The 71199-nt window shown below is 38.1% G+C and overlaps 8 protein-coding genes and 1 pseudogene across 8 annotated transcripts; 2 read left to right on the top strand and 7 right to left on the bottom strand.

Annotated features, from left to right (window-relative positions):
* Positions 1–22929: 22929 nt before the first annotated feature.
* On the bottom strand, positions 22930–30613 carry LOC146157295 (dipeptidyl peptidase 1-like). The gene is made up of 8 exons (XM_083388541.1): positions 30441–30613; positions 29933–30033; positions 29602–29840; positions 29029–29193; positions 28519–28639; positions 27484–27616; positions 26156–26397; positions 22930–23375 (listed from the first exon to the last, which is right to left on the bottom strand). The coding sequence occupies exons 1-8, from the start codon at positions 30598–30600 to the stop codon at positions 23088–23090; spliced, it is 1449 nt and encodes a 482-aa protein (XP_083244667.1). The 5' UTR covers positions 30601–30613; the 3' UTR covers positions 22930–23087.
* Positions 30614–30637: 24 nt separating this feature from the next.
* On the bottom strand, positions 30638–32575 carry LOC146157294 (alpha-tocopherol transfer protein-like). The gene is made up of 2 exons (XM_083388539.1): positions 32397–32575; positions 30638–31936 (listed from the first exon to the last, which is right to left on the bottom strand). The coding sequence occupies exons 1-2, from the start codon at positions 32424–32426 to the stop codon at positions 31109–31111; spliced, it is 858 nt and encodes a 285-aa protein (XP_083244665.1). The 5' UTR covers positions 32427–32575; the 3' UTR covers positions 30638–31108.
* Positions 32576–33493: 918 nt separating this feature from the next.
* On the bottom strand, positions 33494–34328 carry LOC146157293 (alpha-tocopherol transfer protein-like). Its single transcript, XM_083388540.1, has one exon. The coding sequence runs from the start codon at positions 34326–34328 to the stop codon at positions 33510–33512; it is 819 nt and encodes a 272-aa protein (XP_083244666.1). The 3' UTR covers positions 33494–33509.
* A 663-nt stretch (positions 34329–34991) lies between these two features.
* LOC146157292 (alpha-tocopherol transfer protein-like) lies at positions 34992–35928 on the bottom strand. The gene has a single exon (XM_083388161.1). The coding sequence runs from the start codon at positions 35926–35928 to the stop codon at positions 35089–35091; it is 840 nt and encodes a 279-aa protein (XP_083244287.1). The 3' UTR covers positions 34992–35088.
* A 436-nt stretch (positions 35929–36364) lies between these two features.
* Positions 36365–37006, bottom strand: LOC146157291 (uncharacterized). The gene has a single exon (XM_083388160.1). The coding sequence runs from the start codon at positions 37004–37006 to the stop codon at positions 36365–36367; it is 642 nt and encodes a 213-aa protein (XP_083244286.1).
* A 2331-nt stretch (positions 37007–39337) lies between these two features.
* LOC146157290 (uncharacterized) lies at positions 39338–42941 on the bottom strand. The gene is made up of 4 exons (XM_083387832.1): positions 42617–42941; positions 41682–41805; positions 40626–40852; positions 39338–40069 (listed from the first exon to the last, which is right to left on the bottom strand). The coding sequence occupies exons 1-4, from the start codon at positions 42761–42763 to the stop codon at positions 39812–39814; spliced, it is 756 nt and encodes a 251-aa protein (XP_083243958.1). The 5' UTR covers positions 42764–42941; the 3' UTR covers positions 39338–39811.
* Positions 42942–44689: 1748 nt separating this feature from the next.
* LOC146157289 (uncharacterized) lies at positions 44690–46896 on the bottom strand. Its single transcript, XM_083387252.1, has one exon. It carries the CDS (start codon positions 46756–46758, stop codon positions 46039–46041), a length of 720 nt encoding a protein of 239 aa, XP_083243378.1. The 5' UTR covers positions 46759–46896; the 3' UTR covers positions 44690–46038.
* Positions 46897–60534: 13638 nt separating this feature from the next.
* Positions 60535–60939, top strand: LOC146157288 (uncharacterized). The gene has a single exon (XM_083386693.1). The coding sequence runs from the start codon at positions 60550–60552 to the stop codon at positions 60919–60921; it is 372 nt and encodes a 123-aa protein (XP_083242819.1). The 5' UTR covers positions 60535–60549; the 3' UTR covers positions 60922–60939.
* Positions 60940–64892: 3953 nt separating this feature from the next.
* Positions 64893–70831, top strand: LOC146157287 (uncharacterized; annotated as a pseudogene).
* The last annotated feature ends 368 nt before the right edge of the window (positions 70832–71199 follow it).

Raw genomic sequence — 71199 nt, 5'->3', positions numbered from 1 at the left:
CACTCAAGATCACTTGTGGATACAGTTAGCGAGCAAATTCGAAAGGATATCTTTGGGTCGTATACAAAGCATAAATTTTAAAATGTCAAAACCACAGCAAACGTATCAGTGTCTGGCTTAAGCTCAGTGTTTTTTTGTATAATTCGAACCCTTCAAAAATGGCATTAAGACAAGCAAAAAAACATCTTGTCATTAAATACACTTGGAAGCGATGGGAGTCAATTGGATTCAAACCGATTTGCAAATTATCAAACAAAAAAGCGAGGAAGTGTGTTTTTATAATATAACATAAATAGATATGTTTATTGTTAGGGAAGTAGATTCCCAGGGAGCAGCGAAAGACCGTTAGGTCATCAAAGTCAGCCGCTCCCTGACCGCAATATAATCAGAATACATGTACAGGTACGGCAAATTAAATCATTAAAAAACAATTAAATACAATGAAACAACATAATTTTGGCCACATTAGTGGCTGCTGTAACAGTGAACAATCTTTGTGGAAAAACAAAACAAAAAGAGGTACAAACAAACAGCAAAAAACAAAAGGGCAACGGTGCAAAACAAGCGACAGAAGGGGCACAATTTGTGAATGGCACCTTTGCCATACAATACAATAATTACAATGATAACTAAATACAATACAATACAATGATAACAATACAATAAAACACGAACAAGGGTATAACAAACAGAAACAAAAATATAACAATAAACGCCAAAACGCGCCAAGTTCACAATGGGGAACTTATATATATATATTTATATAAACGAAAAAAAATTCAAAAACATACGGTACGCGATTTAGGCGCTTTAGTTTAATTCGAGAAGAAAAAAAACGTTTTGTTATCCTTGTGGATTGGAACTATTGCACACTGACGACAAGCGGCTGCAAGGTTTCACGAAAATCGATCAAATACGTCACCCGAATGACGTCATCATTATATGCTTTATTGCGCAAGTGTTAATGATTTGTATATTCTATCCCACACACTCATGCACAATGTTGCTTTTCAATCCTAGAAGTTTAATTGGTCGATTTATTACAAAATATTGTGTATAAAAGCGTAAAACTGTTATAAGCGATTTGCCTGAAATAAACATTTTTCTTAATATTCGGTAAGTGAGACTTACATAAAAATTCAAATCAGGGCCGTATAAGCTTAGCAGTAGTACAACTTTTGGAAAAGCGCGATACCCTCTTTGATATTTACTGGAAAATAATATTACAGCATATAGCAGCTGTAGAAAAAGTCTAATCCTGAAAGACAACAGAAGACCTGTCTCCAAAAACAAAAACAGCACAGTCCACAAAAGTACTTTGAAGAGTAATTTCTTTGGCGCTGTAGGGCAGTAGAACGGTGGCATCTGCAGATTTCAGTAGTATTGCGATGGGTTTTATTTTCGCCGATGTAAAAACGGAAAAGTCGTATTCAGAAAACTCACAATCTTGAATTGTTAGGCTTTAAATCTGACTGATTCAGCCTATTGAAGAGGCAAAACTCCTAAAGTACATTTTTGTTACCAGTATTCCAACGTAAACCTGAAACAATTGCGAGAACCTAAGTATATAAAAGTAACTTATACACTTTGGTTATAAAACTTGGATGAAAAAAATCAAGCAATCAGCACAACAAGAGTGATGTTTTTTTAATAAAATCAAACTTTTCCTCAATAATAAGAATTTATTAAAAAATACTGCTAAGTGATAAATCGATTGTTTACCAAAATCTCAAGCAAATGGAGCGGAAACGTAAAAATGCATGCTGGTAAAAGTTGCGGGGTTAGCAAAGCCGAACGCAAAACGCTTGGCACTGACATTGAACTGTTTTAATATTTCAAATAAATAACGAACATATTACGTTCAAAACAACTATTACACTATTAAATTGGGATTAGGAGCAAACTTTGAAACCCTTTCCGAATTTAGCAGTAAAAAGCAACTTTTTTACCAACGCTCGCTTGTTAGTATTTTCATTTTTCTCAGTCCAAACTTACAGAAACTGATGACCACACTTACTTGATATAGCGGCCGTTAATCTTCTGCAGCCAAAAGTGACAGTCTCATTAATATGGTCCCATTGGCACATCTTATAAGTTTGGCAAATTCTTCTAAAGCAAGGGTCACCAACATTTTACAACAAGTGTTTACGTTACGCTACTTAAGGCTGGGATGCATTGCTTAAAGTCAATGTGATAGAATAAAGTTTAATCAAAATTTACAGATTGTATTACAGTTTCCTATATAAACAGTTTGCTAAATATTTCCTGCACTAAATAAAAATGCATTTGATAGTAATTTTAAACTAAATTAGTAAACAAACAGGTGATATACACACATATAGTAAAGTGAGACACTCAACTACAGTCATTCATCGATTTGACCATCACAAGTTAATTTAAATTGCTTGTGTGTTCCAATTTCGAATTGCTTGTAATTAGCACCAAACACTTGTTTTAACTGACCTGTCCTATCGGTCTGTGCTCTCTGTGAAGCTCCTTGAAGCAAAAGACTCGCGATCATGCTATCACTGCACTCAGTGGGGAAACCCCTTTATAACTACAGATTCTTCGTCACTTGACGTCAAGCACTAGTTATATGGGCCGAAAATTTATTTTCGGGACATATCTTGTTTTTGCCGCTATTCTTTTTTGGTTTCCTATGGTTTCCTATGGTTTCCTATGGTTTCCTATGGTTTCCTATGGTTTCCTATGGTTTCCTATGGTTTCCTATGATTTCCTATGGTTTCCTATGGTTTCCTATGGCATGTTTCAGACCGATTTTTTCCGAAGCTTTATAGAAAAAGTATACATCGTAGAACCTTCAAATTTTCAGACATGGCGTAGAGTGGTATGTAAGTGCTTTGTAGAAGTTTATGAGGCTGCACCCCCAGGGGCCTTTGCTTGGGGGGCAAAAACCTGAAATATTGCGTTTTAGCTCTTTGTAGCTAACGACTGCCATCTAGCAGCAGAAAAACTTTCATACAGAATTCGTTCATATTCGCTTGCTTTGTCCAGCTTGGGAAGTGACGAAGCGACTTACCGCCTGCTGCGCTTTATTGTCCCGCGCGTGAGACTTTCATTGTGCGAAGTGGCACGTCCAAAACTGGGCTCGTGCGACTTGCATTTTAAAAAAAGGCTTCTCTTTAGTAAAATTACTTAATGCTCTTAAGAAACAACTTATTTTACCGCCGCAAATTTAAATGCGAAATCTGGTGGCAACTCCAATCCAACATATCAACACCAGGCCTACACAACTTAAAATTGTGTGTTGATATTTTGGATTGGAGTAACTTACTATACAGGTGCAAATAGCAAATATTCTCCAAATACGATTTTTTTAAATATTCTTCAAATCGTATTTCATCGTATTGTCGCGGTATTACAAAAAGAGGTAAGGCGTGAATAAAGTTTCACCCACCGTACAATTAACGCAGGGAAGCATTTCGGGTAGGGATGTTGAAGGCAGAATATCGGCGACACATTTATAATGCTTGCTTTAAATGCGGCGTCAGCATTTTTTCGGGCGACCAATTACTTCGCGATAAGCTTTGCCTAATAATCAAGTGTCAATAGGGTGTTATTGGGTGAGCGAGCGTTTAGCGCTCGGGTGCGCATTTAGTTTGTTACCGCAGGACGCATGAGAAACATAAAATGCTGTGGTAAAGGGTGACTTGACGCGGGGGGGGGGGGTTGAGAATTTTTATTGTAAATATAAAATGTTTAGTCGATGTAAACAAAAAACATTAAATTTTATAATAATTTCGAATGTATAGTCTAAATCAAGTTTTAAGAGAAGGGTTACATGTGCTTTTGGAGTCCGCACCCCTAGTTACCTCTAATTGGGGGACAAAAAACAATGACGTCATCGTTTTAGTCCTTTACAGCTATCTACTCCTATCTAGCGGCAGAAAAACTTTAACAGAGAATTAACAAAAGCGTTCATATAACTTGCTTTATTCAGCTCGCAAAGCGACGGCGGCTGATATCCTGCTGCGCTTATATTATCCCACACGTGCAACGACTGCAACGTTCATTGTGCGAAGGGGCAACAGTGGGCACGTGCGACTTGCTTTTTACAAAAGAGGTTTCTCTTAGCAAAATAACTTATTGCTCTTACTGAACAGCATATTTTACTGTCTCAAATTTAAATGCGAAACCTAATGGGCAGTGTACACAACTCAGTTTGCACCTGTTTCGTATATTGCTTCAATCAAACATATCAACACCCGGCCTGCACGACTTAAAATTGTACAAGGGCGCAGCGAGCAAAATACTCAAGATTATTGCATTTTCAGCGACGACGTTACACAGTCACGTCATAACATGGTGCCTTATAAAATTAAGTATTAAAAACACTGCGTTTATTTGGTCTAAATTGGCAAAATGTTCGATTTAAAAGGTGGCGTATTAGGCACATAGAAGAGTTTTTCGTATTGCTCGAAACAACAGATTTAAAGTCTGTTTAAACAGTGATTGCTCGGACAAAGACCTGGTAGAAATTTCCCGAGTAAAATTTGGCAAAAGTATAGGAAACCATAGGCGCTAAACCATTTTAAGAAAATGATAATGTTTTCTTTTTGAACATGTTAGCTGGCCAGAATGTAATAACATGGCCGTACGCATTATCTACGTAAATTCTATTTATCAAATATATGTTTCGATCATTTCCCAAATACTACGACGCCATATTTGAACCCCTTTCGCATCAAAGCCAGAAGTTAAGTGAGGAAGTTTTCGGCCCATATCTGTTTTTGCTTGCAGAAACAAGTTATATAAAATATATAATATAAAATATACAAGACAAAATACAAAAATATCAAAAAAAAAAAAAAAAAAATTTAAATTAAAAATTAAAAAAAAACACCAAGACCTGAAAATATACCCCGTGACAAAATATACAACAACCGCACCCCCGTCTATAGTTGAGAATTGCTTTTGTGTTCCAATTTTAGTTACTATCTAATAATTAGGGCGATTATTTTTTGACCTAAAAAATAAATTTCTACTAAAAAATTAACTTGACCTATAACAAAAATTTGACCTATAAGAAATAAATTGATTCAAGCCAGGGGTCGGCAACCTTTTTCTAGTCGCGGGCCAAAGCCAAACTTAGAAAGGTATCTGCAGTTTAAATTGCGAGTCCACAGGTCATCATCTATAATACTAATGAAAAGTGTAATAAAACTACTTTGAGGAGACGCGATAATTTAGATGGTTAATCTTGTTAAGTGTTTGTTAATCTTTTTGAAGTTAGGGTGCACGTGAACCTCGAAATATGTGGCGGCGCAACTGGCGAGCGCGATTTTTTTGGTATAGCGGTATTTCCTGCAATTTTTATTACATAGCCGAAAATAAAAATAAAAATAGCTGTCCAATATTTGTCCAATACTTGGCAGCCTTCCACGGCGCAATGGTTACGAAACGCCGATCTAGTTAAAAATACAGCTTCATAACGTTAACAAACTGGATGTAGAAAGATCAAAAAAATTTTTTGCGCTTACGTAGTTCAAATAGTCAAAAAGTATAAGAAGTCTAGTTTGTCAAAGAGGCGGCTGGCCGGATGAATTTCGTTGGCTGGCCGCGGGCCGCAGGTTGCCGACCCCTGATTTAACTAATGCGATCTTGTATAAACTATAAAGTACTGGCATTAGTGTTTTGCGTCGTCACTCATTTGTTTTTGATGTTTTACTGACGATTGGTGGTTCACGAATCATATGTTTTGTTGGGATTATGTAAAACACTTGAATGGTAGTTGACAATTTTGGCATATCAAAAAGACAAACAATTATAAAATGACCAATGAAAAACAAGATTTTGATTCGCATTTACCGCCTAGTTTAATTTTCACAAAATAATACCTTGAACGGCAATTTTTCTCCAAGTTAATTTTGTAAACGATGTTTGTGCATTTTGTAAACGATTTTCACCTGAAATAATAGCGAACATGTTCAGGAAATGTCAATCCCAGCAGAGTCGCCCGTTTTTACCGACCTTAATTTGTAAGCGTTGCATTTTGGTTGCCTAACATCACATAAGGTTTTAGGTAATTGCCATTCGTCCTTGGTAGTTGACCGCAACCTTAGACAGACGCATCCTGGTAGTATTTTCCCTGGCGCGTTAAAAGGACTGCAAGAAGTGACGCTTTGGGCTGAATACGGGTTTCGGCAATACATGGTATTTATATCAGAGCCCAGCAGACGGTTATTCTTTGTGATAGAGCGCCGAAATGCAATTAGATTATAGCTTCTGGGAATAATGAAAAAATTATCCAGGATGTTGCAGATTTGGCTTTCAAGACACACAAGAGTCTACCTTTATATTTCATCACTTTATTTTGTCATATAGAATAAATGCTTATGTTATATACTTAAACTTAAGGAATAAGTGACAGGTCAGCATGTAGCTACTAGCTAATTAGATGGCAGTAAAAATTACTATAGCAAGCACTTTCAACGGGTGACTATCTGCTGTATAAGCTTCAGCGCTTTGCGTATATTGTTGGTTTTGTGGTCAGCAGTTTACACCTGTGGTAAAAAATAATTTGTATAAGAAAAACATTTCATCTTAAACCGGTAACAACAGAACTAGTTTCGGCAAAGGTTTTTCGAAGTAGTTAATGCAAACACAACATAAGGTGTGTTAAGATAAAAAATAATTTGTAATACGATTTAGTTCGCATAAAATCAAATGTGAAGCAACTTGTTTAATTTCATCCTAAATAAATCATTTTGCATTACAAATGTGATCTTTACTGTTCTATTTCACAGTTAGTGCACAGATTAACTTGAAACCTAACTTAACTTTTCAGCGCAGAAGAAATCCTCCAACTTTAAGAATTTATTAGTATATAACTATTTTAAAAACGCTTAATCAGGATTTCAGTTCTGAACCGTGGAAACTTAAAGAAATGCTTAAAGGGAACGCACCCGGTAATTTTTCTCGACTGGCTCCGCCCGAATGGATCGCAGCAGCGAAGTTCTTAAGCGTTATTGAAATTGTCGGCCTGATTTGGCTTGTCGGCAGTTTTGTAGTTTACGGGATACGCAGCGGAAAATGGAAAAAGGCTGGGAACCCTTCGGACGGGATGAAGGTCACCCGCAGGCCAATTTACTTCGTTAGCCTTTCAACGTTTGTTTTCGGCTTAATAGGTTTGGTTTCTGACCAAGTTGTTCTCAACCTAGACCTAGAGCATGACATTACGTCACGCACTTACTGCAGGATTGCCACCATTTTGGGCGTTATTTGTTTTCTATATTTCTTTTTATGTTATTACTTGCTTTTTTGGCTGAGACTCCATTACCTGTATGTGAACATATCCGTCATACAGCACATCAACCCGCTGTTGAAACTTTTCAAATGGTCGATGCTGTCGCTTTACCTTCTCAGTATATTCATGGTTCAGTCTTATTACGCGTACGTTCATGCGACTGAAGATTCTGGAACTGGCTGCACCGACGACGGCCCGATTATGCTTTCCAGTTGGCCGGTGTATTTACTGGGCAGTGTGATGTGGGTGGCACGAGCATCGTTGATTTTCCAGTTTGTCTTTCCGCTGCGCTCTCACTTGCGCGGCAGACGAGCGAAAGATATTTTGCGCGTCGCCAAACGTTTAGCAGCGATTACAGCTTGCGGTTCAGTTTTCGACGTGGCTGTTGTGTTGGTCACAAACTTGCATCGTGACAACGCTTTGCATCATTTTATCTTAATTTACTGTATCGACCAGTGTGGTTACGTGCTTTGCGTTGTGCTCTCTTTCGAAAATTGGACGGAAATAGTCGCTTTGAGCAACTGTGTCAAGAAAGCCGGCCCTTGCGACTCTGGCACTGCTCAAGCAGCTACAGTTGAAACAGTAAGCACGCCGAACACGAACGCCGAACACGACATTTTTTGCGGCGCACAAAATACTTTAAGCGCAAGTTTATCGGTGAGGCTTTGTCGACCCAACTCTCTCGACAGAGCTTTTGCAAGCTTGAACAACACACCAATCAGCCAATAGCATAAATAAAGTTGATTTTTAATTAATATGAGCCATGTTTTTGTATTGCTTCTTTAGCTTTATCTAACTTTGGAGCAATCTTACTCAGAATTAATCTTAGTAAATCTTACCATGTTAATCGGTGGTTCTTAATATTTTATGGCTTGCGGCATCCCTTCTAGATATTTTGTGAAGTAATTCACTTTTATCTCACATTAAACGGAACCGGAACAACACACGTCACACATCCACTCTATATAATGCAAGGAACAGTAGTTTGGTTCTTTGTAGTGTAGTCCAATCGTACCCAAAGAGTTGTACGTGGCATAGTTGCCAGTTTAGCAAAATAAGATTCTTAAATATTCCCCCAAATCTCTCGTGCTATTATCGACGCATCACCAAAATGAATTTATCATTGCCCAACCACATTTACATTGCCCAAAAAGAGGACAATTTTCGCTCCAAGGAATATTACGCGGTGTTTTACTTAAAAATGCAAAAAATGCAAAACGGTGTTTTACTTAACTGAAATATATCTCTTCTTTTGTTGATTTAACCATGAATATTTTGTGTTTACCCCGTTTTTTTTATTTTTAATAGGAAACATCGTTAAGAAACAAAATTCATTCTGTCGCCGAAAAGTCACTTAAAATTCTGTTAAAAAGATAAGCAAAACCACAATTTGCAGTTGGAGGACTTTGATGTATTTTTAGTGTGCACGAAGGATTATTCATATCACTTTGGAACTAGGACAAATCCTTCTAAGAAAGACGTATATAATTTCTAAAATATCAACTGAGTAGGAGTTAATTATTTTCAGTTTCTTGGGATATGTGTTATTAGGTAGTCTTGTAGCGTTGGACAGTGTTATTAAGGACAAAAAACCTTTAGGTCGTCAGCATTCACATTTTGAAATTAGAGCATGTATTATGCGGAAAGGTATTTATAACTTAACCATGTGCAAATTCAGGTCAGTTTTTATTGTCAAAAACTGAACTGCTAAAAATTTACTTGCCTCATGTTTCAAACTGAACGACGGTTTTTTAGCAGACAACACGTTATTGTTTAACGCCGTGTTTACTAAAATATCTAAATACTCAATGCAAGATTAAAGGTCTTACAACCACAAGAAATCATTATGTGGTAGACCCGTTTTGTGATTCTTGGTCGTTAGCAAACGTCAAGCTGTGGCATAATAAGAACACAACATGTAAATTTCAAAATGTTAAGAAATTATATTTCACGGTTATAAAGCATCCTATATTCAGCAAACTACCAAAGATAAATAAATTTTATCTAATCATCCCTGAACCACATTCAAAGAAAAAAGGAGCAGTTGGTTTTACAATACAAGTCGCAATGTAAATCGAACGAAAATTTATGTGAGTCAATATTTTTTAATAAACAACAACAACAACACGAACCACGATTATTGGTGTAAGGTTTTTGGCAACACAAATTACCAAAGGGTTGTCGCCTAGGTTCTTCCACAACCGGCCATTCTTCACTCCTGAATGTGTAAATTTTTTTGTTAAACCTGAAAAATATAACAATAGTAATATGAAATTTCCGTCTCCTTATCAACACACGAAACCCTGGGGTGCCACTTCTAATGCTCAAGAGTACCGAGAGATATTCGGCAATATTTAAGAATCTGATTCTTGCTAAACTGGTAAGCTTCGTATAACTTTATGTGCATAATTAGACTATGAAGAATTAAATTGCATTCTTCTACATTGTGTAAGAGTTGATGTTTGTTGTTCCAGTTCCGTTTATTGTGAGTGAGTCAATTAGGTTACGAAAATTCTAGTAGGGGCGCCGTAAGCCATAAAAGGTTGGAAACCACTGGTTTACATTGTAAGATTTATTAAGATTAGTTCTAAGCAAGATTTCTGTAATTTTACAGAAAGCTATAAAAACAATACGAAAATATGGCTCATATTAATTAAAAGCCAAGCCTATTGATGTTATTGGCTGATTGGTGCTTTGTTCACTTCAAACTTGCAAAGAGTGCAGTCGAGAGGGTTGGGTCGTCAAAGCCTCGTCGTTAAACTTGTGCTTAGTATTTTCGTGCGCCGCAAAAAAGGTCGAGAAGTACTGCTTACATGTACGTCGTGCTTACTGTTTCAACTGTAGCTGCTTGCGCAGTGCCAGATTCGCGCGGGGCGGCTTTCTTGGCCCAGTTGCTCAAAGCGACTATTTCCCTCCAATTGTCAAAAGAGACTACAACGAAAAGCACGTGAACACACATGTCGAAACCGTAATATAAGATATAAAGATGCAACGCTTTGTCAAGAAACAAGTCGACGGCCAACGTGAGAGCCGCGTTGAAAACTAAACCGCAAGCTGTGATCGCTGCTAAACGTTTGGCGATGCGCAAAATGTCTTGCGCGCGTCTGCCACGCAAATGAGAGCGCAGCGGAAAGAGGAACTGGAAAACCAACGATGCTCGTGCCACCCACATCACACTGATTGCCACATACACCGGCCATTGGGTCATCGAAACCGGGCCGTCGTCGGTGCAGTAAGTTCCAGAATCTTCAGTCGCATGAACGTACGCGTAATAAGACTGAACCGTGAATATACTGAGAATGAACTGCGACAGTATCGACCATTTAAAAAGTTGCAACAGCGGGCTGATCTCCTGTATAATGGATATGTTTACATACAGGTAATGGAGTCGCAGCCAAAACAGCAAGTAGCAACATAAAAAGAAACACGGCAAACAAATAACGCCAATAAGGGTAGCAATCCTGCAGTAAACCTGCGAACCAATGTCATGCTCTAGGTCTAGGTTGAGAACAACTTGATCAAGAACCAAAAGTAAAAAGGCTAATACAAGCGTTGAAAGGCTGGCGAAGTAAATCGGCCTGTGGTTGACCTTCATCTCATCCGAAGAGTTCCCAGCCTTTTTCCATTTTCCGCTGCGTATCCCGTAAACCACGAAGCTGCCGATGAGCGAAATTAAGCCGAGAATTTCAATAACGTTTAAGGCCCTTGCTGCTGCAGTCCATTCGTGCGGACCCAGTCGAGAAAAATTACCGGATGCGTTTTGTTTTAACATTTCAGGACGTTTCCAAGGTTGTAAATAAAATGCCGAACAAGCGTTATCGCAAATAGTTAAACAAATAAGTTACTACAGTTGCTAGTTTGCATCTATGCTAGAAGGTAAAGTTGCAATTTATAAAAAGGGTAGAGCATTCTTTTTTGTAAAATAGGACACAATTGGGGAACACACAATAAGACCTACATGACAACAAATATCTATAGCAGACTAAAAATCTATAATACCATAGTACTAAGACCAACGACTTATTAAAGCCGAATACACATCAGTAATATCCACGTCAGAATAAGATCTAAATCGTCTTAGTAAGACCTAAACCTGTCGGAATACGTCCTAAATTCATTGGAATAGGGCCTATGTGGCTGAAATGACACCTGATACTGCGTAGTTTGAAATTATGGCCAAATCGGGGCCATCGATCTGGCATCAGTCTTTTTGGTGTCAACGTTTGGATGCCCTAGTTTGACCAGCTCCGTCAGCGCGCCGCACTTTTGGCTCCGGATTTTCCCCTGTTTGGGGTTATTTGGGGGTAATTTTGAGGATTAGATATTGGGTTTGGGTTAAAACTATTAGGGTAGTTAAAAATGTGCTTAGGGGTGGGTTTAGGATTAGGTAAAATGCTGCATAGACCTGATTATGACCATTTACGCCTAATTCCGACGGATTTCGAACTTAATCTGATTAGGACGGTATTACGACTGGAAGTCCGATTTCGGTCTTTTTCCGAACTGTGTTTTATTTCAACGTTGATGTTCTTATATATATGTCTTATAGCTGTAGTCTGACATAAGTCTACGTTCTTTGTGCCAAATGTTTAATTTTAGATAAAAGTAAACAATTAGCTTCACTATGCATTTTTACTGCAAAGTGGTTTTATATTATCCGTACAAAATTTATGAATTCATTTCTATATGACAAAATAAAGTGATGATATATAACGTTAAAGTAAACTCTTGTACGAATTGGAAGCCAAACATACAACTTTGTGCATAATTAATTTTTCTATTAGCCCCAAAAGCTCTAATCTAATTGCATTTTATCGCTCTAAAAAGAGTTGCCGTCTGACTGCTTCTGATGGACGATATAATTGAAAATGTATTGCCGAAACCTATATTCAGCCTAAAGCGCCCCTTTTCTAACGCGCCAGGAAAAATTCCACCGAGATGCATTTTCTCGAATGGCCAACCTAAACCTTGTGATGTAAGGCAACTAAAATGCAACGCTCACAAATTAAGGCCGGTAAAAACGGGCGACTTTGCTGGGATTGACATTTCCTGAACATGATCGCCTTTAACGAACTATAATTGCGCTCTATACTGGGCTTGGTCAAGTTCATGTAAGGGCTTTGGCCAAGTTAAAAATATATACTTACATTGAAGCTTCGCAAGGAATAGCGGGTTGGCGAGATTTCGCGAAGAATTTGAAAGCCTCTTTGTTAATTTAAAGACAGGAGGAGCAAAGCCCAAATCGACATTTTTCCGTAGCTGATCAATGGTTTACAAAATTTTATATTAATAATAATAGCCAATCGCCAAATTATCACATTGAATTACCGTAGATTGTTTTCAAGTTTTCCTAAGTATAAGATTAAAATTGACAAGTTCGAAAAAAAAAAAAACTACAAAAAATCTGAGCTAGTATCAGGCTCGGTTTCGCCAATTCACAATCAATAGAAATCAAATTGTTTTCTAAGAATACGAATGACAAAATTCCCACTCCTATATTAGCACTTTTCAGACTAAATGATTGACCTAACATTGCTAAAAACTTGTTTCCATTAAAAAACTAAAAAAGTAAGGGCAATTTAATAAAATCGTTAGTTAGATAATAACTAAAATTGGAGCACACAAGAATTTCACAAGTTAAATTAGAATCAGCAGCCAACTAGAACTGGTCAACTAGAATAATCATCAAATTAAACACATAAAGCATTGGTTCTCAAACCATTTAGCTTGCGGCACACTAAAAATTAAAAAAAAAAAAAAAAAAAAAAAAAAAATTGGCGGCACACCTGTTTTCGAATACATCATTGCATGATAATCCACAGTAAGTATGACTTAATCTTACCCTTATAACAAGGATCGGCAATGGTAAATACCAAAATATTTTCGTTTAACCAAGTGATAGTGCGGAATCAAATCTCACATGTTTGTATTTTATGAAAAATGCCGGCTGCACACAGAGCTGTTGAGTCAGTTAAAAACAATTGTCGAATCAATCTCCGACTGTAGCCTACAGCGTGTTTTCGTCCATTTATGCAACTAAAATAACGCCGATTTACAGAAATCTACTCAAAGGGGTATAATCACGCATATACAACGTTGGGTAAAGATATTTATCTATAAACTATTCCATCGTGAAAAAAAAAACAGTTTGTGTGCTGACCGCTTTCTAAATTTGGTACTGCGCATGCGCACGAGTAAGATTCCCCGAGTAACGAGTCCATCTTTAGCAAAATAACCCCCCCCCCCCAAAAAAAAAAAGTCCAAAAAACTATTCGCGCTTTATTTTTATTCGTGGAGAGAAAAAAATGTTTTGTTGTACTTGTCGATCGGAACTATTGCACACTCACGACAAGCGGCTTCAAGGTTTCACGTAAATCGGTCAAACGCGTCACCCGAATGACTTCACATTATATAGTAAGTTTATTGCGCATATGTTCTACCATACACACAATTTCTGTTTCAGCGGTCGATTTACTATACAATGTATTATGTATAAAAACGTAAAGCTGTTATAAGCATTTGGCAGAAACAAAACATTTTACTCAATATTCGGTAAGTAAGACTTACATAAAACTTCAAATCAGGGCCCGTATAAGCTTCGCAGTAGTACACCTTTTGGCGAAGCGCGATACCCTCTTCGATATTTACTGGTGAGTAATATTGCAGCATATAGCAACTGTAGAAAAGCCTTATCTTGAAAGGCAACAGAGAACCTGTCTAAAAAAACAAAAACAACGGAGTTCACAAAATACTTAAAAGAGTAATTTCTTCTGTAGGGCAGTAGAAGGGTGGCATCCGCAGCTTTCAGTAGTATTGCGACGGGTGTATTTTCGCCGTTCTAAAAACGGAAAAGTCGCATTCAGAAAAATCACAATCTTAAATTGTTAGGCTTTAAATCCGACTGATTTAACCAATTCGAGAGGCAAAACGCTTTGGATGAAAAAATCAAGCAATCAGCCAAACAAGAGTAATGTTTTAAAAAAAAATCTAAAAACTAAATACAATAATAAAGATCAATTTAAAAATACTGCTATATGTGATAAATCGATTGGTTACGAAAATCTCAAGCAAATAAGGCGGAACAGCGGGTTAGAGCGGTGCACGAATCAAATAAGGTCACAAAGGAAAAGCGTTATTGCGACAAACGTGAAAATGCATGCTGGTAAAAGTAGAGGGGTTAGCGAAGCTGAACGCAAAACGCTTGCCACTAACATGTGACAGTTTCGATATTCCCAATAAATAACGAATAAATTCCGTTTAAAAGAATTATTACACCATTAACTTGTATATAGAAGCAAACTTTGAAACCCTTTCCAAATTTAGCAGGAAAAAGTAACTTTTTTACTAATACTTTGTCTTACTTGATATAGCGGTTGTTAATCCTCCCCAGTCAAAAGTAACAGTCGCACTAACATGGTCCCATTGGCACTTCTTTTAAATTTAGCAAATTCTTCCAACGCAAGGGTTACCAAACATTTTACAACAGGTGTTTACGTTGCGTTATGCAGCATATTTTTATATGGTTAAGTTATTTAAGGCGGGGATGCATTGCTTGGAGCCAAAATGATAGAGTAAAGTTTACAAAAACATAGCTAGCATTACAATTTCCTATATAAACAGTTTGCTAAATATTTCCTGCACTAAAATAATCCCAAATGCATTTGACAGTAATTTTAAACAATAAAAAAGTATTTAATATACATCACACATATAGTAAAGTGAGACACTCATTAAAGTCATTCATCGATTTGACCATCACAAGTTAAATTGATTGTGCGTTCCAATTTCGAATTGCTTGTAATTAGCACCAAACAGTTGTTGCAACTAACCTGTCCTATCGGTCTGTGGGCTCTCTGAAGCTTCTTAAAGCAAAAGACCCGCAATCACCGACCATGCTGCTATCACTGCACTCAGTGGGGAAACCCCTTCATAAGTACAGATTCTTCGTCACTTGACGTCAAGCACTAGTTGTAAATTGTGTGCTCCAATTTTAGTTGCTATCTAACTTTAGGGAGATTATTTTTTGACTTAAAAGTAATACATTTTTACCTAAAAAATTTATCTTTGGACCTATAAATATATTTTTTTGACAAAAATTTTACCAATAAAAACATATATTGATTTAAGCAATGCTTTGTTGTATAAACTACAAACTATAAAGTACTGCAATTAGTGTATTGCTTCGTCGTCAGTCATTTGTTTTGATGTTTTACTGACGATTGGTGGTTAACGAATCATATATTTTGTTGGGATTATGCAAAACTTATGAACGCTTATATAGTTGATATTTTTTGCATATCAAACAAACAAACAATTAGACCAAAGAAAAACAAGATGTTGGTTGTTTTAGAAAATTGTTCAGAAAGCAGTGTGGTGGAAATACAAGGTAACAAGACCAGCAAAAATTTCGAAACCGAACATATTTATAAATACCGAAAAAAAAACGAAAAAACACTCATCAAAAACTGTTCAATACATTTTTATGAATTCAGGAATACACAATTATCAGAGGCAAAAACGAAGTTCGGTCTGAACCTAATGCGATAAACAAGGCATGCATGGTTGATTATGCCTGCTCGCATATACCGCATACTCTAATTTTGTTAAAATAATAACTTGAGCGACAATTTTACCACAAGTTTTGTTAATTTTGTAAATGATGTTCGTGCATTTTGTAAAGATTTTCACCTGAAATAATTTTGACCTAACGTGTAATTTTTTTGACTAGTCAAAAAATAATCGCCCTACTAATAATCAATTTTATCAAAATGCTATTTTGTCCAAAGGTGATTTTTATTCTTATTAGAGGAAGCAAGGTTCAGCTATGCAGTTCAATCATTCAGCCTAAAAAGTGACATTATATGCGTAGAAATTTTTGTCTCTGATTTTAGTTAGATTTGCAGTTTTCCCGAATTCGGAAATTTTTATCTACTTGGAAAAGTCAAAAATAATCTACAGCAAAGTCTAAAATGTGATGATTTGGCGAGCGACTGTAATTATTGTCAAATTTTGCGAACCGTTGATCAGCTACAGAAGGATGTCGGTTTGGACTTGCTCCCTCTGTCTTTCAATGGACAAAATGACTTTCGAATTCTTTGTAAAATCTTGCCGACCCGCTATTCCTTGCGAAGTTTCAATGTACTGTAGATATATTTTTTAACTTGACCAACGCCCTAAATTTTACTTGACCTAGCCTATTATAGAGCGGGGACAGGTATTCCAAGGCGAACATGTTCAGGAAATGTCAATCCCAGCAGAGTTGGTTGCTTCACATCACAAAGGGTTTACGCAGGCCATTATTTCTTGGTATTTAACCGCGACCGTAGACAGACGCATCCTGGTAGTATTTTTCCTGGCGCGTTAAGATGATTGGGAAAAGTGGCGTTTGGGATTGAATATAGGTTTCGGCAATACATGATATTTGTATCAAAGCCCAGACGGTAATTCTTTTTAAAAGAGTGCCGAAATGCAATTAGATTAGAGCTTTTGGGAATAATAGAAAAATTATCTAGGATGTTATATATTTGACTTGCAAGACGCACAAGAGTCTACATTTGTGTTGCATCACTTTATTTTGTCATATAGAAATAAATGCCTATGTTATTAACTTAGGTGAATCTCAATAAGTGACAGGAGAGTATTGTAGTTAATTAGACGGCAGTAAAAATTGCTATAGCAAGCACTTTTAACTGGTGACTATGTGCTGTATATAAGCTATAGCGATTTAGACATAATGTTGGGTTTGTAGTCAGCAGTACAAAGCTATGGTAAAAAATATTGTGTATAAGAAAAATATTTCAACAGAACTAGTTTCGGCAACAGAACTGGTTTCGGCAAACGTTTTCGAAGTAGGTAATGCAAACACAACATTCGTTTTGCATAATATAAACACTTTGTAATATGATTTAAGTTGCAAAAAATGAGATGTGAAGGTAGCCTACTTGTTTACTTTCGTCTGAAATAAATCATTTTGCATTATGAAGGTGTTCTTTACCTCTTTATTTTACAGTTAATGTACAGTTTTATTTCAAACCCAACTTTACTTTTTAATAATCTATAATTTTCCAACTTAAAGAAGTTATCAGTATATAACTATATTTTCAAGAACGCTTGTTTGGGATTTCATTTCTCAACCTTGGAAACTTCCTGAAATGTTGAAAGGAAACGAGTCCGGTAATTTTTCTCGACTGGGTCCACCCGAATGGAATGCAGCAGCAAGGGCCTTGAACGTTATTGAAATTGTCGGCTTAATTTGGCTCATCGGCAGCTTCGTGGTTTACGGGATACGCAGCGGAAAATGGAAAAAGGCTGGGAACTCTTCGTACGGGATGAAGGTCACCCGCAGGCCAATTTACTTCGTTAGCCTTTCAACGTTTGTTTTCGGCTTAATAGGTTTGGTTTCTGACCAAGTTGTTCTCAACCTAGACCTAGAGCATGGCGTTGGGTCACAGGTTTACTGCAGGATTGCCACCATTTTGGGCGTTATTTGTTTTCTATATTTCTTTTTATGTTATTACTTGCTTTTTTGGCTGAGACTCCATTACCTGTATGTAAACATATCCATTATACAGGACATCAACCCGCTGTTGAAACTTTTCAAATGGTCGATACTGTCGCTGTACCTTTTCGGTATATTCGCGGTTCAGTCTTATTACGCGTACGTTCATGCGACTGAAGATTCTGGAACTGGCTGCACCGACGACGGTCCGGTTTCGATTTCCAGTTGTCCGGAGTATTTGCTGGTCAGTGTGATGTGGGTGGCACGAGCATCGTTGGTTTTCCAGTTCCTCTTTCCGCTGCGCTCTCATTTGCGCGGCAGACACGCGCAAGAGATTTTGCGCGTCGCCAAACGTATAGCAGCGATCACAGCTTGTGGTTTAGCTTGTGACGTGGCTCTATCGTTTATGATCAACTTGCATCGTGACAACGCGTTGCATCATATTAACTTAATTTACAGTATCGACATGTGTCTCCACGTGATGTTCGCTGTGCTCTCTTTCGAAAATTGGACGGAAATAGTCGCTTTCAGCAATCGGGCCAAGAAAGCCGGCCCGCGCAACTTTCACACTGCTCAAGCAGCTAAAGTTGAAGCTGTAAGCACGCCGAACATTTAAAACAGTGGTTCTCGAACTTTTTTGCACTGCACGAAAATAATAAGCACAAGTCGGCAAGGATTTGGCGACCCAACTCCAATTAGTCAATAGCATAAGTAGGTTTGACTTAATATGGGCCATGTTTCTTTTCTTGCTTCTTTAGCTCGTTCTAATTTGGAGAAATCTTGCTCAGAACTAATCTTAACAAATCTTACCACGTAAACCAGTGGTTCCCAAGCTTATATGGCTTGCGACAAAATTTGAGTAGCGACCCATAGGTTGACAAGTACGAATTTCAATGATATGATGGTGCTTTGTTATGGCCTGAAATATCATGGTTCTCTTGTTATAGTATTCAGGCTGAACAAAAAAAATGCACCTTTAAAGAGTCAAGTGTGGACTACGGTTGTAAAAGAGCTCAGGCTACTCTATCCTTTGGTAAATTGTTGTTCCGAAAAGATTGAACCCATTAGCGTTGTTGTTGTAGTTTTTGTTGTTGTTTACTTGTTAAAAAAATTGAAACGAGTTAAGTTTCGTTCGATTTACATTGCAACTTGTATTATAAAACCAACTTCTCTCAATTTCCTCAAATGTGGTTTGGTGGTAATTAGCAAACCTATATTTATCGTTGGTGGTTTGTTGAATAAATGTTGCGTTATAACCGTGAAATATAATTTCTCAACAATTCGATATTTACGTGTTATGTTTTTATTATGCTTCAGCTTTGATGTTTGCTAACGACCAAGAATCACAAAAAGGTGTAACCACATAATGATTTCCTGTGGTTGTAAGACCTTTAATCTCGCTTTTAGCATTAAAATTATTAAATTATACACGGCGCTAAACAGTAACGTGTTGTCTGCTAACAAACCGTCGTTCGGTTTAAAATAGGAGGCAAGTAAATTTTTAGCAGTTCAGTTTTTGACAATAAAAACTGACGTGAATTTACACGTGGTTAAGTTAAGTAAGCTTCCGCATAACACACGCTCAAATTTCAAATATGAATGCTGACGACCTAAAGGTTTTTGTTGTCCTTAACAACACTGTCCAACGCTGCAAAACGTCAAATTACACATATTCAGAGAAACTCAAAATAATTAAATTATATAGTTGATACTTTAGGAATTATATATACGTCTTCTTAGAAGGATTTCCCCTAGTTTCCGAAGTAAAATGAACACCCCTCTGAGGACACTAAAAACGCATCAAACTCCTCCAAATACAAATTGCGTTTTTGCTTAACGTTTTAACAGAATTTTACGTGACTTTTCGGCGACAGTTTGAGTTTAATTCTTAAAGATGTTTCCTATGAAGAATAAAAAAAGTAAGAAACACCAATTATTCATGGTAAATTTTTTATTTGTTTTTGAACATTATATGCTGTATTTTTTGCATGTGTGCAATTACTCGAAAAGAAGAGATATATTCTATTATGTAAAACTCCATTTCATTGTAATATTTCTCCTCTTTTTGGGCGTTGCAATGAGGTAGGCCTATGATTGGCTTAAACGAATTGTTTTCACAACGAGGAAATACTTTCCCTTTAATAACTGTATGCATGCAGAATATCTTACAATAAGACAACGTTATGATTGATAAACTTTCTACATGCGCTTTTTGTCTCTGTTTTGTAGGAACAACTGTTTAGGTTTAGGTTTTAATATAAAGCGCACTTTTACTTTTCTGAATATGTGATAAACTTAAATTTATTTTAGGGCGAATGTCATGTGATCAGAATGCGCATACAAACTTTGGGAATTGAGACATAATTTATTTAAAAAACACGGAGAAAAACTTCCCCTTTGAAAAAGTTAAAATCATGCCTTGTTAAGTTGATTGCCACTCTTATACCAAGCGAATTGATATATATAAGTTTATTCCATAAAACAAACTACAATCCAGTTACACACCTGTCCCATAGCATCGACTAGTTTGCAAATTGTTGGTGCGGAACTAATTGGCAATTTACGTCATTTGCGCGGCAAGCGACTGCTTTTAACACCTTTTTAGCTAACCATGCTGTATGCCAGTGGTTTATTTTGATTAAATATTGAAAAGATGTATCTGGTTTATGGCAGATACTGCTAGTTTGAAGATGTTTGTCTCGGTTTATAGCAGAAAACAACAAAGAAGATCTGTAAAAAAACATTGTGTGGTGAGTGTTTTGTTTAATTTTAAAATTTGTTAATTTGGTTTAATCGAAGGTTTGAGTGGCTATAGGTGTGGTACGGTAACGAAAACTTATTGTTTCACTGTTGTATAGGTATAAGTGTCACTGTGAATATAAGCAAGCTACTCACATTTTATGACAGTGACAAGTAAGGTTAAAATTGTTCTGCAGAGAAATAAGCTAACTGAAAACATCTCCCAATGGAAGATGTGCTTAGGATATGAGACATAAGTCTTTGTAGCTCCTGGGTGCTGTTCCAAAAAGAACTTTGCAACTAACAAAATCTTTTTTGAATATATATCCGGGTCGTTCGTCCAAATTCTGTCAACAAAACAAAATTTCACTCTTTATGGAAATCCGTCAAATGCGGTGTTCTTTAACTAGACTTTTTTATTGAAATTTCATAAATCTTGAACTTTTTTAGCTTTGTGGCTTACCATTGAACCACCATAGCCATGTTGAGACCACGTAACATTAGTAACAATTTTTGCAAACGTAAATGACTATGGTTAAGCGAATGCTGTACCAAACTTTATGAAATTCTTGTTTAGTATAATATTTCTTAAATATTTCCTATTGAATTGCATCAACTATTTAACTACATACGTTAGGAGAATGTCGAGAGCTGACAAAATTACATTGCGGGTTGTAGTTTAGGGAACCTTGTTAGAGCGATATAGGATGAAACTTTGTTGTTGTTATTGTTGCATTTAGAGCAATGCTTTCCAACCTTTTTTAGTTCGCTATCCACTTTTAATGCAAGGTTTGTTGTGCGACCCACAATGAGATATGCCCCAACGTATAAAGTTACATAACACCTGCATATTTACTACTGGCGTACTGAAACAGTTAATGCGACGCAACGCATTTATTTTACGTATTTGTTACATTGTAGCATAATGTTACGTATAATGCAATAATGTCACGATCTGATGGAAAACTGTAACACTGAGAAATGCTTCGCGACCCACTGGTTGGGGAGCACTGATTTAGAGAGAACATTGTGTCTTAAACGTTGTTTTTTCTTCATTTTACCTGAAGTTTATTACAATTTCTGAGAATAGTAGTGTGATAAGGGTAACATTTTGTTGAAAGTTTAGCTTTCCAACAATTCAAGTGTGCATTTTGGTCAAATCATAGCAGTGTTGTAAACAAGTCATTTTGAAATGACTTAAGTCCCAGTCAAGTCATTCGTAAAATAACTTAAGTACAAGTCAAGTCCCAGTCATCGGTTGCCCAAGTCAAGTCATAATTAGAGCAAGTCAATTTCAAGTCCAGCCCAGTCAAAAAAATAAAACTTTAAATTATGAAAACCGGCAAACTCCTCCGATTATTATGAGCAACTCAAGTTAAAAATAACATAAAAGCAGCATATAACAAGCAAATTCTTTTATGTGCAAAGATTGGGCTGAATAACGCAATTTTATAATTAAAACAATTTATTTTAACCCAAGTCAAAGTCATTTGCTCAAAAGACTTAAGTCAAGTCAAGTCATTTAAAAACAGCGACTTAAGTCATTACAACACTGAATCATAGGCCCCAATAGTAATCAATCAATGCTTTTTATTACTATAAACACACTGTTTAAAATAGTGTTTTTGCCATTGTGGTTGAATCAATCCCTTTATGTAAACGAAGGACACGATTGTGGTAAATTTTATTGTAGACCACCACGATCAATATTTTTCGAAAAAATCAAGATTAAATATATTTATATATGAAATCAAATAATAAAACCGATTCTGAACAAAAATAGAAACATATTACAAATGTTTTTTGGTCAATCGGTAAAATCGTCTTTACACATTATTCTCTTAAACACACAAAAACCAATAAGCCTTTATCGAAACGTCTTTTTAGCATGCTCTTTCTAATTCTACAGAACTTGTATTTTTCAAGTAAAGAAACTCTAAACAACAAAACTTATCTTGCGAATAAAAAAATGAGAAGTAAACAGAAATCTGAACTAAATTCACCAAGTAATATCACAAAACTGAGAAAACATGTTAAAAATACGTCAGCAGGGGTGATTAAACTGGGTTTCATCATTGGGGGTACGTGGACCAGGTGTTTAGGGGGTGGTCCATGAAAACCTAATTAAAATATTGGTGTAGAGTTTGAAAAAAAAATAATTTAATTGAAAAAGACCTAATGCATTTAGAAGTAATTTCAGTTTTACATTTGTTTGACCATCAACTTTCAGGTTAAGTCTAGGTTTTTTTATGACGTCATTTAATTATCTCGTCTATAAGAATTCTGTGCCGATCCTGGTTAACGCGATCCAAATTTAATTGTTAGGTCGTCGGCGATTAAAAAGCTTAGGCTGCGTTAGGGTGAGGTCTCGAATTTCGATAATTACATCAAAAGTTTTTAGTTGGAATTGTCGTCTTCAAAAAGCGACAAAATACGAGCGCATATTGCAAGGATGGTGGATTTTGTAACACAAAGTGAAATGGCCGAAAAAAAAACAGTGATGCTCACATAAACAAAAAAAATGAAAGATCAACAAAAAATGACAGCGAGGCGGATTTCTGAACTTTTTCGGACAAAAAAAAATCACTCTAGATCTGGTATGGGGAAGCTCTGCTGGGCAAGACTCTCGATTGCAATCTCGTCGACACCCCTTTTCACCCTCACGTAGCCCCCCTCGCCCCAGTTTTCGCCCCAACTGTTCTTAACGATCCAGTACTTCTCGCCCGTCTTCTGATCAGCGCCGTAGCCCACCACCAGAACGGCGTGATTGGTCAGTTCGAACGGGTTGTAGCCAAGCTCGGGCTGCGATTGGTCAACGCTGGTCACGTGATGGTAGATGCCGGACTTGTACTGCTGGAAGTCTGGGTAGACCTGGACAAAAATCGCGATGTTTGGATCGACTGGTTTACTCTCTGCATAGTCACCGATAGGAATGCCCTATAATATCACAACGGTGCCAAAACTCGACGACGCAAATGGGTGGTAATCGTAGCGGTCCGATACTAGAGAGGTGTCGATACCAAACAACATAGAATCTCTGCGATGATTTGCAATTAGGACGGGTTGGGGGTTCGGACCCCCCCTTTTCGTAAGTGACATTATCGTTTTTTGTTCGTTTTTTCAGCGTTTAAACTCACCGTCCAAAGCTGCGTGTTTTATAATGTAATTGGGTGACGCGTCTTAAGCTAATGCGAAACCAAGATCAAACGCAATACGCCGTTTTTCGTCTTTTGTTTGGTCGACCGTAAACGCTAGATAGTTTTTCTCTTTCGCCTTTCGTTATTCGTTCGGGTTGGCTAATCAGCAAGTGTGTGTTTGACAATTAATAATATAAATTAAGCGGTTTCCGTTTTTTTCTCTCTGAAAACTTCGAGTTAGACGGTGCTGATGTTGCTCTCTGTTTGTTGTCTGCGTTAATATCAGATGTTGGTGTAAGACTGGGGTCGGCAACCTACTGTAATTCATCGGGCCCGTCGCCTCTTTGACAAACTATACACGAGTTCATTTCAAATACTTTTTGACTATTTTAAGTAGGGATGTTCAAAGTAGAATCCCAAGGTATTCTAGAATAATAGGTTTCGAATCTAGAATAACGAATCCAGAATAGCGAATCCTAGTATATTTTTATTAAATTATTTAACCTCGATTTTGTTTGGGGAAGGGGTTAATCTTAATCTACCCTACAGGGCCCACAATCACAGCAAAAAATAGCCCAAACAATTTTCTAACATGTGAACATTATAATAAAAAACTCTCTCATATGTTTAACATTCTTAACAAAGTTCTGTCATCTTAAGCCGTTCTGTAAACTGTAATATGTCAACTGCCCAGGTTGTGTCCAAAACTTATATTTTTGCCAAAAGTGAGCAAATGCAACACTGCACATAAAAGTCTTAAGCAATTCGGTCCTGATTTTGAAAGCATTATTAAGTATTATTGCTTCTTTTTTGACTAACATGATCTGCTATGCAGTCATATGATGTACCGCAAAGAAGACAAAGTTATTATTGACATAACGAATTCTTGACAATTACGTGGTGCATATCTGCATAACTTCCCTGAATATTGGCCTAAAGTTGACCTTAAGTAACCCCATAGCGCATTTTGTGGACGGCCAGCACGTTTTGCAACGCTATGTTACTTGCAACTTAACGCATTTAGGGAAATTGCAAACTCCACACCAGACATTACACGTTAGCCGCTCGCCCAATAACGCTTGATTGACACTTAATTATTAGACGAACGTTATCGCGAGACGCGGTAATTGGTCGCCCGAAAAAACGCTGACACTGCACTACGAGGTTACATTTAAAGCAAGCACTATAAATTGGTCGCCGCGGCGACAGGCCAACTTACCACACGCGTTTGTGCAATTAGGCGCAACAATCCGCGGTAAAACATTAAATTATATCGGTTCCAATTACCCGAAATAAATGGCAGAATTGGATTCGAATCCAAGGATTCGATATTCTACTTTGAGCATCCCTAATTTTAAGTTGCTGGACGTTAATTGGCTGTTTCGGATGATCTTTTTCTTATTTATGACGTCATTACCATCGCTATTTTATGACGTGATATCCGTCACTATTTTATGACGTCATTAACGTCCGACGTAAAAACAACGGGGAATTCCCTGAGTTGAAAATTCGGACCCCCCCCCCTTTTCGAATTTCTGGATACGCCCCTGTACATACACTATGATCATCGGTAGAAAACAGGTAGTACCCTGTACTAAGTTGGTCAACAAGTGCTTTCATTTTTTACATATGATCTTAAAAATTATTATTAAACAGATATGAAAGGTATTTTTCTAAAATTTTATTTGAAAAATGGACATTTCCAGGTGCGCGTTATGCATTACAAGGCCAAAATTTGTTTTAGTAAGTGGCAGGACTTAAAAAATATATATTATTTTTCTACTTAGCATGTGTGAGATATAGTTTGACGGCGGCACTAATTTAACAATACTACACACGCAGGCCTAAACTTTAATCTAAAACGAGCCACAGATAAGGAAAACGTAACATACTGGAAACAAAAAACATCCGTCTACTTATTGTGTATCGCGCGTGATTGCGTAATACTTGGGCTGTATCATTGGTAACGGTTGGATAACCGTCACATGACAGGGCTGTTGATGTCTAGTACTGCCTTGTACGAATCGCCAATAAAGCATCGTTAAATTAATTGCTGTTTGTTGTACTGCGCAGTAGCTAGGCACATGGTTGTAAGCTTTTCGGCAATAACGCTTAACGATCGCCGTAACGCAAATTAATTGGATTGTTAGGAAATAAAGTTTGGGGGCCATGTCTTTTAAACACTGCCTGCTATCTAGCACGCTGTCTTAGGCGCAATCAGTATCGCGTTTTATCAAAATGTAATATTTAAACGTTATGATTTTTACACACTTTGCGATTGACCTAAACGTGGTACAAGATATCAAAATTACGTTTGTTCGATGCGTGTCTATAGGCGCTGTAAATTACGAACTGCTGGACAAAATATGTTGGGTCGCTTACTTTTAGAAGTCCCTTATTGAGCTGAGGCAATCTTAAACATAAGCAAAAATACGCATTTGCCAACCTCGATGACAAGTGCCATTGGTAAGATTAAAATTTGACAGCTATGGCAAAGTTGAAACAGACACCAACCTCGATGGCAACTGCCATTGGTCCGTAAGCGATAAGGTCCTCCATCATTTTGGCTTCGGAGCAGGCGCCGTAATACCCGCCCACGTATTCGTACTTAGCCACGTAGTGCCGCTTGCAGTGGGGCTTGGCGGGCTCACAGCTGGGGGTGTCCTCGCCCTTGTAGGGGTAACAACCCTCCTCGACCACCCCGAAGTCTTGCGCGTACTTGCCGGCGATCAGGTAGGGAAAGCCCCCGGCGCAACCTGAAAAAAAATGGAAATATTGTGGTTTAGGATCACTTATTAAAGAAAGTGCAATCAGCTGGCACTATATGATTCTATTGAAATATTGTAAATTTGTATTAAAAACCTATTGAAATCTTGACAAGCCTAGAATGATTTTTACTTTGGACCTGATCAAGCACGATTGTGCGAAAGCCTGTCATAATGTAAAACATTTTTTCTTTATATAGCAAAATACAGGCATTTACAAAGGTTATTATTAAAGAAAAATAACCTTGCTATGTTAACGTTTAGATATTTTTTGTAGCGTTTACGTATTTATATTTAAATAATACTTCTATCACAGCCCATTTTAGTAAATTTTCAGTTACAGTGACTTAACTTGAGTCACCTTTTTACGGTGTGAATATGTTGACTGTTGCATACATCGCACTTACCCCTAAAATGACCAGTTGACCATACAATTTTGTTTTTAGAACAAAAACATCAAACACAGAGCTGATGTGTGTTTTCTAGCCTCGCTCGCACGAAAATCCTAATTACAGATTTTGTCAAGCCTGTTTCTGATGTTACCGCCTTATTTTAATTTTAGAGATTTATAATCTGATTTTAATCAACATTAAAACCAAGTGGTCAGGAATGGGATTCGGTGGCCAGCAATTGGTTTTAGGTGCGGATATAACAAACATGCTGTTCCACGCTTAAAATACAAACGTGGTTTTCGGCAGGGTTGCGGAGTCGGTTGAAAACAAATAACGAGTCCGGCTCCGGCAAAAAAGTAAATCCAGAGTCCAGCCATGACGCTTAACTAAAATAATTCCGCATTTCACTTATAGAGGTGTGGTATAATTCATTCACTCACAATACTTGGTTGGAAAATGTTCGACCTTACAATGCTGTTCCACCTTAACAATTTCCAGTTGGCCGCCACATCAATTTTAAAAATGTTGTACTGCGCATGTCGGACTCGGGACTCGGCTAGTTCTACGTGGTCTTACTTAAGTTCGAGTCCGACTCCAGCAAAACAAACCGACTCCTTAAGTACCAAGTCCGACTTTGACTCCGCAGCCCTTGATTTTGCCACAACAAAGTACGTTTAACACCCACCTTGCGCGTACTGGCTGCAGGATACAACCTCCTGGGGTGAAAACACTGGTGTCTGGGTGTTGTTGGTCATAATACGGATCCTGGCTTCAAGCATTGCCATCGAGGCGAATGCGTAGCAGCTTCCGCAAGAACCCTGTTTTAAAGGTGAATGGCGAAATTTGCAATTTGGTCAAACTTCGAACGTGAAGCCGCTTTTCGTTATATGTTAAAATTTTGTGACGAAAACTGTCAAGTGCAAAGAAGCCTGTCGTTTGTTTGTTATTCCTCTTAAAATCTCGTTAATTCTAACACAATAAAAAGTAATACTTGATACAATGCCTGGCAACAAAATGAAATTGACGTTTTTAGATTTTAATAGTATTTAAACGTGACATGTCAGTAAAATCTGTTGGAAGCATAATAGCTAAAGGTTGTAGTTGAATGTAGATAGATTGAATATCATGGCCACTGTGTTAAAAATAAAGAAAGAAATATTCTAAAAGTTCACAAAATGCCACCTGCTTCTGTATGGGCTTTCATATTCATTCTACGATTAAAATCTATGTTTTACATTTTGACAGATGTGGTTTTACTTTGTCTGAAAACGCTCAAATAAAACGTCCCAGAAGAATGCCTTTATACTAAGTGAATACCACAAAAAAATTAATTGCACTAAACAACACTCATTAGTTGGAATTATCGTTCTCTGTAACCTAGATTAAATAAATAAACATTGCATTCTTATTTTATTTGTCCCTGCACAACAAGTGTGATATCCATTTTACATATGTCAGTTAAGTTGCTTGCAAACGCTTTTTCAAGGCTACTTGCAAATGTTTTATCAAAATAAAAAACCGATAGTTTGTTTATAGATGTAATCAGGGGTATATTTTATAAATTGACCGCCTCAGGCAAAGTAATAAGACTTATTTTAAAGGTTAAGATTTTCGACCCGTTAAAGCTGCAAACACTTGGTCGCGTGTCTTGCAAAATGATGCGCCCATTATACAAACGTTACGTGCATTATTTTTTTTAAATTTCTTGACTGGTGTTAACCTGGTTTCGGATAGGCGAAACAAAGTCCATTCCGTTGACCTTTCTCCAGTCGTAAGACTCTGGAAGTTTGGATTTGATGTAAGTTTGCTTGGCCAACGTCATCGTTTCAACGTGGGTTGGCCTGTGATAAAAAAATCGGACAGTCAGTTAAAATATAAGTCTATATAACTGAGATTAGAACCATTTTACAACTTGTATTTCGTCAGAATGGATAAAAAGCAGCTAAAAATAGACCAGAATTTAACACGCAAAATGGTGTACAGCAGGGGTTCCCAACCTGGCCAGTTTTCAAAGGGGCCACAACGTAAAAAGCTTGGGAAACCCTGGTGTACAGAAATACAGTTTATAAAGCATTAAATTGGCTCCAAAATAAAAATAAATTTTGTTTATATTTTATATGTTTTATTTATATTTATTATAAATATGTATTTAAAAACCTTTAATTTCCTTTTGATCAGTTTACATTTAAGTGTGAAAATTGCCCCTAAATGTACTCAAGACATAGGTTACTTGTTGATTTTCCCGTTGCCAAATCCAGATCTTCTAAGTACTTGGTTGTAGGTCATTTTGTCAAGGTCAGGGTAGTTGCCAGCCTTCCATGAGCTCTGCGCAGCATTGAGTTGGGAAATAAATTTTTCATCGTTTTCATAGGGAAGTTCCAGGACACTTTTAACACTGAAAAACGTGAAGATGGTCATAATATGTTAAAAATTTGTTGTTTAATAAATAATCGCTTCATTCTATTGTGTCAGGGATATAACAAAGCAATGGTGTACAGCTGGGTTTTGCAAACTGGGGTTGGTATGATTAGTTTGAGAAATTAGGAGTAGGGCTACATCAGTTTAACATTAAGGAATGTTTTGTTTATTAATTTTAAACAAGGGTCGCAAAAAGTTTTAGGAAGTTCCAAAGGGTCAAAGACTAAAAAGTTTTGGAATACCACTGTAAATAACAAACATGCCATTTTTATTTTTAAATTATTTAGGACAGTTGTGTAGAGTAGATGGTACAACTTTTTGAACTACCCTAATTTTTTTTTATTGAAATAACACAACTTGTAAAATATTTCAGCGAGATGCAAACCTTGGCGAGGAATAGACGTTTTTGACCACGTTTCCATTCCAATTTGCCACTGTAAACTCCTGTCCGGGTACTTTTGGCTCCTGCTTGATGGCAATGTAGCAGGCCCAATCGTTTCCAAGCACATCATGTGCCCAGCCGTACATGGTTCGGTTGCACCAGAACACAGAACTGCTATCATCAACTTTTTTCCACTCAAAGAAGGCAAATAGCTTTCGGTAGCCGACTATTACTTCAAATCCCTGCAAAAAAAAATACAAAAATTATTACAGTTTTTTTCAAATATTTTCTATGACTGGCCCGAATTATTTTTATTAATATTATTATTGCAAACCTGGTTGTACACAAGGTTAAAGTTTCCCCTTTGACCATCATTCTCTTTAACCACAGTGTTATAGCTGGACAGTGTGAAAGGGATTACCGTTGCAACAGGCCCTGCAGAAAATGCCACACAAAAAATTTAGGCAATGTTTTTATTACAGTTTTGAGCAAGATAAGGAGATACATAACATGATTATCTATTAATGACAACTTAAAGTGGGCATTTGCCTGTACTTGCTGGCCACTATACAATTGTTTAGGTTATGAATTACAAATATAACTTTTTGGCAGAATTTAGAAAGCAGATTTGGCTATGATTTTTGCAAAATTTAACTAATGTCCATACAATGTTTTAGGAATAAAATAAAGACTTACTTTGACTAAAACTGAATTAGTTTTCATTTAATTGCTTTATCACTTCAATATACATTGGATTTCCATGAATCAATTTTTTGCAAGGTGTACTGATTTGGTGTTTCAAACCAATATCTATTATTATAAACCAGCAAAATGATAAAAACCTGGCTTTGAACAGTCCAGTGTTCTGTCATGTCCGCCCTCGGAAAAGTAAAAGTTCCAGGTTCCAATGAGGTCATCGTGAGTGCAATTTGCCGGCGTGTCAGCAAACGCAGAAGAAACCAGGCAAAGTGCAATAAAACTGATCAACGAAAAATAACTCATTGTTTTTAAACTAAAAGAAGACCTACATAACAACATTCACCCTAATTATTCTCACATTAATATAGAAATACACACACATATATAACAAATATTTTTATACTTATCAGTAAAATAGTCCTTGTATGTTGATGGAAAAGTCTTTTTTGCATAAAAGTGTGTTAAAAGTTTTGGAAAGGCAAGGAAACAATATTAGTGTTTTGAGGTGAAAAGTATATCAAATATAGAAAAGATAGGTAAATAAAAAAGTAAAATAGCTGGTACAACATAAAAAAAATGCTTTACTGTTTTCAGTATTTTTTGAAAGCATTGATTTTGAAGATTTTTTTATTTGCATTAAAAGAGTTAATTTTTGAGAAAAATTGCTGTTATAAAGTCAGGAAACAACAACACAAAATATGTTGTCAAAGCGGTGCAATATTTCTTTGGTACAAAGATGTGCTACAGTCCCTGAAATGTTCTATATAATAATAAATCTATATTTAAATGTACAAAGCCAATTTATGCACTTTTAAATATTAGTTTCTCCACCAAGAAGTGTGTGCATCCATCCATCAATATCTTGATCAGGGCCTGTGCCAGCGTAAGATTCTGGCAAGACAGAGGGATTAATTTTTTCATGCAGCTTCTCAAACTGCGTTCCTAGTATGGAAAGACGTTTCTTGGTTTTTGCCTTCATGAAAGGCCAAGCAATAGTAAAAACGATGTTAAAAAGAGTAGGCTCATTGACTATATTCACACTCTTCAATCGTACAGGCATACAGTCCTGCAAAATGCCAAAAAACCTCTTGGCAAATGTCGGGCCCATCTGTTTTGCAACAGACATGTCCATGTAGAACATGTCTTGGATAACTGTTAAACCGTGCACTTGCATTTCTTCATTTTCTAGAAGCTTCTCGACAGTCAGAAAGACGCCAGCCAGGAAATCGGTCAATACCATGTCTTTCTGCTTCCCAGGTTTTCCAATGAAGAGTGAGCTGCCATCTTTGCAAGCGTTGCGAATCATGTAAACGCAGCCCGCTTGTATGAGAGGAGTAAGCAGCGCTGGGTTGTTGACTTTGTCGAACACCTCTGGCCATGACTGCCGCTGTACATGGTAGTTAATCAGCATCTTTAGAGCTCTTTTATGGTCGAATTTTCTTGCACGCAAAAAGCAAAGGATAAATTCATCGTCGGAGCGAAATAGTTTCAGGTCGTCTGTATTTGCTTTGAACGCATTACGAAGCTTGTCTATCGCAGCCAATCTTTCGATGTTATCCTCTGGTTCGTTTAACTCTTCCACTGCCTTGGCCAGAACAGCAGGACACAATTTACATTCATACCTAGTCATTTTAAGGACCTGAGGAAACAAAAGATATTGGAATTATTACTGTTACATTTTATTCACCTTACCTGGATTTAAACCAATGGACAGATACAGATAATAAAATACATAGCATGATTACTTATTGATGATATTTTAGAGTGGGTATAGACCCATATTTGCTGGCCTACTATACCCACAATTGTTTAGGTTATTTATTAGAAATATATACTTTGTTAAATTCACAAAACAATACCTCATTTAGAGCATTAAAAACATAGATTTCGCTTAGATTTCTGCAAATTACAACATATTTCCATACAATGTTTCAGCAACAAAATAGGCATTATTTTGACTAAAAACAAGTTGGTTTTCATTTAAATTGTTTTATCACTTCAATAGACGTTGGATTGCCATAAATTTAAATTTGTACAGATGTCCTAATTTGGTGTTTTAAACACATATTAATATTATTAACAAACAAAATGATAAAAACCTGGCTTTGAACAGTCCAGTGTTCTGTCATGTCCGCCCTCGGAAAAGTAAAAGTTCCAGGTACCAATTAGGTCATCATGAGTGCAATTTACCGGCGTGCAGGCAAACGCAGAAGAAACCAGGCAAAGTGCAACGAAACTTATCAACGAAAAATAACCCATTGTTTTTAAACTAAAAGAACGGCCTACATGACAAAACATTCACCCTAATTATTCTCGCATAAATATAAAAAAATGCACAAACATATAAATCAATTATTTTTCATACTTATCAGTAAAGTAGTACTTGTATGTTGATGGAAAAGTCTTTTTTTGCATAAAAGTGTGTTAAAAGTTTTGGAAAGGCAAGTAAGCAATATTAGTATTTTGAGGTGAAAAGTAATTTGAATAAAGAAAATATATAGGCGAATAAAAATGTGTAATATCATGACACAACAGATTGGGGACAAACCAGATGAATTTAACTGGAATATATAATATATAATATAGGTAGTACATGGCTGGTGCAAGTTGTGGGAGGTAAAATAACTAAAAACAAAATTGTTTTACTGTTATGTGTAGTGTTTGTGAGAGGCTTTTCATTGGCATTAAAAAAAGTCAATTTTCTAGATCAGTGCTTCTCAACCTTTTTCTTTTGTGGCCCATTTTCGTTGCACGAAAATTCTGTGCCCAATCAACTTAAAAAAAAAAACTATAAAAAAGTTTTAGAACAAAAAATAGCAGAGCATATAACAAAACAGATTATATATTCGACCGTGCATTAGTGAGGTGCTTGCTTCTGAAAAATAAATTTACGCTCATTTACATTCCTTCTCAATTCCTCCCCAAGCCATTATCCCTGTATAATTAGGTATAGTGTCATGAATTAAACTAAATTATTCAACAAATCTAGCTTTTTTAAATAGGTCTGTGGCCCACCGAAAAAGTTTCAATGGCCCACTGGTTGAGAACCGCTGTTCTAGATAAATTGCTGTCATAAAGTCAGAAAACCACACCACAAAACACTACACAGCGGTGCAAATATTTCTTTGGTACAAAGATGTGCTACAAGTCCCTGAAATGTTCTATATGACAATAAATCTTTATTTAAATGTACAAGGCAAATTAATGCACATTTAAATATTAGTTTCTCCACCAAGAAGTATGTGCATCCATCCATCAATGTCCTGCTCCGGCCCGGTGCCAGCGTAAGATTCTGGCAAGACAGAGGGATTAATTTTTTCATGCAGCTTCTCAAACTGCGTTCCAAGTATGCGAAGACGTTTTTTGGTTTTTTCCTTCATGAAAGGCCGGACGATAGCGAAAAGGACGTCAAAAAGAGTAGGCTCATTTAACATATTTATACTCTTCAATCGCACAGGCAAACAGTCCTGCAAAATGCTAAGAAATCTCTTTGCAAATGTCGGGCCCATCTGTTTTGCGACAGACATGTCCATGTAGAACATGTCTTCAATGACGGTCAAGCCATGCACCTGCATTTCTTCATTTTCTAGAAGCTTCTCGATAGTCAGAAAGAGGCCGGCTAGGAAATCTGTCATTACCATGTCTTTTTGCTTCCCAGGTTTTCCCATGAAGAGTGAGCTGCCATCTTTGCAAGCGTTGCGAATGCCGTAAACGCAGCCCGCTTGTATGAGAGGAGTAAGCAGCGCTGGGTTGTTGACTTTGTCGAACACCTCTGGCCACGACTGCCTCTGTACGTGGTAGTTAATCAGCATCTTTAGGGCCCTTTTCTGGTCGAATTTTTTCGCACGCAAAAAGCGGAGAATGAATTCATCGTCGGAGCGAAAGAGTTTCAGTTCGTCTGTATTTGCTTTGAATGCCTCACGAAGCTTGTCTACTGCAGCCAATCTTTCGACGTTATCCTCTGGTTCGTTTAACTCTTCAACTGCCTTGGCCAGAACAGCAGGACACAATTTACATTCATACCTAGTCATTTTAAGGACCTGTGGAAATAAAAGATATTGGAATTATGACTGTGACTTTTTATCTACCTTACTTATGTCAAAAATGATGAACAATCTTTTCGGAAAATTTTTTTTCAGTCTGTTAGCAAACCCTCTTCATAATTATCTTCATGTCTATACCAGAAGGGTAAATTGCACATTACGTCCAAAAAAATGTGATTGTTGTATTCATTGCTGTTTTCTTTCTTTTCTTATTTCATTTGAATCTCATTCAAAACCCAGAATTTAGGTTTTAAACAAATTAGTAAAAAGCTAGTGCCTAATAAAAAAGGCTGGTGCTTAGGAGAAAGTATGGAAAGGTAACTAAATAATTGAAAAATAATCTTAAACAGTGGTAAATTGCAGACTTAGTGTATGCAAACAAACAAAATCATGACACTCTTAAGTACATAAAGCACTTTAGCAAAAAGAAATTCACTAATTTGAAAGAACTTAAACAAAGTAACACTATAGCCAACTGAAAAAGAGGCAAAACAGGAATTAACACTGCAAAAACAGTTTTGCACAAAACGTTGTACCTCTACAATCCGTACCAAAAATAGACAACATAAAAAGATGAACAAAATTGTTTGCTGACCATTATCATATTGTGCAATTGTAGTTTTGAAATCTTTACAAAACGGTCTAGACACCTTCAGAAAATGCTGTTATAATATCACAGTGAAATTGTTTTCAGGCAGTGACTGCTAACTGTAACGTTGAAATCTGTCAAACAAAAATCAAACGAAACTCATGATTCACAGAAAACGCAATCTACCCATTTTTGTGAATCAAGTTCAGGGCCTTGGCCAAGATACTCCTTTGGCAAGAAATTGTTGTCAATGTACTTGTGCAACTTAACGAAGTTTGTGCCGTATGTGTGAAGTCTCTTTTTCATTTTGTCTTTCATAAACGGTTTGCTGAAAGCCAGAATAATGTCAAAAATTTTCGGTTCATTGACAAAAATTAGGCCTTTAAGTCGGATTGGCATTGCATCTTGCATCAGGGATATAAACCGCTTGCTTAGAGCCGGTGTCATTTGTTTGGCTAAATTTAAATCAAAGTGTGTTAAATCGTTTATAACAGTAATGCCGTTAATTTGCGTCGCTTCATTTTCGAGGAGCTTTTCCGAGCTTAGAACAACACAGGCTATCATATCAACCATGAGCATATTTTCCTGACGACCTAAACAACCAAACAAAACTGCTGATCCATCCAATGCTGGCTTTGACAGTGGAACAACGCAGCCTGCCGACAAAGTTCCTCTAACTCTACTTGGGTCCCGGACCTTTTCAAACACATCAGACCATGCTTCTTTCTGCCTGTGATAGTTTTCCATCATGGCCAGTGCCTTTTCCTGGTTAAATTTCTTCGCTCTCAGAAAGCGGAGTACTGTTTCATCACTTTGCAGAGGCAGCTTCGATCCGGTTGTTGTTTTAGCGAAGGCGGATTTTAGAGAATCGATCGCTTCCAGACGCAAGTCATTACATGCTGGCTCGTTAAGTTCTTTGACTGCCTTGGCCAAAAGCTCTGGCAACAAATTGCATTGATAGCGCTTCATACTTTTCTCGAAATTCCTGTTGCTGTCCATCACAAACCCCAAAAGAAAATTAAACAACTTCATATAACTAAAGAAAACTTAAATCTATAAACAAACATTAGGCATGATTTATCATTTGGCCTCAAAACATTTTTGGCAGTATTTAACTCAAAATTACACCAATGCTGCCTTTGTATCAGCAATGATGCTGGAACTCATGACAATCTAATAGTCATTAAAAAAATGCATCGACAAAGAGTGAGGTATTTTTGTAATCTAATATACTATTGTTTACAATACTACTAGGCGGGTTTGGAAATAACATCAAATTAAACAGTTATAAAAGTGTAATTGCAATTAACAATTACAGTAAAAACACAAATAAAATACAGTAATATCTTTTAAACAATCAGAATTGGAATTCATTTTTTTCTGTAAGAAAGCTAATAATAATGTTTTGCATGAACATCATAAAACAGTTAAGGGCCTAATAGTTTTTATAATAAATAGCAGCCGACATGTGTGGGGGTACCGCTTTGTAGTCAGGAATGTATTCAGAATACAAAGCTTCCTTCAGCTTTGTATAGCCTGCCTTCTTGTATGCCATTTGGCTGTAATGACTGGATGCATCAGTAAGGATGCATTCACACCCAAAGTCTTGTCCCAAGACCTCACTTCTGCGAATTAAGTCAGTGGCAAGGCCGCGTTTTTGATAGTCAGGATGGACGGCAAGCATTGATGTCATCATAAATTTGCTGACGCCCAACTCGTCGAAAAGGTTGCCCTCCAAGTACTTCACAAGGTCGGAGATAAGTTCGAGCCAATTGCCTTTTTTAATATTGGGATGAAAGCAGCAGTACGATGCATTACACTTGGTCGAAATGCCATTAAATACTGCAGCAACCATAGCATTTTCTTTGGTAAATACACCAATAGAACAGTTATGTTTAAGCTTTGACTTCACTCGTTCTTGGTCTATTTTAGGCAGTGTTTCTAATCGGTCAGTTACCATTTTACGCAAAGGCTCATTGTAGGTGTAGTTTTTAAGAACGAATTCATACGCAATGTCAAAATTTTCCATGGTCATAACACGAAACGTCAAATCACTGTGGGTTTGCTGTGTAGTCATTTTTCAGTTCAAAATATAAACACCATATAGACACAAACTGCTACTGTGTTTATAAGCTCACCACAGTTCTGCAAACAAGAGTTGCTCATCATATTGTGTCTTGTGACCACCACCAGCCTTCTTTTCTTATGATTGTTTTGCTCTCTTCAAGGTAGCATAACGTCATGAAGCACACATATGTGTTAATAATTAATTTACTAAACTGTTTCTCATTTTCCTTGTGGTCGAGTTATGTACACTTTGATTACTACAAGTCGAGAATGTATTTATTTCAAAAGTAAAATGAAAAAAAAACGAGGTACAGCAAGTTTACTTATTTATTGTTGAGGAAAACCAGCTTGCAAATGTGTTATTGTCATGGAAAGTTAATAAGAAAAAATATGCTTCGACTAGGACAGTATAGTTGATTAATAATCCAAAACTTAAAAAAGTTTTATTGCATGGACCCATTTAGCTTCAGGACGGAATTGTTTTGTCCATCAGCAAATAGCATTAATTCATAAATTAACGTATTTTCTATTTTATACTTTACCCATATGTCGGTTGTTGCCATTGACATCGTACTAACTCCGCACAATTACTACTTTTACCAACTTGCAAGTTGAAATCTGCATTTGTAGAATTATTTAAGTTAACTAAACGTAGATCCACACTTAAATCCGAAATGAAACGGCCTTTTAAACGCCATGCCTATATGAATAATAAATCTTTCCTCTGAAACATGATGCCAGTATGTGAAATGTTATGTAATCAAGTGTCCAAAACCTTTGTAACTTAAAAACATACGGATCCGCTTTGATTCTTAATTTACTTCTTATAGACGTCATCCGTAACACGTTGGCGACATTACGCGGCGGTCAAACATCTTGTGACTGCTTACAAACGCTTTATCTTTTCAAGTAATAAGGCTTTTGGAAGGCCTGTCAATCCAAACGCGCCACATAATCAAATAAAGAAGGAAGTTTGTAGCCCTGCTTAAAGTGACCTAAATTAAAGTTCGGACATATTTTGTTTTAATAGAGTGTCGAACGCCCCACCTGCCGCTCATACAATCCTGAAGAGAAAAATCGCAGAGGAATTACACCTGTTTAAACAATAGGTCAAAATAATTATTTTTTTTTAAGCAAGTTGGCAGTTTGTCATGTACTCTGTTGCAGATTTATCAATATAATTTGCTTACTCTCAGAAAAAGGCCTATTTCATACCTAACCTCTAGCGCTAAATCGATATTTCGAACAACTAAAATAGGCCTTTAAGACTTTGGCTCATGGTCATGGTAATATTTAGACTAGCGATATAACACCTAAATCTTATATGTCGAATTGAGGTACCATTTTATTTTTTGAGTGTTGGATTTCATGTTGTAGGGCGTACAGGACTGCACGACTACCAATCAGGGATGCGGAGTCTTGGGTCGAAATCGGAACTCGACAGCGTCGGTTAATTTTGCTGTAGTCTGACTCGGGACTCGAGAACCCGAGCCACGAATCCGACGTGCCCATGTACAGTCGCTATCAAAATTTGAAACTGATAGGGGCGCAAACTGTTATTTTTTCCAGTATTTTATAGGTGAATGAATTTTATGACAACCCCTTATAGAGGATTGCTGAAAATACATCTTATTTTAGTCACGTAATTGGGTGAATTTTCGACTCGAAATCGCACATTTAGCACGATTTGAACTCGGGTTCAATTTTTTCACCGACCCCACAGCCCTGCTACCAAGAGAGGACTAGCCTAATCACAGCAATGGCCTCGGAACCCAGCACTTTTGAGCTTTTTATAAAGCCCTCATATATTTTCCAAATTGTGGATTGATTTTAAAAATTCCACTTTTTCGCCCCAAAGTTGTAGTTAAGGCAGACAGATATAATTTTCGAGAATCAACATTTAACCAAGTAGCTGTTTTACTAGGGGGGTCACGTATATAAGCAACTCCCGTCTCATTGTCGTTCTCGGGAGGCAGGTGGCGATCAACTGCAGTTGACGGAGAATATTTTCACCTAATACCATTTGTTTTGATTTGACATAGTCTAATTATAACTTTATACAATTCAAAATTGTTTCGCAGTTATCGTTCCCACTAACTTCTTCATCATAACATAAAAATAATTATTTCTTTTGAAAGAATAAGGTAGCCTACTCATCGACACTTTTGGCTTTGTAATTTGTTATCAAGCTACTTTACAGAACCGTGCATAGTGTACCCAAGGTAATCATTATAACTGTAAAACGTCCCTAGGCGCAGGAGGCCTAAGAGCTGTTTACTAGAGTAGGATCCAATAAGTAATAAATATACATACACGAAAATTTAAAATTATTTACTGCAAAATAACATGACATAAAAACATGTATTAAATGTAACTAAGTGTCATAGACTCATAGTGTATTAAAATGTATATTTAAAGTTACATTTTCCCAGCCATACAGCTAGCAAACGTTCAATGATGTGATCGACATTCAAACCTCTACCAACATCACTCTCTATGCTTAAAGTGACAGCGCAGAGAGGCGTGCATCTGACATTGTTGAGCGTAGATAGTTCTTAACTCGTTTAAGTAGGGGAAAAAGATCTTTCTTCACTACAATCGGTAATCATGATTAGATTCAAAAACACAAATATAGCTATATCAACGTTTGAAAAACTCTCATTAATTTAGGAAAAAAATTGAGAACCGAATTTTTTCAGGGCTTAAGGCTATACTATTAGTATCCCAATGGTTAATCCGGCACTGCCTATATAGTGCCTAGCCCTAGGTGCTAGGCCGCAAAAGTGTGAGAAACACCAACTTGCTTTGTGTGATTTTACATGTCTTTTAGCGCCACCCAGAGGGTGTTGCGGAGAACACCGAACAGATATGTGGTGGTGTATCGAGTCAATTCTTCAAATCCCTCCCGCTGGTAAAACTTAAGGGCAGCATACTGGTAGTTGGCCGTGTACAGAATTGTCTTCTTAATGATTGACTGGTCGCTTGCGAGACGCTGCCGTGTGTGCGCGTAAGCCTTTTGCATCAATCTCTGAGCCAGGCCGGTCCCTCTGTACTTCTCTTTGACGAACATGCGCTGCGTGTAATATACAAATATCATTCTTAATGTATAATAGTATTGGTTAAAAATGCTTTAGTGAATTGAATTTGGGTGTTGCGATGGCTAACACTGAGTGCATTTAAATAACTGTTTCGAAATGACTTGACTTAAAAGTCTTATGGACAATTAATCGGATTGTGACCCAAGTGATTTGGAAAAGTGACCCTTTTCATACATTTTATATAGTCAGGTGTTTAGTTAATTTTTACGCATAGTTTGGTTGCTTTTTATTGGGGTTTAGGTTATTTCGATTTTATAGAAACTCCCTGGAATAAGGTTATCAATGTTCATAGTTCAATCTAACTGTTGTCCACTGCCACGCATTGGACGCAAGTTTGACTGCGTAGTCAAGGGTTTTTTTAAAATTCGCATTTTTTCTAACAACAAGCTTTAAAGTAACATTGCAAGATCTTGTTTTAAAGTCATTTATCCAAAACAATACGAATTACCCTAAAAACAAATACTGCCTATAAAGTCTTTGTAACATGCATTAGCATTAGGTGCATAATGTTGTTAAGCAATTGAAAAACACCTTGATTTCAAACATTTGGCCAACGTTGACTTCGGGCCCGGCCGCCTTTTCCAGAAACGGTCTGCTGGAGATCTTCACTCCAATTGAAGCGACCACTTCTTTATCGACAGCCGCCACCCAAAAGTGAGCGTCCGAACCACAGTCCATGAAGGAAGACATGAAACTTTTCGCGTTAGACAGCTCGGTGTATTCGAAAGGCATCCAGCTCCATTTCATGAAACACAGCACTGTGAAACAAAGAGGACGCTTTTCTGTTAAACGGCGTCTCAACGAACTCAAACACACTATACAAAGCACAATACATTGACGCGTTTCGAATACAATTAATACAAATCTGTATGGTGTGTTTAAATATTATAAGCGAGTGACGAACTTTTACATTTGTTGTACAATTCAGTCATTGGAGTTTAACATGCACCTGTAATAGTTGTATGTAGTTAATGCTTCTTAGTTAATGCTTATGCTCCTAGCCTTTATAAGGTTTAAAGACGTCCGACTCCCGATTTCGGAGTCTGACTCAGACCAAATGTATCATTTTGCTGAGTCGCGAGTCTGTCTACAACTCTAGATTTAATACTTTACACATTTGGGTAACTAAAATATAGTTGATATACAACAATCGTCTTAAAGGGGTGTCTTACTAATCCACTTACAATACGTGGTTGGAAAATGTCCCACCATACGTTATTCCAGCTTTAATTTATATAGCCACCTCGCTTTCGACGTATTCGGGTCTCTGGCAGTTTTACGTATAGTTTTACTCGAGTCCGAATCCGGCTAAATAAACCGACCCCGTTTAGCCCCGACTCCGACGCCGAATCCAGCTTTAAACAACGCTCGCGTAACTATAGCTAACAAAATCCCACTGAGCAAATTTCTCACTTTGAAATGAAAGTATATCTCTTACAAATTGGTGATCCCAGAGATACCATCAACGTTGATTATATAATTATCTCTAAATAGTGTAAGGTAAGCCTATTACGTTTGACGTAACAAGAACTAGAGGCCTACATAGTTTCGACAACATGCAAGTTGCTTTAGATAGCGGTTACTTACAAACGACAGCCATGGCAATGCATGCTGTAGTATAGGCAAATAAGAAAGTTCTAAAGATTTGGAAAAAGGAGGCATCATCTTCCAGATACACAGGCGCGAAAGATCCACAAAAGATTAACAGGACCTGCACGTTGGACAAGGAATTGGGCTTAGATGCACAGTTTATGAAAAATTTAAGCTAAAACGTTTTGCTTTTTGGCAATTTTAACTATACAATCAACTAATTTTAAACTTTTATTTTTACCATTTTGCTATGACGCTACTTTTATTTATTCGGACCTTCGAACGATTTAGAAAAAGTAGGCCAACACAGATTTTTACTACAAGTATGACATACAAATGCTAAAAAATGCTACAATAAACTAAAATGTTCCTAAAAATCAACATGAGGAAAATATAAATTCACTAAATTGCGATATTGCACGCAGGGACTGATAAGGTAGACGTAATAAGAATACAAAAGCCCATATAAAAGTAGGTAGCATCTTGAGTTTTTATATATCTTTATTTATTTTTAACATCGAAAATGAATAAAGTGATGTTTAAAAGCACAAAGAAACATTCGAAACGTTTAACATGCTACCTCCTTCTGTATGGGCTTTGATACTCTTACTACTTCTAATTTTATCAGTTTCTGCTTGCAATACCACACTAGTGGGAACTTCCTTTGATATTCTTACTATTATAAAAACTATTATAAAAAAAGTTTTTACATTTGGAGCATAATGGTTAGAGGTCGCAGTAAGACGTAATAAAAATATCGAAGCCCATACAGAAGTAGGTTGCATTTTGAACGTTTTGATGTTAAAAATCAATAAAGAGTTATTCGAAACGTTCAAAATGATACCTACTTCAGTATTGTCTTTGATATTATTATTAGGTTTATGCACAATCTGACACATCCTAACTGAACGTGATCTTAGGCTTTAGCAAACCTGGCATCGCGGGTTTGTGAAAGCCCATTCCCAGTAAATTGACGAGTAGAATGACCACATTGTATTGATAACCAACTTTCTAATTTGTGGCACATCGTCCATTCTGCATGTTCTGATAGCTACAATTGGTTTGTTTTCGATTCCCATAACGCTTCCACTGTTACTAGCACCATCGATTTCACACAACAGGTTAAAACCTTTGACTGGACATGTCAGTAGTGTATGACAAATCACAGCTAGACCAAACAAATAAAGTGCTCAGCTTGACAAACGCACCTTTGGACCAACAAACAGAACTAAAGTGGAAATCAATTATTTACTAACATTGATGGGCTACAGATAAATAAGGCTTTGGTTAAAACAATTTTAACAGCTTTGGGACTAAATTAGACTTGTTGAACGAACATAACGCCATTTGAAGCAACTTGCACATTGTTTGTTACATAAAGGATGTATATCATTTGCATCCCCATTTTCCGTTGACCAAATTAAAAAATAGGTTTGCTACTGAAGCGTGGAGAGTTCGTAGGGAGCTATAAGAAGGCTGCTGACCCTGTAGACGAGGGCCGACGGCTGCCTAAGTCTCTTACAAGTTCTTAATCCGACTCCAAAGGAGCAGGCCGCTAGAATACCTGTCCTTAACTTCTTGTACTCTAAGCAAAGACAATCCACTCAGTAGATAGTTGCTCTTAGAGTATATTCACAAATCTCAGAAATACAGCGATAAACATAGCGGTGATTCAAGCCGCTAATCAGTAAGACGTAGTAAGTAGAATGAATTGTCAAATGCGGAAAAGCAATTCGCTAGGCGCAGCGGTCACACATCAGTGGACAATGGTCACGTGTATAGTGACGTAAAAGTAGGCTAAATGCTACAGCTACATCAAAAAAATATTAAAATAAAATATTTATAGACCGCAAACTTAAATTGTAGGCGAAATATATGTAGTTATTTGGATTAGGCTTATAGTTGAAGAAATAAGAGTGGATGTTTATCACAAATAAGGCCGAACATTAGAAATATCGCTATAGGTCCCATCAAGCCTAAGTCTAACATAAAACAATGAAACATGCACACATATGTGTGTTAACAACTGAGATCCAGCCCTTCTGAAGTTGCTTTTGACCAACGACTACGGCTTACGTATAATTAGTACACCGAAAGCCATCACAGACTCACCGAATCTGTTGATTTGTGATGCAAGCAGGGCAGGCTCGAAAAACAACTAGCCTACAGTGCGTTGTCTTTCGTGATAGCAAATATTTTCTTTCTAACCATGTACTTTTAGTTTAAAGCAGTGGTTCTTGACCTTTTTAATATTGTTTTACCGCTGATAATAAAATAATGGATTTATATTACCCCCTTTAAAATCGCGAATTACGTTTAATAAATAAAAATTACCCCAAAATGATGTCACAAATGTATATTTCAACAGGTTAGACATGACCACCGTGCTATCTGAACTCCACTAAATCGAAACTAAACAAACTGTCATAGCATTTCAAAGTGCATACTGTCAGGTCGCTTATAGATTTATTGTACATTCACATAATTTAGCATAGCTCGCTTTCAATAAAAGAGCTTACAGCGCAGTAAAAACGGGTCTCGCATGGCATGCATCAGTTGACTGTAGTGTTTAATCCAACAGCAGCGTGACACTATATAGCACAAGAGCGACTGCGATGGAGATTAGCAGAGTCGAATGTCGGCTAGATTTGCCAGAACGGCCACGAAAGGAAATGAGTATCAAGGTGAAATATTTAACACTTTACCAGGCGAACACGCTATAATTACAAGCACAAACAGACATGCGTCTTTCTCTACACAAATTACATTGAAATAATTTATGGGAATGTTAAGATACTGCTTTTATGCTATTAAGTTTTCCTGGTCAAATATTATCATAATATCTATTCTTCCAAATTTATTTCTCCCTTGCGTTTCGTAACTGTATTTTTCGTTATTGGAAAACATGGGGTAGGATTCTAGGGTTAGACCATGCAGCGCCAAAGCTTATTTGTAGCTTTCGTTTTCTAGGATAAAATTTTACTATTTTAAAAAAATTTTACTATTTAAGTATTTTAATTGTCATTTACATTGACGCCTTTCCACTTGCTGAAGGCGTCATCTTCTTTGTATTACAATTGTTTTGCCAATTCAACCAAATAAACACATTTTCCGCAGTTCACGCGATTAAGCTGCCTAAGCTGCATTTGGCGAAGAGAACAACCATTTTTTAGCATATTTTGATGCCCTTAGAAAAAAATCCTGAATTCGCCCCAGTTATAAGTATAATGTGCATATGTTTTCGTAGTAGCGTGCTTAGTTTGTAGTCTTAGCAGATGGTCCCCTTGACTATAGATAACACACCAAGATTATTATGTCAGAAAAGGCACTGTGTAAAGTGAACGATATACAAAAAACGCACACAAAAATCCATCTAGTCTACGTTCTAATCTTTAGGGTTGAAATTACTTTATTTTATTGAAATGTAACCAACAAATACATAGAAATTAGATCACGTTTCTCGTTGTGATATTCAGAATAGGTTTAAATTACTCAAATATTTCTTGGGTGCAGTTCATTTGGGGGCTGTTGAATCGGACTCGGGACTTACTCGAGTCAAACTACTTGAATCCGTGTCCGGCAAGCACGTGCGCTTTCCCAAATTACGAAACTGTTAAGGCCGCAAACTGTAAGTTGTAAAAGTTTAATAGAAATAGTGGAGTATTTTTTAAACATGTATTGTGGTTGGATGAATTAATACATGACACCCCTATGAGTGGATCGCTGAATATCCAACTTATTGAAGTTACCTATGAGTGAAATACAGGCTGTAGAGTCGGAGCCGGACTCGGGACTGGAAAAGTCGGAGCCGGACTCGGGACTCGACTAGGGACTGCAAATGAGGATTGCGGCGCAGGGCAAAATTTTTTACGTATATGAAAATTCAAAAGACACATGACGCAAAACAAGTATTGGCTGTCATACAGAAACAAAGATAAAAAATGGATGGATACTGATAATTAAATTGAACGAGATATTTATAGAAGAAAATCGATTGGTGAGTTTTATATTTGTACAAATTGGGTACAAGTTAAGCCTGTGGGTGTATGTACATTTATAGTGACCGTTTTCTTTTCATTCAAATAGAAAACGCGATTTGCAGGTCAAACTTATGTACGCCAGGTTTGATTAATGTTCGATTTTATCGGCGTATTCGCTTTCCATATTAGTAATAAAAGAAAACACATATGAACTTATAACATTTATCATAACATGTAGGCTAAGACTAAAATTACTTTTGATTCGATTGAAGACCAAATTAACGTTATAGTCGGTTGAAGACTAAATGAAATACATGATTTCAGAGAAACCATTCCAATATATTGGTGTAGACAAAGCGAGAAAAATCTTTCCATTAAAGTTTACTTTCGGTGAGGATATTTGTGTCAGCAATCAGTGGAACCTTTCGGTATATCATCTGACACGAAGTGTGGATTGGAGATAGTTGTAAATCTGGTTTTAAGCCTGTTTTCGGGTCAACGTAATCAATATACGGCACATCTCTAAACACTTTGTAGCCAGCAGTTTTCATAGCCCTTTGGGTGTATTTGTTGACTGATATTGCAGCCAAATACTCGCAGCCTCTTGATCTGGCAATCTGCATTCTCACATTTTCCAAAGCTGAAAATATCCCCTTGGAACGATATTCCGACTTCACGCACGCCTTTCGGCCGCACATATAACGCTTGGTGTTCAAATCAGAAAAAATATCACCAAGGACAAATTCTTTGTATCTCATTGCAGCCGAAAGCCTTTCGCTCATAACAGGACTGTTTTTTGCACTTCTACTGTCCGTTATATCACAAATTACATTCAGTTCAACCGCAATGAGTTCTCCAGTTTTTTTCACAAAAGTTCCGAGCGAACAATTACTCTTTAAGTTTTCAATTGCCTCTCTAATGTCCAAATCTCCGATGTCTTCTTTTGTAAGTTTAAACGTTTGTCTCATTGGCTGTTGGTAGCTGTAATGATCCGCAACCAATTTGTTAATTTCGGGCAAATCGTTTTCGTTCAACAGCCGACAAACTATTCCAGGTAAAACTTCCACTTCATTTTTGAGCAGCGAATCTTCCATTTTACGTTTATCTGTTAAAAATGTTTACTAAACAAAAAATCATTTGCTAACCAAGTCTCTGTGTTTGGTGGTAATAAGTTAAATGTATACTCAGAGGTAATAATTAAAAGCCCTGAAAGATTTACCAGCACCAATTCTTAAAAAAAAACTGAAAATCGCAAGTTGCAAATAAACATATATTTTCGTTGCCATATAGCCAGGGTTACCAACTGCTCAGTCCAAAAAACAAGCACGCTACTGATGACCAGGGTATGATCCAGGATTCCGGGGGTGGAATCCAAGCTTTTAGGAATACCGTCATAAAATAAAATAAAAAGTTAAAAACACGTATTTTGGTAAGTGCAAAACGTAGCTTATTTGCGCGTAGCGCCTAAAAAAATTGATCGAAAATTGTTGAAACTTTTTATTTAAGAGACCTGGCGCCTTGGGTCCGGGGCATTTTCCTTGTAATAAAGTTTTGCTTGTAATAAAATTATTTCCTTGAATGATTTGCTGTGATAACAAAATTTTTTTGTCTTTTCGTAACATTGTGGGCGCTAATTCCTGTTTGTTTTTTTTTTTGTGACATTAAAAAAATTTTTTGTGACATTTTTTGTGACAACAACGTGCTTCATACTACCGTAACTTTTTTCAAAATGACACAAAAAAATAATTTATGCCAATTGTAAAATAGATGTGGGCGCTGGTCTAGAATCCTACCACTTTTTTTTTTTTTTTTAGCGGCAGAAGGTACAGTAGCAAAATTTAGATTTTTAAATGTAAATTCCAAAGGTAACAATAAAGCTGGTTACGCTAGCTATATTTTTCCCAAAGGTGAAAGCATTTTCCCAATAAATTTGTACAGGGGGGTATTATCTTGCAAGTGGCGACACCTGGCGTATTTTATTGAAGGTTCACGGTCATATATGTTTGCATTTTGCCCGAAAATTTAGAATTGTGTAGTTGCCCTTGTGCTGGGTCTACCCTAATGATAAACACACCGTCAGAAAGAGCCAACCCTCTTCTGTACAGAGAGAGCAAAAATAAACCCATATATGCATGGTGCGACGCCTAGCGGAACTCTTAGCGTACCCTATATTATAAATCTCTTGCCACTAGGTGGCAGCACAGAAACTCTGGTCGAGTCTTGGGGTAGCCTTATTCTATTCCTAAAACGTAACTATGAGTGCTTAGTGCATTAGCCTTTCTTTACATAGTCGATTCTTTGGGTGTAATTTTGATGAAATATCTACGGCCGCCTAGCATACGAAATTGCATTGACGTGCGCAAGTCTAGAATCCTACCACAATATTTCGGCTTTTTGCCCGAATTTAGAATTGTGTAGTTGCCCTTGTAGTGGGTCTACCCTAATGATAAACACACCGTCAGAAAGAGCCAACCCTCTTCTGTACAGAGAGAGCAAAAATAAATCCCTATATGCATGGTGCGACGCCTAGCGGAACTCTTAGCGTACCTTATATTATAAATCTTTTGCCACTAGGTGGCAACACAGAAACTCTGGTCGAGTCTTGGGGTAGCCTTATTCTATTCCTAAAACGTAACTATGAGTGCTTAGTGCATTAGCCTTTCTTTACAGAGTCGATTCTTTGGGTGTAATTTTGATGAAATATCTACGGCCGCCTAGCATACGAAATTGCATTGACGTGCGCAAGTCTAGAAACCTACCACAATATTTCGGCTTTTTGCCCAAACAACAAAACGCTCTTTCTTTAAAACTACCAATTTTCTGGACTTCAAACCGCGCGTGTGGTTTCAGCAGACCGTAGCACACTTCGATCTGAAACGAATAACTGCTGATGACACAAAATATTACTACGTCGTGTCCGCGTTTTTGGTTTCAGGCACACTTTGTTGGAAATTTATTTTAGCGAATGGCTCCCGCCCCCTCTTTGGCGTTCATTTTCTCAGAGCTCACTCACGTTGGGGGAACTGCGGCGCCGACGCCTTGTAAATGCTATGTCGTTCACTAGCATCGCCTTGCATACAGCGTCACAAGCGCCTCAAGGATTGTACACAGTAGCAAAGTTGAAAAGTAGCTACAATGACATAATCATGGAGTTTCCTCAGAATTCCTGTAGGCTACAAGCTTTTTACAAACATTGACGAAACATGGTGTGGACTTCATATTCTTACCGCAGTTCATTCGATTCACGCAAGAGCACGAAGACTGCCACCAGAAAAATTGCAACTTGCAAAAGCTGAATTCAGCAAAATGTTGGAAATGGATTTTATTCGGCGTTCCGCAAGCTGTTGGTTGTTAATCACCCTTGCCCCTGTGGCGATTATCGTCGACTTAATGCAGTCACAGAACCAGGTCGCTACGCAATTCCTCATTTACAAGATTTTTCTGCGCTCCTGTCTGGCGCAAATGTATTTTCAAAACTTGATCTAGTACGCTGGTATCTCCAGGTTGAAGTGGCACAGTGGCACAATCACCAGGTTGAAGTGGCACAGTGGCACAGAAAGATAATCCCAAGACCGCAAACATAAGCCCATTTGGCTTATTTGAATTCATACGAATGCCTTTCGGGATCAGCGCAGGCATTTCAGCGTCTTATGGATACGGTTTGCCAAGACCTGACATTTGTCTTCGTCTACATTGATGATATACTTGTGGCCAGCTCATCTGTCCAAGAGCACAGGCAAAATTTGCGACAACTGTTTCGCCGTTTAGCTCAACATGGGTTAGGTATTAACGCAAACAATGGCATATTCGGAGTCGCAGAAAGTGACTTTTGAAGGCATCATATCAACAAGAATGGAGCAGCACCACTTCCTCAAAAGGTATAAATAATCAGATAATGTCCTGTACCATCTACCATCAAACGGATGGAGTGGATGCTTCGGATAAAGCTATTGGCGGCGTTTTGGGACAGTAAATTGATGGTGTTTGGAAACCGTTAGCATTTTCAGTCGTTATTTGCGGCCACCAGAAACGAGGTACATCATGTTCGACAGGGAACTATACTTGCCCTTAACCAGGCGGTCGAAAAATTTTCGGTACTTTTTAGAAGGGCGTAGGTTTACCGCATTTACCGGCCACAAACCTTTAACCTTCGCGTTTGCAAAAGCATCTTATCCATGGTTTGCGCGGCAACAACGACATATTTCTGAAATTGCTGAGTTTACTACGGATGTACAGCATATTTGTAAAACAACTGTGCGGCCGATTCACTCTCTCGCTTGTCATCCATAAATCTTCGTCAAAATGATGTACTTAACATCGATTACGCATCTTTAGGTGCGGCACAACAATGTGCGGAAGTTGAAGCTTACACAACAGCTATCTATGGCCTATATATCGAACAGATTCCGCTTGGCTCGTCAAGAGTTGTTTTATTATGTGATACGTCCACCGGATATCATCGTCCCATTATATTACAACCTTGTCACCGCAAACTTTTGACGTCAAACATGGCTTATCGCACTCGTCTATTCGGACCACTAGAAAAATCATATCCTCAAAATATGTTCGGCACGGCCTCCACAAACAAGTCGGTTGGTGGGCTAAGCAATGCAGCTCCGCTGGTAAGGTATGCAGATCCAGGTAAGCCTTTCGATCATGTGAACATATATATTGTTGGTTTCCTGCCTTTATGTCAAGTTTACAGCTTTCTATTAACAATGGTGGATAGATTTAAACGTTTGCCGGAAGTTGTTCTGATGCCAGACGCAACGACCGTTACTTGTACACGTGTATTATTAGCAACTGGGTAAGCCGCTTCGGTGTTCCCGCGGACATTACATCAGATCGTGGCGCCACCAGTTCACTTCACAACTATAGTCAAGTATAATTAACACGCTCGGTGTGAAAATTCATCGCACCACTTCTTATCATCCCTAGTCAAATGGACTCGTCGAGAGATTCCAACGCCATCTAAAGTCTGCGTTGATGGCTCGCCTAAACGGACTCAACTGGGTTATTCAACTTCCATGGGTGCTACTGGGCATACAACCCGCTCCAAAGGAGGACCTACACACGTCGTCGACAGAACTGGTATATGGTACCCCACCCGCAGTTCTGGGAGATTTACCAGGTGTACCATCTGCACCAAGCTCCACGCCTTGCAGCTATTCAGAGGCAGTACGTCACTTGAAGCCAACACCCGTGGCATGACATACGGTGCGCTATAATTGAACTTGCTTTACCAAAGCGTTGATAAACGTGACCAGTTGCTAGAAAGTGGTCAAATGGTTAACGAAAGCATAAGAGAATACGTTTGCGAAACGATGGCGAACAAGCGTACCCAGACGGCGGCGACAAGCCTACAGTAAAAAATGAGGTTATGTATGGTTCTACTGCGCGGCTTGAGCGACAGAACACTCGCCACTGCAATTAGTAAGAACGTGTCAAAAAAGCGCGACTTTACTAAAGCGCCGCCCAGAATTGCGTGCCAGCCCTCACAGAATGTAGGCCAAATTAGCAATAATGCTACGACGGAGAGTGTTTCTGCAGACCCCGTCTTATACCCATTCAACCCGGCGCCTCCCCTCTATATGGATTCCGTTCCTCTCCCTTATTGGATGAAACGGTTGTCCGGAGGTGGTAGCTCTCCCATATTCACTCTAACAAATAAACGGTAGCTTAAAGCATTGACATGGGTATAACTTTATTCTGAGTTTTTTGCCTGGAAAAAAAAATAAAATAAAAAAAAACAGCTTTCCGAAAGGAATTCCAACGCCAAATAGGGGATTTTATGGAAACGATCGACCATTTACGACAAGAGGTAGCCGACCTTCGCTCCGGCTATTACCAGCCACTGGACCAGGACGCTAGCAGGTTTGACCTCGGTGATTTACCTAAACAGTCTATCGTACAAATCGCATCTGGTCAAAGGCCTCATTCCTTCGTTAATATTATGATAGAAAACCTGTCAGTGCGCGCCCTTGTTGATACGGGCTTAGCAGTTACCATCATACGAGAAAGGTATGGAACTGTTTGAAGGCTAAAGTTAAACGTAACCTGTCGTAGTGTCCCGAAATCCTGTCATTTGCCCATGCCACAATAGGTCACAAACTAAACACACCCATGTTATTGTAATGACCGCGGATGCGTGGACTTTTCTTGCTCTACCCAACAGAGCGTCAGCTTCGTATGCCCAACTGAAGAAAACCACAAGGATTTTACAGACGAAATTGAAATTGGTGGCGGTCTTACAACAAGCGAGCTCGCACGGATACAGACCTTTTGCAACATGGTCACAGATCGTTTGCGACCCACTCAGCAGAAATAGGACGAACTGATCTCGTCGAACATGTGATTAACACCAGAGATGCTCGCCCAGTGGACCAACCCTTTCGTCGGATGGTACCACCTGAGAAGAAGAAAGTGGACGAAATCGTCCACGAGATGAAGGCTCAAGGTTTTATACGTCCATCGTCATTTTCATGGTCGAGCCCGATAGTACTCGTGAGGAAAAATCAGATAAAACTCGTTTTTGCATTGATTATCGGGGCCTAAATGAGGTGACAAAGAAAAACAGCTACAGTAGACCGAAGCCTCGATATTTTATCTAACTCCACCTATTTTAGTAGCCTACACTATTTAAAATCTGGGTATTGGCAAATTCCTATGGATAAGACTTCCCGCGAAAAGGACCGCTTTCGCGAGCCACATGGGTATGTTCGAGTTCAATGTGATGCCAATGGGTCTTTGCAATTCCGCTGCTGGTTTCCAGCGACTAATGCGTATTGTTTTGAATGGCATAGAACGGCGTCTTATTTTGCCATTGGATGTGTGTTAGCGCAGTGGAAAGAGGGAAAAGAACATGTCATAGCCTATGGCAGCAGAACTAAAACAGGACGAAATTATTCCACCCGGCGCAAAAAATTATTAGCGGTCGTTTATGCCACCAAGTTATTTCGCTGCTATCTCCTAAGACAAGGTTTTACTTTGCGGACTGACCACGCTTCTCTCAATTGGCTATATCAGTCCAAGGACCTCTATGACCAGTATGCGCGATTGGTCCAGCAACTGTTTTAATCTAATACATCGGCGTCAAACATAAAAATGCAGATGGTCTTTGCGCACGTCAATGCAATTTCGTATGCTATAGGCGGCCGTAGATATTCCAGAAAAATTACCCTCAAATAATGGACTTTGTAAAGAATGGCTAATGCACTAAGCACTCATAGTTAAGTTTTAGGAATAGAATAAGGCTACCCCAAGACTCGACCAGAGTTTCTGTGCTGTCACCTAGTGACAGGTATTTTATAATATAAGGTACGCTAAGAGTTCCGCTAGGCGTCGCACCATGCATATAGTGGTTTATTTTTGCTCTCGCTGTACAGAAGAGGGTTGGCTCTTTCTGACGGTGTGTTTATCATTAGGGTAGACCCACTACAAGGGCAACTACACAATTCTAAATTCGGGCAAAAAGCCGAAATATTGTGGTAGGATTCAAGACTTGCGCACGTCAATGCAATTTCGTATGCTAGGCGGCCGTAGATATTTCATCAAAATTACCCCCAAAGAATCGACTCTGTAAAGAAAGGCTAATGCACTAAGCACTTATAGTCACGTTTTAAGAATAGAATAAGGCTACCTCAAGACTCGATCGGAGTTTCTGTGCTGCCACCTAGTGGCAAGTATTTTATAATATAGGGTACGCTAAGAGTTCCACTAGGCGCCGCACCATGCATATAGGGGTTTATTTTTGCTCTAGCTGTACAGAAGGGGGTTGGCTCTTTCTGACGGTGTGTTTATCATTAAGGTAGACCCAGCACAAGGGCAGCTACACAATTCTAAATTCAGGCAAAAAGCCGAAATATTGTGGTAGGATTCAAGACTTGCGCACGTCAATGCAATTTCGTATGCTAGGCGGCCGTAGATATTTCATCAAAATTACACCCAAAGAATCGACTCTGTAAAGAAAGGCTAATGCACTAAGCACTCATAGTTACGTTTTAGGAATAGAATAAGGCTACCTCAAGACTCGACCAGAGTTTCTGTGCTGCCACCTAGTGGCAAGAGATTTATAATATAGGGTACGCTAAGAGTTCCGCTAGGCGTCGCACCACGCATATAGGGATTTATTTTTGCTTTCGCTGTACAGAAGAGGGTTGGATCTTTCTGACGGTGTGTTTATCATTAGGGTAGACCCAGCACAAGGGCAACTACACAATTCTAAATTTTCGGGCAAAATGCAAACATATATGACCGTGAACCTTCAATAAAATACGCCAGGTGTCGCCACTTGCAAGATAATAACCCCCTGTACAAATTTATTGGGAAAATGCTTTCACCTTTGGGAAAAATATGGCTAGCCTAACTAGCTTTATTGTTACCTTTGGAATTTACATTTAAAAAACTAAATTTTGCTACTGTACCTACTGACGCTAAAAAAACAAAAACAAAAAAAAAACAAAAAAAAAGTGGTAGGATTCTAGACCAGCGCCAATATGTGTGGAAACAACCACTCAAAAAAAATTTTTTTAAATTTTTTGTTTACTTAAAATTTTTTTTTCTTCGGTTTTCTGGCTGATTCTTCGGCCGACATAGTCGCCAAGTCGCCAGCATTCTGCCATACTGGTGCTAGCTATCGCGGACTACGTAAGTGAACACAACGCCGTAAGTCTTAACCGACTAACCGAATCAGTCGATCAATTAAAGAAATTCAAGCAAGCCAGGCTAGAAAAACAACTAGTCTCAAACTCACGATCTTCGGTCATACCAATACCTATACAATACATGCCTGGACCATTGTCATTTCGGCGAAATAATTTTTTACGCTTTTTTTCACACTTTTACGAACCGCTTACCATAAATTCATTATCATTTGCTGAACTCATACAAAACTGATTTATAAATGATGATTTGCCTTAATTATCATCAATACATTTAGGTTGTCACAACAACAACACATTTTTTAAATATATCTGCTAAAATCTTTGTTTTAGAATAAATTTTAAAGAATTTGCACACATCCAAAAGTTCTAAAAAATACAATGTAACAACAATAAAGTTTCCCTAACAAGATAAGCATAGTCTCCTACTCAGGCCATCAGATATTTCCACCGAAACAGCATTGCCGTAATCCATTGATTTTGCTAACATAAAGAAAACTCGAAAAGAGGTTTTGGGAAAAAACACAGATTTTGGGGGGTACATTGAGCTGGATTTTTGAAAACTATCTGCGCATTAAACTTTTCTAAAAAAATCCATACAACTACTAGAAAGTATTCTTAACAAGATAAGCATAGTCTCCCACTCTGGTCATTCAGATATTTTACTCGCACAAGTTTAACTTTACACAAAGCTGCTCAAACAAGACTTGGTATGTTCAAGTAAAGCTTAACATATCACTACGTCACAATATATGACGTAACGCATTTTGGTATATGACAAATAAAGTTACAAGTTTAACTTGACACAAAGCTGCTCAAACAAGACTTGGTATGTTCATGTAAAGCTTAACATATCACTACGTCACAATATATGACGTAATGCGTTATGGTATGTGACAAATGAATTCATAAGTTTAAGTTACACAAAGCTGTTCCAACAAGGCTAAGTATGTTTATTAGAAAGGAAGATAGCAAAAATACAATAAACAAAGCCAAGACAAAACGGCATTAAATTATTGTTTAATTATTCGCTAGTCTTTACTGTTAATCAGATAGTAACGGTTATTAATGACGTCATAAAGTAAGTCCACCATAAAAATTTGCGCCAAAACCGGCTAAAAAAGTTGTCAAATAATACAAGATTTACCGTGAATTTTTGACATGTTACTTTGCAAAAACATAGTAAACAAATTTTGTTGACAAAACCTTCAGTAAGGCAAACATTTAATTAAAAAAACGATTAAAACTAATAAAAAGGCATTAATTTTAAATATTTTGAACCGAACTTAATTATGCTTTTGTTTTCTGAGCTACATTTAGAAGGTTTTCACCAAAATCTCAAACTTTCAGTCGCTAATGGTTGAACAACAAGTGCTAAATGTCGAGCGAAGTACGAGACAACCTTGCGATGCAGACTCTCGCGTCCTTTGTTCGCTCACAAACCTTTTTTCTTGCTTTGTTCAAGTTTAACGGAACCAACGTTCGTCTTTGAATTGAAGCGGAACCGCTTCGGCCTAACCGACAAACATGGGCGTATCCAAGGGAGGGTGATCATGCCCCCCCACCCCCAGCTGTATTTTCCGCTTAACTGAAAAAATCTGAGTTATGTTTTTAGTATGTCCTATCCTATTTTGCTAAAATTGTTTTAAACTAAAGGCGTCGCGTATCTCGGTTAACCTTCGAAAAAAAACAGCTTATCCCAAACACAGCGGTTCCTCATGACAATAAAAACAGTTTTGATTTATAGACACTATAAAAAAATACACTTTCGCCACATGCTTGTGGAACGCTTTAGGCTATATTTATTGAACTACGCAAATTTGTGTAAAGCAGATAAAATTGCGCAATATGCTTATTAAACTCCATTTACTGTAATTACAGATTCGGTTGGTGTCAGCTAGCAAGTTGTTCAACGCTCCCTTTGATAAAATACGCAAACAAGTAAGCTAGAACACACGACGACTAGAAAAGCGTCTAATGCAGCTAATACGCAATACTCTCTAGGTTGCTTGAGAGAGAAACAAATTTTCACTTCAGCCGGAAACCAATGGAAAACCATCAAGTGTGACGCACGGACCTTGAGGTTGCTATAGTAACAGCCCCAGAGAAGGTCTATGGTGTTGTTTTGGGTTACGGTCTGGTTCCCCCGGATAAATTCCTTCACGCAATGGTGACGATGTTGAAAACGTTGTGCTTTTATTATGTGTACTTGATAAAACATACTGAGAGCAAGGGTCAGTAGCAAGCACAGAAGCTGATACTACACGAACACACAAGTTTGCCGAAACCAACTACGTTAGAATGTTCAAATAAAAGTAGTTTTATCAGCAACAAATTCATAAAAGCCAATTACCATCAAAATTGGCATAATGAAGACAATTTAAGAGAAATACCGGTACACCTAAAAAATTTCGCGCTCGCTTCGCTCGTAAGGTGCGCCGCAACGTTTTCATACGTCTCTAACGTGCGCCCTTAAGCAAAAAAGGTTAAGAAACACTGGATTAAAGTAAAACTGATAGAAGAACATAAGAATCCGCACCATTAACGTCACAAGTAACGTCATAGATCAAGTAATTTAAGAAACGTGTTCTTCCCTAACAGAAACAACACGTATTATGCAAATAAACCACATTTATCACGCGAAACGCAAAAAATTGCGCCTACAGGTTTCAGTTGGAGGAACATGGCCACATTTGGCGCGCGGGCCTGAACCAGGCTGAGACAGTGTAATTCTCAGCCACATAAACTTTTAAAACGAAGTGCGATGAATGCACGGCTATCACGCGGCCCACAACTACATGATAACAATAAACCATTTAAAAGTAACTCGCGGCCACTAAAATGGCTCTGCGGCCAACATTTGGGTCGCGGTTCACAGTTTGCCGACCACTGCGTTAAAGGATCAAGGTATGTTATACCATTTTTGCGTTTGACGCCATTTGCAAAATATTACAAAAAAAATTATTTGGTTAACACAAAATAAACGTGAAACCCTAAAATTACTTGCCACATATAAGCTTAATGAGGCTACTAGAGAGGTATGCAACCAAATGTACCCCCCAAACTTTACTTTTTTGTTTTGTTTTTAAGCACAAAAACCTATTTCGCTGAAAATATCTGAATGACCAGAGTGGGAGACTATGCTTATCTTGTTAAGAATACTTTCTAGTAGTTGTATATAAATTTGTAGGAAATTTTAATGTGCGGATAGTTTTTAAAAAATCGACCAAATGTACCCCCCAAACTTTACTTTTTTTTAGCACAAATGGGCTACGGAAAACCTATTTCGCTGAAAATATCTGAATGACCAGAGTGGGAGACTATGCTTATCTTGTTAAGAATACTTTCTAGTAGTTGTATGTAAATTTTTAGGAAATTTTAAATGTGCGGATAGTTTTTAAAAATTCGACCAAATGTACCCCCCAAACTTTACTTTTTTTTGTTTATAAGCACAAATGGGCTACGGAAAACCTATTTCGCTGAAAATATCTGAATGACCAGAGTGGGAGACTATGCTTATCTTGTTAAGAATACTTTCTAGTAGTTGTATGTAAATTTTTAGGAAATTTTAATGTGCGGATAGTTTTTAAAAATTCGACCAAATGTACCCCCCAAACTTTAATTTTTTTTGTTTTTAAGCACAAATGGGCTACGGAAAACCTATTTCGCTGAAAATATCTGAATGACCAGAGTGGGAGACTATGCTTATCTTGTTAAGAATACTTTCTAGTAGTTGTATGTAAATTTTTAGGAAATTTTAATGTGCGGATAGTTTTTAAAAGTTCGACCAAATGTACCCCCAAACTTTAATTTTTTTTGGTTTTTAAGCACAAATGGGCTACGGAAAACCTATTTTGCTGTAAATATCTGAATGAATTGACAATCTGATTATATTGATGACAAAAAACGCGAACATATTTAATTGTAGTTCAGTTTTATACGTCGTAGGCAAAAGAAAGTGAAATTGTGGTAAACGGCGTAAAAAATGTTAAAAAAAGCATGAAAAATTATTTCGCCGAAATGACAATGGTATGCCTGGACACGACTGCGATTCGTCAAAAATTCTTCTGCCGTGTTACGCTTCACTGAATTTGCCACGCCTCGTTGACTTCTTAGCGCACTTGGTATGTTTTTACCACAGTTACTATTAGTCTTGTGCTTTAATATGGACAAAACCGAGAATTTCAATGACGAAGAAAGGTTGGATGAAGCCTTGGAGCAATTACTTATTGAAATAGAAATCGATATTTCGTCAAACCAAGCAGACGAAAAGTATATATGCGAATCGTGTAAAAAATCCTTTTATACATCACGAGGTCGTCAGTCTTATATCAATAGACTGCATGTTGTTTGGGGATGCGACGCCATAACTATTGATAAATTAATGTCTCTTTGGATGGTACCCAATATGGCTGTTAAGCACATATTATACTGGTATCGGATCGGCACCGATACCAACGGGCGAGTACCGACACTATCACATCAGGTTTAGGCTACCATCCTATATTATCGGACATACCAACTATCAAATAATTTGTAAGTGCTTAATATTTAAATAACAGTAAACCCAGATTACTGAATAATTATGCATATACCAATTTTATCTGTTTTGGGGTAAACAAAATAAAAAGGTTTGAACATATTATCTAAATACTATATTTTACAAAAGTTCTGTATAACACACCTAACAGCCAACGTTACTGATTGAAGAGGTTTGCAGTGATCAAACGCTTGACTTGATTTTGTTACAATATGTAAAGCTGTCATATTGCTCTCTTCTCTATCTGCTAGCACAGAAACTCCTCCACAAATTGGTAGGTTCGAAATAAAATTTAAAAGATTTCTTACAGATTTAGAAACGTTATACTCAAAAATTTCTTTAAAGAGACCAGACCATCCAAAGTAGTGCACGTCCAATTGAAAATTTGCTTTAACAAATATTTTATATTTTTCTTGATCGAATTCAGAGACCTGGGAATTGCAAATTTGTGAGAAATCTTTTGGATGTATTTTCCATTTCCATGTATCACTTTTTAAAACAAGACATTTGGCTTGTTTTAGAAATGAACTAAAAGTTTTACAGACAATATAATTTTCTGGATTCCGTGGATTGGTTGGTCTGCGAGCTACCTTTAAACTAGCTGCTAACATCACTGGCATGTTTAATGTTGGAATTGATCGAAATTTTAACGTATCTCGTTTCTGCCCTGGAGATAAATAACAATTTATGTTTTTTAAGTAAACTAATATAACGACTATTTCTAAAATACACAAACTTTTCTAATATTCTATGTAAAATTCCTTCCATGTATGTACATTACTAAATCTACTACAGCATAGGTCCAATCCAGGAATACAATACACGTGTAGAATAGTTAAGAATTAACTGTTTAAACTAACCATGAATAAACTGTTCTGCTTTAAAATGACGACCACATATCTTTACTACATCTCGTTTATATAAATCCCCAATTGCTTTGTCAGCCCTGAGGCCAAGAATAATTTTTTTCCAAAATCATTTGCCCACTTGAGATTTTCGCCTAAACAGAATCTTTTTGCTGGCACATGGTAAAGTTGGTCGGGATATTTACCATCACAATCAGGAATACAGCAATGTTTACTAATTTTTAACTAGTCTATAAAAATAGGAACAAATGTTTATTTGACCAGGGTAGTGAAATCTTGCTCAAGGTTTACAAATGTAAGTAGGTCTACATGTACACATGTAGGAAGTTTGTTCTTCGCAGATGACCAGTCTGTTCTTCAAAGCACCTGTGGTGCTCCACACTTTACGCAAAAAATTACCGAGATCTGGTGTGCACACAACTTGCCTAAAAAAATTTTGGGCGTGTGTTTGCCACACCATACAGACTGGGCCAACGAAATCTCGTTGCTGTTGTATTACGGTACTTTGCCCATAATCCAAATAAAAAGTAACTATATTGTAATTTTTTCGTTCGTGTCGAAACAATGTAAATAGTTTGGTCTTCAACTAACTTTATAAACTGCAATCCTAATAAACATATTGTGGCGTACATGGTTCCGCGTCGGCGCGCGCTTAGCGAAGCGTGCAATTTGCCTTTTTTGTGTTGTGCTTTATCGAGTGTTGTGTTGCGCTGACCCCCTTATTCGATCTACGCGTCTCGCAACCCCGACGTGATTAAGCAACGCTTGCTGCAGTCATTTACGCTTTCAAAGCAAGAACGAGCAGCGCAGCTTTTAAACATGCCTCCTTTGGGCGACAAGAAACCCTCTGTTTTAATGGACGAGATGCTTGCCCTACTCGGAGACCACCATTCTTGTTTTCTTTTTGAACATTTGTTTTTGCAGCACATGCCTGAGGATATCCGGTTAGTATTGGCTCACGAGGATACCACAGATCTTCGTCGATTGGCTCTGAAGGCAGACATTTTATGGCTTTCTCGCAGTAGCAACAACGAGTTTGCTGTAAGCAAGGTGCAACGCGGTAAGCAATTTCGCAATAACAGCGATAAAACTACTGGTATATGTTTCTACCATAGACGCTTTGGAGCAGACGCACGTCAATGCAGCCCACCGTGTTCTTTTCAGGGAAACGACAAGGCCGGCTGCCTGTGATAGCGAAGACAGCCGGCAATGCTTTCAGTCTATTTTTTCTTGGGAACCGGGTTTCTGGTCGTAACTTTTTAGTGGACACTGGAGCTCAAGTAAGTGCCCTTCCACCTACCGGTCTCGAACGACGCACAAACCCGAAGGGTTCCGTTCTTAAGGCTGCAAATGGTAGTTTAATCGCCACTTACGGTTACAAAATGGTTACACTCCACATCCCGGCTGGAGTTTTTAAATGGAGGTTTGTGTTGGCAGACGTTTCACGCCCACTGCTCGGTGCAGACTTTCTTCGCGCTAACCGCTTGTTAGTCGATATTGAAAGGAAACGTCTTGTACACTCAGATGCTTTTTCTACTTGCCCGTTAAGAGTATATCGCTGTCCACCGCCTCAACTTAACACACTTAATTCGTTGCTTTCTCCATTTGAAAGATTATTAGATAGGTTTCCTAGTCTGAAAATCCCTAGTTTTTCCGACGCCTTGCCTAAGCATGGCGTCCAACACTATATTGTGACCACTGGCCAACCTGTACATTCCCGCGTCAGACGCCTTTCGCCTGAAAAGTTATCGTTAGCTAGGGCTGAATTTCAAAATATGCTCGAGTTAGGTATAGTGCGCCGGTCATCCAGCCCATGGTCGGCACCTCTCCACATGGTAGAGAAGCCCTCGGGTGGTTGGCGCCCCTGTGGCGATTATCGTCGCCTCAATGATGCCACTCAAGCTGATCGTTACTCTATACCCCATATCCACGACTTTACTGCACGTCTGGCTGGTTGTACCGTATTTTCTAAAATAGACTTAATACGAGGCTATCATCAGGTTCCAGTTGCTGAAGCAGACATCGCAAAGACCGCTGTCATCACGCCATTTGGTCTCTTCGAGTTTCTTCGAACTCCGTTTGGGTTGAAGAATGCCGCGCAAACTTTTCAGAGGATGATGGACTCGATTTGTCAAGGTTTGCACTTTATTTATGTTTACCTCGATGACATTCTTGTTGCTAGTCCGACTAAGGCTGCTCACATGCAACACTTAACGCAGCTTTTTCAGCAGCTTTCAGACCACAGTCTTGTTTTGAACCTGCAAAAGTGCGAGTTCGGTAAAGAAAGCCTTGAGTTCCTCGGTCATTTCGTTGACCAGCACGGGGTCAAACCTCTGCCTTCGAAAGTTGACGCAATCAACAACTTTCCTGTGCCTCAAACCGTCAAGGGTTTACAGGAGTTTTGCGGTATGATAAACTTCTGTCACAGGTTCATTCCAAATGTCGCAGACATTATGAAGCCCCTGTATGGTTCCTTATCCGGCAAGCCGAGGTCACTCGTTTGGACTCGCGTTCTTCAGGAAGCTTTCGACAAAGCAAAGAATGCACTCGCTAACGCAACGCTTTTGCATCACCCGGAGTGGCAATCCAGCATCGCGCTCACTGTTGATGCTTCGCAGTCTGCCGTCGGCGCAGTCATCCAACAACTTAAAGAAGGCTGCTGGGTCCCCCGGCGTTTTTCAGTCGTCAACTGAGAAAACCCGAAACCAGGTACAGTGCCTTCGATCGCGAGTTGTTAGCACTACACCTAGCAATCAGGCACTTTCGCTACTTCCTTAAAGGTCGCAACTTCACAGCCTATACTGATCACAAACCTCTCACTTTTGCATTCAAGAAAGTTTCAGATCCGTGGTCTGCTCGTCAGCAACGTCAACTCTCTTATATTTCCCAGTTTACCACCGATGTCCAACACATCAGCGGTAAGTCAAATACAGTTGCTGATGCTCTATCGAAGTCATTTGTCCATTCCTTAGAAGGTTCAACTGCAGACTTGGACTTCGAGGCACTAGCGCGTGCACAACAGACAGACGAAGTACAATCTTACCGCACTGCTGTTACAGGGTTGACTTTGAAGGATATTTCAATTGGTTCTTCCGCAACTACCTTCCTGTGCGATGTATCTACAGGTAATCCTCGTCCAATTGTCCCTGCATCATGGCAGAAAAAAGTGTTTGACGCCGTACATGGGTTATCACACCCATCCATCCGCATCACGAAAAAACTTATGGCCTCAAAGTTTGTCTGGCATGGCATGAAAAAGAATGTTGTCCAATGGGCCAAGCAATGCATCTGTTGTCAGCGTTCCAAGGTTCAACGCCATATTCGTTCCCCACTGAAGGACTACATACCTCCGTCTGCTCGTTTTCAGCACATAAATATCGACATTGTTGGTCCACTTCCACCGTGTCGAGGCCATAGGTATGTTTTTACAATTGTCGACAGATTCTCACGATGGCCGGAAGCTATACCAATGGAAGACGCTACCACACTCACCTGTGCGCGGGCTCTCATATTTCATTGGCTCTCCAGATTCGGCATTCCAACTCGCATGTCATCGGATCGAGGCCCGCAGTTCACGTCTGAGCTGTGGACTACCGTAGGCCAACTATTGGGTATTCACCTCCACCGCACGACAGCATTCCATCCTCAAGCGAACGGCCTGGTGGAGCGTTTTCACCGTCATTTGAAGAGCGCATTGATGGCACGCTTGACGGGATCAAACTGGATGGACGAGTTGCCTTGGGTGTTGCTGGGCATTAGAACTGCTCCTAAGGAAGACTTAAAAGCGTCATCCGCTGAGTTGGTTTATGGCGCACCTTTAACAGTTCCGGGTCAATTCATTGCTAATGAAGGAGGTTTTACTTCTAACTTTTTACCTGCTTTACAGGACACTCTCCGACAGCTGTTGCCACAACCGATGTCGCGTCACAGCAACCCTCGTATTTCCGTCCCGTCGACATTGAGGAATAGCCCATACGTGTTTGTACGCCGTGACACTCATCGAGCTCCTCTGACCAAACCGTACGATGGCCCATATAAGGTCCTTCAAGCGTCCAGCAAAACCTTCCTTTTAGATGTTGGAGGTCGTCAACAGACCATTTCCATCGACCGCTTGAAACCGGCTCACGTCGATTTAACTAAACCGGTTCCAGTCGCGCAACCTCCGGCCAGAGGACGACCAAGACGCAACGTTCATCCCCCGCAACGCTACGCGGCTTTTTATATGCCCGCTTCTGGAGGGGGGTACTGTGGCGTACATGGTTCCGCGTCGGCGCGCGCTTAGCGAAGCGTGCAATTTGCCTTTTTTGTGTTGTGCTTTATAATCGAGTGTTGTGTTGCGCTGACCCCCTTATTCGATCTACGCGTCTCGCAATAAAGCATCAACCGCTTCAATATTACAAAATGTAATGAATCTCGAAGACTGCAACCAACGTAAATTGTTTCTTTTGGTAAATTCAGTCAAGCGTGAGACGGCAGACTCAAATATACAACAAATAATACAGCTACAATGGGCGGGGGAATTCCCGTGTCCATGCCTGTGCTATAAGCCTTGGTCATACCGGAAACGCTATTTTAGTGACTGAGCGCTTAAGGCTCACAGGGCAACATGTCGAGAAACAATCATGGCACCAATACATGCATCCTATAGCTTAGGGTTGCCATACGTCCGGATTTCCCCGGACATGTTTGGAATTTTAGTGGAAATGCTAAAATATGGAATGTCCGGAATTTAAATGTCCGGAATTTTTTTAAATTGTTTGTTGCGTTTCGGGTAATAATTTCATTGTTACGTCATAAACGACTCTATTTGAGATACAAGGATGATTGGAGCTGGGCTAGTAGCTAATTATATCTTGATCGATATTGCAAAATTTTGAACTTGTGTGATACGATAATAGCCTATATTCGCTGAAGAAAATTATAAAGCAGTGGAAGCAGTAGAAAAATAGCGCAACAAGAAGTCTGTTGCAGACCAAATGCGAATACCAAGGAAATTGTCGTTTGTTTAATGCTTAATGATTTCGAAGTGGGGCGCAGGTTTTGTTCGCACCGTCAAGGTGGGGCGCCTCTTCATAAGTTTTAGAACCCCTGTTCTAGTTGAAGATGCGAGCCGAATATGTTAAATGCTAAAATTTAATTTTGTTATTGTTTTACTGTAGAATATGGCTAAGCGAAAATGTAAATTCACGGATGAAATGCAAGCAAAACATCCATGCTTCAAAAAGGGTAGAAATGAATGGGATGCAGAGTGTTTAGTTGCAAACCGGGGACATACGTCTCAGTTTCACACAAAGGTAGTGGAGATTTAAAATTACATTTCAGTTCTAATAAACATGGCAAAGCAGTAAGAGCAGGACCGGATTAAGGTTTTCATGGACCTGGGGCTGTGTGGTAGTCAGAGGCTTATGGGTCTATTTTCGTTCTGTCACTGCTTTATTTACCTGTCAAACCGATTCAATTAACATTTTTTCTAGCTTAACATAAAGCAATGCTGTGGATAACTTTATAGCTGTCTATTTTTTTTTCCAAAATCTAAGGAATGCAACCAATTTTGGCCCATATAGCAGACAGGGGTCGGCAAACTTTTTGTAATCGCGGGCCAAAACCAAACTCAGAAAGGTCTTTACGGGCCTCACAAAATGTTAACTAAGAATTGTGTTATTGAAATGTTAGATCAACTGTCAATCAGGGGAGCCTCGGATATTTTTTGCGCTTAAAAACGTGTTTAGTTACATTTACAGAGACAATAAAGTGTTCACGCAAAGCGCGAAAAAAAGGGATTTGTTTGGTTTAAAATTCAAGTTCACACGTCACCATCCATACTACTAATGAAAAGTGTTATAAAACTACTTTGAGGGAACGCGATAACATTTAAAGTTGATCAGTGTTCAGTGTTTGTTAAGCGCTTTAAGTCAAGGCGCATCTGGCGAGCGAAGCGAGCGCGATTTTGTTTGGTATACCGGTCTTTCTTTTAAATTTCTTGCAAGTTTTTATTACATTGCTGAAAATAAAAAATAAAAATTCTTAGCAAAAAATATGTCCAATATTTTTTAATACGTTTTCCGTTGTTCCGCGACGCACTTGGCAGCCTTTCACGGCGCAACGGTAAAGAATCGCTTATCTAGTTGAAAAGGCAGCATCAAAACTTAAACAAACCGGACGTAGAATGGTCATACGCGCGAAACGAGGAAATTTTTTACAATTGCGTAGTTAAAATAGTCAAAAAGCATGTAAAATGGACTGTCTAATTTGTCAAAGGGGCGGCGGGCCGGATGAATTATTTTCGCGGGCCGTCGGTTGCCGACCCCTTGAGTGGACGAATGTATTTTGGTACTCTTTTAAGGACCGAAAATAAGTGTTACGTGTTTATCAACACGTTAAACACCCAAATTAATTAATTGCCTCAAGCCAAATCTTAGAGTTCATTAAGTTATTTTAGGATGTGATAAATTGGGTTTTAGATTACGCGTTTCAGCTTTCGTTTGCCAAATATGTTCTTCAGTTACATAATATCATATTTGAAGATGTTAAGTTTCCGTATTGTTGTGTGTAAAATTCGTGAGTTTTCCTGCTTCAGTTCGCCTCGTTTCAAACTTGACATGTAACCTTTAATCTCGTAATCTATAACTGTCAGTCTTGCGGGCGGCGTTCTCACGTTCTGCAAAACAAGCCACTTGTTTTGCTGGCGTCTGACTCCCGCTGCAATTTGGCCAATAAGACTGGCCGGCACTCTGAGAACATGGCTTAGGCCAGGGGTGTTCAAATGATTTCTGCCATGATCCACCACAGTCAAACCTGACAACATGATAATCCACCAATTGCGAATAGTAAACATATTTGACACGCTTTAATTTTTATGGTGCTTTATTTATGTAAATGTGCCCTAAGTCAAAAGTAAAGTGTCCTACAGCAGCAAGATTGTTTCTGCGAGAAAAATGATGAGTTGGTTTAGTCCAGGGGTCGGCAACCAGCTTTTTTTAGTCGCGGGCCAACACCAAACTCAGAAAGGTCTTTGTGGGCCGCACAAGATGTTAACTGAGAATTTGTTATTAAAATGTTAGAACAACTTTTTATCAGGCGGACCTCGGATTTTTTTTCACTTAAAAGCGTGTTTAATTACATTTAAGGAGGCATTAAAGTGTTGGCGCAAAGCGCGAAAAAAGCGCTGTTTAAATTCGAGCCCAAACGTCGTCATCCATACTACTAATGAAAAGTGTGATAAAACTACTTTGAAGAAACGCGATAACTTTAATAGTTAATCTTGCTTAGGTTTGTTCACCTTTCTAAGTTAGGGCGGACCTGGCGAGCGGAGCGAGCGCGATTTTTTAGGTATACAGACATTTCTTTTAATTTTTTGCAAGTTTTATTACATTGCCGAAAATAAAAATGTTAAAAAATAAATGTCCAATATTTTTGAATACGTTTTCATTAACGGCAACGAAGCATTTATGTAGTTAAAAAAAAGCATCAAAACGTAAACAAGTTGGAAGTAGAAAGATCATTCGCGCGAAGCACGAACATTTTTCGCACTTACGTATAGTTAAAATACCCAAAAAGTATTTGAAATGGACTCGTATCTAGTTTGTTAAAGAAGCGGCGGACCGAATAAACCATTGGCGGGGCGCATCCGGCCCGCGGGTCGTAGGTTGCCGACCCCTGTTTTAGACTTTGGGTCATACAATAGCATCGAATTGGGGCTTTCTATCGCTGACTGATATCCTCAAACACTCACAAAGATTAGCATTTGGGAGTCTCGTTTAATGCTTGATTTTTTACAAAATTCATCAACACTGACAATTGGTATTCACATAAGACAATGTAGAAAGTTTATTTTTTTAAGACTACATTAGAAGATCCGCACAAAACGTTGAAAAGATCCGGAACCGGATCGGCATTACAGCGGCCATTCTAAGGGCAAATTGCAGCGGGAGTCAGACGCCAACAAAACAAGTGGCTTGTTTTGCAGAACGTGAGAACACCGCCCGCAAGACTGACAGTCAGGGCCGGATTTAGACCATGAGAGGCCCTAGGCTATTCCATTTGTGAGGCCCCTCCCAAATTTTTGAGATCAGAATTTCTCTCTAAACAACATCACATGTCATTGCTTAATGTTAAAAATATGAGTGCATTAAACTCTTCGTTCTTTTCATTTTCCACATTCATGGTGCAAATTTTTAATGAAAAGAAGTTCAAAAAATTAAGAAATAAGATTATTGCTTGATTTAAACCAGGGGTCGACAACCTTTTTCTAGTCGCGGGCCAAAACCAAACTTAGAAAGGTCTCTGCGAGCCGCACAAAATGATAACTGACAATTGTGTTATTAAAATGTTAGAACAACTGTGAATTAGGCGGGCCTCGGATAGTTTTTGCACTTAAAGGTGTTTAATTACATTTAAGGAGGCAGTAAAGTGTTAGCGCAATCGCGAAAAAAAGCGTTTATTTGTTTTTTATGCTTTTTCCCATTTTGCGCTACATTGAAAAGGCAGCATCAAGACGTAAACAACCCGCAAATATAATGAACATTCGAACAACCCGCAAATATAATGAACAAAATTTTTGCAATTACGTTGTTATAATAGTCAAAAAGTATAGACTCGTGTCGAACTTGTCAAAGGAGCGGCGAGCCGGATGAATGACATCAGCGGGCCCGCGGGCCGTAGGTTGCCGACCCCTGATCTAAACGCAGGTTAGCAATACCTTATAATAAGATAAGTCGATAACATCAGTAAATTTCAATTGATAAAACGTATAATTTACCACATTAACAGTAAGCAACACAATGTCTATTAGTTATTTCAGCAACATATCAACTACCGATACTGTTTTTGCAGAGAAGACTACGGTACTTTGACATAGAAGCTTTTAGCAAAATGCACGTAATAATTGCCTTTATCATGATGCAAACGACGTAATAATGACTTTTTACGTGGTTGAAACCAGTTGTGTATAGAAATGTCTACTCTGAAAAGCTTGATATAATACACTTTAAGTAGGGTTTAAACTTTCAAGTTTTTAAAAGAATTGCAAACTTCGAAACCGAATTTCGAGGCCCCTTGACGTTGAGGCCCTAGGCTTCAGCCTGCCTTGCCTATTGGTAAATCCGGCCCTGCTGACAGTTATAGATTACGAGATTAAAGGTTACATGTCAAGTTTGAAACGAGGCGAACTGAAGCAGGAAAACTCACGAATTTTACACACAACAATACGGAAAACTTTACATCATCAAATATGATATTATGTAACTGAAGAACATATTTGGCAAACGAAATCGGAAACGCGTAATCTAAAACCCTATTTATCACATCGTAAAATAACTTAATGAACTCTAAGATTTGGTTTGTTGCAATTAATTGATTTGGGTGTTTAACGTGTTGATAAACACGTAACAATAAGCGTTCGCCTAAACAATTGGTAATCATTAGATAAAAGATGCATCCTTAATACAATAGACACTATACAAAACGCATACATGAACTCATTTCCCCTAACAAATCTAAGCATTTGAGCTTCTTTGCTACTTTCTACGTTAAAATGGTGTTCTTTTAGCAGTGAAGAAAAATGAATCATCTCTTCAGGCAGTGATTTTTCCAGATCATCTGGGTAAAACCAAAGTTTTAGCACACTTTTTAATATTACGGTTAGATTTGGTATCTAGTTTCGCCAGAAACGGAAAGAGAAAACACGATTCTTCTTCAAATCTATTTGGTGGGTCAGGTGATGTGCTTTCAGATTTATCCTCGCTCACCAATCGCACTTTTTCTCTTTTCTAGATTCTTGCTTTTCCTAACCACTTTTGTATTTTTTTTTATATTTTAGTCTTATGTGTAATTTAGCAGAAAACATGACTTCGTCAAACCTTATACTTACATCACATTCTAACATGTTTTTGTAACACTCCTCTGCACAACAAATTCTTCTAACGTTACCTATGAGGCTTGTTACCTTACGAAGCATGCTGGCACAATACCAAAATTATTATTCGAAACATTCACGATTTTTAGGTATTATAACAATCTGGCTGAGCTGAACATAACTTAAGGTAGCTCATTGTGGTTTGTTATATGTTTGTTTTCGCATAGTAGCTTAATTTGTGTAGGAACATACATGCACAGACGTCACAAGTTTACAGTCTGACGGCTTCAAAATAGATAAGATGTGGTGATATATCTAAAATATAACTTTTTATACAAGGATAACTTCGGTTGGTCATATTAAGTTGTTAGCGGTGGGCCTATTTTTGTTGGTGGGCCTGGGGCTGCAGCCCCCTCAGCCCCCGCCTTAATCCGCCCCTGAGTAAGAGAAGCTTCAGGATCAACTCAAGTGACAAACTATTTTGCCACAACAGGAAGTAAAGCGGTAGATCAAGTCACTGCTGTCGACGGTACATATGCTTTTCACACAGTTAAGCATCTCAATAGCTTTTTATCAATGGATTGTACGTCATCTTTGCTGAAAAAAACGTTTCCTGATTCTGACTTGGCAAAAAAGTTTTCCTGTGCCCGAACAAAGGCGGAAGCTATTGTTACATCTGTACTTGCACCGTATTCGATAGATTCTGCCTTGAAAAGTTTTGAAGAAAATAATATTGCATATTGTGCAGTTGCTACAGACGGCAGCAATCACGATTGATCAAAGTTGTTTCCAGTTCTTGTGCAGTACTTTTACTGGAAGAATGGTGGTATACAATCTAAACTGATCGAATTTAAAAACAGGCATAATGAGGCCGCTGATACAATTGCTGAATATGTAAAGGAAACTTTGGAAAAAAGTGGACTCTCTGAAAAGTGTTTGGCGTTCACAGGGGACAATTGCACTACAATGTATGGAGGATTGAGGCGTAATGAGCTTGGTAACAATGTGTTTGCGAAGTTAAAGAAAACATTAAGGGCATCGTTAATTGGAGTAGGCTGTCCAGCGCATGTTTTGAACAACTGTATCCATTATGGTGCTGAACGAATGAGCATCGATATTGAAACTATAATCAACAAAATATATCAATATTTTTCCTTTTACACAGTCAGAACTGAGAAGCTGAAAGGATACTGTGTATTTGCAGAAGTCGAATACAGAAAACCTCTTTCTCATAGCAAGACTCGCTGACTCTCTTTATTTCCTGCAATCACAAGATTGATAGAAATGTTTTTACCGTTAAGATCCTTCTTTTTGTCACAAGAACATCAACCTACAATCATCAAACAATTCTTTAAGAATGAAATGAGTGAGATATACATGTGGCATCTGCACACACTAATGTCTGTTTTTCACACACATATTCAAACCGTGGAAAGGCCAAGCAACTCTGTTGTAGAAGTGTTGACAAGTTTGGAATCAATTCAAAAACTACTTGAAGAAAGGAAAAATCAAAACTTTATGCCCCTTAAAGTTAAAGGGCTTCTTTCTCAAAAACGCACAGAGGGATACGAAATTGAAGGTAAAAACTTTCCGAGTTGCAAATCTTTATGAAAGAT

This window comes from Ascidiella aspersa, chromosome 4, assembly GCF_963924565.1.
Source record: "Ascidiella aspersa chromosome 4, kaAscAspe10.2, whole genome shotgun sequence".
Lineage (NCBI taxonomy): Eukaryota > Metazoa > Chordata > Ascidiacea > Phlebobranchia > Ascidiidae > Ascidiella > Ascidiella aspersa.
This window is presented reverse-complemented; position numbering and strand designations above follow the sequence as displayed.

What these genes read in the sequence shown, in the direction of transcription:
- LOC146157289 (XM_083387252.1), bottom strand. Translation starts at nt 46,758, where the DNA reads ATGGAAGATTCGCTGCTCAAAAATGAAGTGGAAGTTTTACCTGGAATA.
- LOC146157291 (XM_083388160.1), bottom strand. Translation starts at nt 37,006, where the DNA reads ATGACTACACAGCAAACCCACAGTGATTTGACGTTTCGTGTTATGACC.
- LOC146157292 (XM_083388161.1), bottom strand. Translation starts at nt 35,928, where the DNA reads ATGGACAGCAACAGGAATTTCGAGAAAAGTATGAAGCGCTATCAATGC.
- LOC146157288 (XM_083386693.1), top strand. Translation starts at nt 60,550, where the DNA reads ATGCCTCCTTTGGGCGACAAGAAACCCTCTGTTTTAATGGACGAGATG.
- LOC146157290 (XM_083387832.1), bottom strand. Translation starts at nt 42,763, where the DNA reads ATGGGAATCGAAAACAAACCAATTGTAGCTATCAGAACATGCAGAATG. An exon ending in CATTGCCATGGCTGTCGTTT is followed by an intron (nt 40,853 to 41,681) that starts GTAAGTAACCGC and finishes TTTGTTTCACAG; the next exon opens with TGCTGTGTTTCATGAAATGG. An exon ending in GCCAAATGTTTGAAATCAAG is followed by an intron (nt 40,070 to 40,625) that starts GTGTTTTTCAAT and finishes TATTACACGCAG; the next exon opens with CGCATGTTCGTCAAAGAGAA.
- LOC146157293 (XM_083388540.1), bottom strand. Translation starts at nt 34,328, where the DNA reads ATGACTAGGTATGAATGTAAATTGTGTCCTGCTGTTCTGGCCAAGGCA.
- LOC146157295 (XM_083388541.1), bottom strand. Translation starts at nt 30,600, where the DNA reads ATGAGTTATTTTTCGTTGATCAGTTTTATTGCACTTTGCCTGGTTTCT. An exon ending in GGCAACGGGAAAATCAACAA is followed by an intron (nt 28,640 to 29,028) that starts GTAACCTATGTC and finishes TTTTTATCACAG; the next exon opens with GCCAACCCACGTTGAAACGA. An exon ending in TTTCGCCTATCCGAAACCAG is followed by an intron (nt 27,617 to 28,518) that starts GTTAACACCAGT and finishes CCTTTAAAACAG; the next exon opens with GGTTCTTGCGGAAGCTGCTA.
- LOC146157294 (XM_083388539.1), bottom strand. Translation starts at nt 32,426, where the DNA reads ATGACAGAACACTGGACTGTTCAAAGCCAG. An exon ending in ACTGGACTGTTCAAAGCCAG is followed by an intron (nt 31,937 to 32,396) that starts GTTTTTATCATT and finishes TTGTTTCCTCAG; the next exon opens with GTCCTTAAAATGACTAGGTA.